Raw genomic sequence first — 72,089 nt, 5'->3', positions numbered from 1 at the left:
TTCGTACCACAGCCTTTATCAGGGACCAACACTTTCTGCACAGAACGGAAGACTCTCACACGACATAAGGTTATAAACATTTATTTGACTACATAATAAGGAGAATACAGGATAGTGCAACACTGAATCGACAAGAGGAAAAAGGTTAAATGTCGATATAAAAGCTTAAGACCAGAGTGATTTAGACCTACGGGGCTGGTTTATAATATCACTGGCGGACTAAAGCTAGCTCTAATCAGCCTGCCAACAGAACTCGGATCAGCATTTTAACCAAGAGTTGCATTATAAGGCCAACCTTACTTTGCCGTTGATATTACAGTCGCCCTGGCGTCTTACAGTACAGCTGCAGGTTCCGTGGGTCCGCGTCCCGGTGTTTGGCGGACCTCGGCTCGGTTTGTAGACTGGGTCAGCTGCGCGGTTGGACCGGCGGGTCTCGTCGGGTCCCGTCGTGGCTCTTCAGGTGGCTGGCCTCCGGAAGGTGGTTTGCGGGTTGACAAAAAGGCAAAGACAGCACAAGGGGTTTAACTATACTTATAAAAGATTAAAAAAACGTGTCGTAGAAAACTTAAAAAGTCACGCGATAAAAATAGATTAATAAACGAAAATACTTTAGTAAGGAACAAAATATAAAGTAACATCTCTTGCTAACTTTGGGTTAACAAAGGAACGAACAGCAGGAGGGGAGGTCAGAGGTGCGAAAAGGTAGAGATGCAGGAGAGGAGGTGCAGAGGGGGGTGAAGAGGAGATGCAGAAGAGAGTTAAGGGCACCTCTGTCTGTTCCTTTATCTCACAGTTGAACGAAGAGGTGGGGTCTTGGTTTAACCCATCCCTTTGGCTCTGAGCGAATCAACTGCTTTTTACGCCAGAATTTTAATTCTGAGATTAAACTATCTTTGGTTGATTTTCCATTATTAAGCTTTCTGATATCCAATTTAACCAAATCTTTAGGCAGACAGTTTTAACAGATACAGATACTACACATCATCACACTCTCCTGGATATAGTGACAGGCCTATTATTAAAACACAAAATATTTCAGGAATTAGACAGAGACTTTGCACTTCTGAAACCACATAAACATAATCACAACAAGATACAAATAATGCATATACTGTTACACACTTGCAAGAATTTCTTTGAACAGCCAGTTGTGATGAAACATCAAACTTTAACTGTTTTTCCAAACATCTACACAAAGTTATTAAATTACTGAAAGTCCATCTGTCTCCAAACAAAGCACAGCTCCTCCGGTTCGAATTGCGGTCAGATTTGGCGTTGATTTAGGTTAAAAGGGGTCCTTCATCCTGGAGTTCTGGTTTTTTAATTACCCTAGGAGGGTTTGAGGTTGTAAAACACCTTATCTCTGGTAAAACAATGTCTTATCTGTCGTTGCTTTTCTGTGACGCTGGGCAGAGAAACCAGACACAAAGAATTCCTTATACAGCACTTCCTCTGGAGGTCCTACACAAGTGTGTTGCTGCCTTACCCTAACCGTCACCTTTTGTTGCCTAACCTCAACTATTGCGGCCCACTACTGGTTGATGTTTCATAGCGTTAAAAAGAACGTCATATTTCGTAAGTTATAGCTTTTCAAAAATCATACAAACCCGTTGATGAGAATACCTTGACTAATGTCATTAACGTAAGTTACGTAATAAACATACATGTTTAAACACTAACCACCAAAACCGAAACCAAACCATAGCCCCCACATTGGAAATGAAGCCAAAGGGATACCCAAAGTGTTAAATCAATTTGGTGCCAATGGGCCCTGATCAAGCTGACATAAGTGACACTTAGTGTTGCTTTCGTCAACGAAAATGATGACGAAATATCTTCGTCAACGAACCTTTATCACGTGATGAAAACTAGACGAGACGAAACGAAAATGCTGGGCATGTGACGATGACTAAGACGAAATATATAATGCAATTTCGTTGACGAATAAAAACAAGACGAAATGTCTCTCCCTTTTCGTTGACGAAAACTAGACGAAATAACGTTGTTTCGTCTCGTTTAGTCACGTTATTATTGTTATTATTTTGAAGTTTCTCTCCCAGTCTCGCATCTCGACGACGTCACTTCCTCAATCCCCACACGCGCATTATTTGTATTCTGAAGCTGCCGCTGCTGTGGGTCAGCGTTAACGTTAGATTTAGGGTTAACGACAACTAAAGAAACATGAGAACAAAGTGTGGCACCAGCCGGGGGTCGTCTTTGGGAGGAAAAGAAGAAACACTTTCATTACATAGACGTGGAAAGCAAAACGGAATGTGTTGTGGATAAAGAAAGAGAGAAATGCAGCCAAAAAATCACAGGAAAAAACACCACGGATCTTAAGAGACACCTCAGGGCTTCCCATAATGACATTTAGGTAAGTCAAGACTGTAGGAATTTTACACAATACTTTTCAGAATTTCACACCAATCAAAAGGACCTAGCAGAGTATATATTGCGTAATTCAAATTCTACAGGAGGCTTTCTGGAGTCAGCAGAGTCGTTGGTAGTTTAGTGCGCCAGCAGGCATTTATTAGCAGAAGGACATCGGATGATACAGACGTCTGGAGAAATGTTCTATTCTCTATCTAGAGTAACTGTGAGCACACAGTACCCGTGATCAGAGGCAAGAAGTTCTGATATCTATTCTAAAAACTCCAGCATATAAACTTGTTACAAAGGCGTGGTTATGTGTCTGCTTGTGCGTGCATATGTGTATTTTAGAAGTAGCAGTTGCTCCAGCCTCCATCTTCCTCCCTGTGCGTAGGAGTAGCCTCTGTAGAGCAGGAGTCTTCTTCTTTATCTGTGAAGAAAGCACAACACGTACAGCAACTTCCCTAATCTCAACTAACTTTGCCAGGTGCATATTTGCAACATGGCTAGTTCATTGTCTTTGTGACCTTGACCGACTTACTGTTCCTGTGCTTTTGGAGAAAGCAGAAAAAGATTGAGTCAAAAGTTTGTGTGCTTTTGGAAACAGAAAAGTTTGAGCTTGGACTAATAATCACTATCACACTTTAAATGATCATACCTAATAATCACACTTATCACATTCTTATTAATCATTACTAATAAACTCGCTAACATATGATTATTAATTCTTCAATCATTGATTATCACACTCTTATTAATCATTACTAGTACACATGCTGACACATGATTATTAATTGAATTATTACTAATACACACACTAACACATTGATTTTTAATTCTTCAATTCCCCCTGTTGATCACTCACCAGAGTGATCATTCCTCCGAGACCACAAAATCCTGGATGTCTAAAGGGATGCCACGGACGTGGCCTGCCAAGTTCTATAACTCTAACAATTATCAAACCATGCACATATGAGATAAATTACCACTAAAATAATGAATATTACAATAAACACACTAAGTGTCCACACACACACTGTTTGTTCTCTACTCCTACTTAACCCCTTTACCCTATTTATCAACTCTATATACTGTGGTGTTCTTTACTATTGGTGTATGTGGGTCAATCATAGATTATATGTATTTACAGAAGTCCCTTAACCCTGATCGGTTAGATCTGTTCTGACTTGATCTAAGGACCTTTTGGGCTCCTCCCCCTGTCTACACCTTGAAAGGTGAATCCACTTGTCACTGTCCTGCACTTTTACTGCTGTGGAGGTTCGCTCCACTACCCTATGGGGTCCTGTCCACCTGGGGTGTGTCCACTTTCTTTTCAATATCTATACATACACCCAAGGTTCTCCTAACAGAGTCAGTGAGGCGGGTACTGGTCCTGACCCCCCTTGGCTTCCTGACAATGTCTTTACCCAGCCTTGGAGTTGAGTCACCTGGGACCGTGCTAGTCCTGGTGTGGCCCCTGGCTGCAGCGGTTCCTGGTGTCTTGGTCCAGGGATGGTGCGACCTGTAAATAACTCATAAGGGGTAAATTTCTTTTCTCTGTTCACACTAGCCCTCTTAGAGTATAATGCCATAGGCAAACAGTCTAATCATGATAAACCTATAGTTGCCATCATTTTAGCTATTTTCTCTGTCCTCATTTCCTCCTCATGCTTAATAGGCAGACCTGAAGCTGTCACAAAACCTGCTCTCTCTCACTCTTTCAACTGACAATGCACTGCTGCACTGGCCTATGCAGAGTCTGCATATGCCTGCCATCAGACTGTACAACGCTGCACAGCCACGCTGAGCGACGCTCAGGGAATAAACTCACACTACTCAAAGTGACCTATCACTGAAATGCACCTTTATCTCTCTTGCACATTAAAATCCACATAGCACATTGTAATATAGTGTTTATCTGCGATACTGTACTTTTATTTTATTGTTATTTTGTATTTTATATTTTATCTTATTTTTAGTACTTCTGATTGCTTTGTACCGCTGCTACGATGACCTCATTTCCCCTCAGGGATAAATAAAGTTATCCATCCATCCATCTATCTATCTATCTATCTATCTATCTATCTATCTATCTATCTATCTATCTATCTATCTATCTATCTATCTATCTATCTATCTATCTATCTATCTATCTATCTATCTATCTATCTATCTATCTATCTATCTATCTATCTATCTATCTATCTATCTATCTATCTATCGTATATGTTCACTCTCTTTCCCTCACCATGCTTACAAGCTGCTGTCACTGCCATCACTTCCTCTCGCTGAGCTGACGGTTTTTCTGTCACTTCTCCTGTACTTAGTGTCTCAAACTTTCCCTGATCTTTGATAACCACTGCCCATGCTGCGCTTAGTCCTGCATTATCTTTTCTGAAACAGCAGCCGTATACATACAAGTCAATGTCTGGTCGATCCTGTGGTTTTGCATGCAAGTCGGGTCTCACTATAATGGCTTGCGTTGTCAGTGGAATGCAGTCATGTGGGTTTTCGTCATCTGGAACTGCTAAACAGCTCGCTGCATTAACTCCTTTGTGTGTGTACATTATATTTGCATCTAAGCCGTCCTCTACTTTTCTCAGTCGAGAGCCTGATAGAGTAAAAACGGATGATGAGATTAACGCTATTACACTATGCCTGGTCAAAATTTTGAGGTGATGCCTGGATTACATTTTTCTCTAATTCTGATTGTGAGGTGATGTGATGAGTGATCTTGTACACCTGTCCTTCTTTAGAGTATGTGACTGCCGGGATTGTGGTTTGTTCCCAGTCCTGTAACTGAGATGTTGTTTTTGCCATGGGCCCTAAATCTTTAGCTTGACTTCCTGCTCCTAATGCTAAGCTAATATGGGGTGTTGCAGTGTCACCCATGTTGTACCACTCTGCCTGCTCTACAGTGAGCAGGACTTGTGCTACTACTCCTTTCTTTGATACATATGTACTATGAACTATGGTCACTTCTGTTTTTGCACTATTTGGTCTTATTTACTCATATTTATTCACTCCATATTATATTATTACAAAACAAACAAAACAAGAACAACTGCACTATATCATGTGAATATGTATATATGTCTATTTCTATTTCTTACCTTTTTAAAATTTAACTTTATTGCTTATTTTTGCTATTTTTTATCTTATTTTGTAATATTCTGTTGGTGCTGTGACAAAAGAATTTCCTCGTCTGCGGGACATTAAAGGTTTTCTGATTCTGATATATACAGTCCAAAGTCCGTGTCCAAGGGGAACCCTCTACTTCCCTAAATCTTTCCTCATACACTTCTTCAGTTTGGGTGCGGTCATAGAGAAGAGTACATTGGGGAACGTCAGGGACCGGTTCATATGGGTGCACTGAGTGAATCCACGGTGTCCATTGTTGATACAGTTTCAAAACATTGGTAATTGGCGGGTCTGGGTCCTCTTTCAATTGAGTCCAGTAAACGTTGGCCGACTGTTGCTGCTTACCAGGATCTTCCCCTAGGATCCATTGTCCAATGTTACATCTTGAAGTAATTGTCTCTGAACAGTCTATTTTTACCCTATTAGGGAAATGAACTTGCACCCCCTGTGGGCCACATAGGATATGTGTGTATATACATAGCTTTGATGAAACTGGTAACCAGCTATTTTAGTGGTGAGGGGTTCTGTGAAAGGGAGTGGCATTGGCTGTCCTCCAAATCCCACAAGGTCTATGGAATATTTGGAGAGCTGTTGACCGAACTGAGGTTGTATCAGAGTTGAATGTGTTGCGCCTGTATCGACTAAAAAGTTCACTTTTCGTTCGTTCACTTCTCCCGTAGCAAGGAGTCAGCCTCTCCCCTTGCCCTTGACCCGGGGCACCCCTAGTATTGGTCTGGATACCCGGTGCCTTGGGGCAACTGGTTACCTGGGGCCAGTTGTGGTTGTGATGGCACCTGCTGTTGTTGCTGCTGTGGCGGGGGTCCCCCTCTTGGTAGACCTCTCTGGTTTTGTGGACAGTCTCGTGCCCAATGTCCATGACCTCCACACACGAAACACCCATTGTCCCTGGCCCCCGGTGGTCCGCCCCTGCCCCTTCCATAACCTCCTCGAGGATTAAAGCCTCGTCCTCTTCCTCCTCTATAATTTGATTGTGGTGGGCCCCATGGTCCTGGCGGGTTCCATGGTCCCTGGGGAGGGGGTCCTGTATAAAATTGGCCTGCAACTGGGGCAACTGGAACTGGGGATTCCTATTGGCGCTGGCTTGGCCTGTTGTTGGTTCATCTGATCTTGTGTCTTTGCATTAGCTGCTTGTTTGTGGCTTGTGCCTTCCTCTCTGGCTTTTGCTAACTGTAATTTGGTCAGTTATATTTTAAAATTCTCTATCTCTGTTTTGCTCGCAGCCTTTCTTTCATCTGCTCTACGCATGTGATGTTGAAGTGTCCTCATCCATATGTGTAATGGATCCATGTCTGCTCTGGGGTCATCCTCCATCTTTGCCTGCACTTCCTTATCTGTTCCTTTCATAACTGCAGCTTTAAACATTGATCCCTGCAGTGGATCTGACCCTGGGTTTGTTCCTGACCTTTCCTGCCAGTCTTTCCTGCATCTAAATCTAATTGGTCTGTTGCCCCTAATCCGTATTTCTGTCCAAATAATTATTAGTTCTGTAGGAAATGCTGCTACATTTTTAACACTGTTATCACTTATCGCTCTTTACCACTTATTTAGTTTGTACTTATTTTATTTCATATGCTGCTAAACTGCACAGTGCGTATTGTTGTATATTGTATAAACCTACGCTTAACCACTATGTCCGTTGCACTCTGTCACATTAGTTATTGTTTGATTTATTTGATGTTAGCTTTATTTTATTTGATTATGTTTCTATGCTTGTTGTTACTCTGATCTTTTCCCACCTTTGTATTGAAACTGTTGCAAAATAATTTCCCTCAGGATAAATAAAATAATAAATAAAGCTTCTTGAATCTTGAATCTTAATCCTCTCACATCACCTATGATGGGATACCGTGACTCTACTAAGGAGCTTTTCATAAAATATAATATTTTAAAATTTACGGATATAGTGACGCTAAAAATACTTGAAATCTTATTCAGAGCTGTAAAAAATCTTCCTACAGTTATTCAATCTTTATTTAAATTAAGAAACAATTGCTATAATTTAAGAGGACTGCTTCGATTTAAAAAACAAGAAAAGCAAGAACCAACATTAGACAAAGATGCGCGTCCGCGTCCGTTATTGGTGTAAAAATGTGGAATGACCTTAATGATAAACTGAAAGTAATTACAACACGGCCGATATTTAAAAAGACCTTGAAATGGGAAATAATTAATGCATCTGTATAAATGTTATAATTGGAAAAGAGAAAAATGAATAAATAAATAAAAAAGGGAAATGTTGTTCATTTTGATTATTGAATACATGGAAATGAGAAAAAAGTAAAACCTTATTAAAGCAAATATGAATTTTGATTTTGCAGATTTTGATTTTTGCTTTGTGAGTATGTGTGTGTGTTTATATGTATAATATGTTTAAATGTATATAAAGTAAGTAAATGATTTCATTTATTTAGGTATGAGTAAATATACTTTTAATCAAATATATGTTTAATCATAAGTAAATAAGTCAGAACTGTGATGTTAGGGTTGGCTAATAAAAGCAAGTTGCTTCAGCCAAATCCTTTCTTTGGTTGAAATTGTCAAAATATTATGTCATTTTATTTAACATCTGATGTAGAACCAAAAATAAAATTCATTCATTCATTCATGTTGAGCTCTGTGCCCACGGTTAGACCAGCTAATTTATGTAACCATATTCCAGCTCCGTCACTAACTGGTGGTAGTTGTGCATTCATGTGTTCCTTGTCTGCTAAACTAAATGGTTTATATATATCGGTGGTCCTGTCCCTAGTCTCAGTTCCTGGTCCTCTGCTTCCGCATTCTGACCATCGTATCTCCTCTTCCTCCCCCTCTGAGCCAGAACTCATCATACTGATTTTTTAGATTTACGTGTTTGTTTTTAAATTCCTGTCTCTTTCTCCCGTGTTTGTCGCTTTCCTGGCTTCTACAGTCATAGTCAGAGTGGTCTGAGTCAGTTAAGTCAGTCTCAGGTTTGGGTTTTCCTGCTTTGTGTCGCTGTCTTGTGTGTTGCTGCTCCCTCTATTTCTCCCTCTAACTCTTCTCCTAGTATTCCTGACTTCCCATGTTCCCTTTCATACTTTTTTTCTCATACTGTCTCTCCGAAAGCCCCTCCTTTCTGTTGTGCCCTCTCATGCAATCTCTCTTCCTCACATCGCGCTCCTCTCTGACGCTGTCTCTCCTCCTCCCACTGTCTCTCCTCTTCTGTCTGAAGTCTCACCCTCTCAGAATCACCTGTTATTATACTATAGTCTTTCTTCCCTCTTTTTGTATCCTCATATTCTGCGTTTCTTCTCATTCTTACCTTCATACTTCCTTCTGCCTCAATCGTAGGTAACTGTAAAGACAAATCTGGGTATATTCTACTTGCTGAAGGGGCTGATGGTGACGGGGGTGGGTGTGGATAGGGTGGGGGTACTGTTTCTGCCTCCTTCTCTTCTGCCCTATTTCTCAGCTGTCTCTACACTCTCAGCTGCCAGTCCGGCCATATGCAAATCTGCTCTTCGCTCCTCCCTCTTCTCCTATTCCTTCTCCTCCTTCTTTCTCTTATGCCACAACCTACTCAGACCATTATTTCTGTTTCCCACTACTTCTTCACGTGCTCTGTCCTCCTCTAACTCCTCCTCTAACTGAACCATATATTACATACATATACATACATATTTTACCATATTCTCTGGCTCGCTTCACCCGTCCTGCTACTCGCTGCCAGTATTCATCCCAACCTAATCCTGGGCCTGTAAATTACCTTTAATATAGCACATCATATTCCCAAAATGTGTAGTTGCATTTTCATGAGAAATCTCTTACAATTTGTTTATTTTTACCGTTACTTCCTGTTTCTAGGCTTGTGCTTTTATTTTGAAAGAGTATAGCCGAAAAGGAGAGAGAAAAAACAACTTTACAGTTTTTAAATGTCTTGCAAACGGGTCTATCAAAAGTGCAAAAACTTAAGGAAATGTAAACTGACAAGTTTGTTTAGCACCTGGCTGATAAAGGCACAAGGTTTGTCATCATTTTGTTTCATGTGGTGCTTAATGCGTTATCAAAACGGGACGTCCTTTTGTTGCTTTGCATCGTTTTATACAAGTCTATTTTAAGCTTTTAATTTAATCAGTAACGCTGTTTTGGAACGATTCAGAGCATCTGTCTTTCTGAAGGAGACAATTATTTCATTACACTGCTTGCTAGTTTTTAATAAATACAGCATTATTTTTGTGTGCATTAACAATCTTTGGAAGTTAAAGCTGCAAACTGATATAATAACTGTTATAATATCATTTTTTTTAGTTAGATATGTTTGTTTATTGCACTCTATTCTGAGTTTGTAATTAAGATAAAATAGGTTTAAAGTATATTTCATGATTGTAAATGACAATTCATTTTCTGTAAAAGGTTAAAAACACACTATTTGGATATTCTTGAACATGATATTATATAGATGGTATTATTTATTTATTTATTACATATTATTTTTGTTTCATTCCATAGCTCTTACTCTTATTGTTCACGTTGTGTTCACGGTGTGTTCAGAGTCTTCAATGTGTCAAAAGATTTAATGGAGCAACGGTATCATCTATTTTGCCCAAAAATAAACACTTGTGAACCATCAGTTAAAGAGTCCGACCATCAATCAGCCGGGACTCTACAGGGCCTGTCATAGTTATTTCAGCTGTTAAAGTACTATTCACAGGTATTTATTTATTCTTTATTCACACACACTCGTTATCCGGTCAGTGGATCTAGTCCCCAGTGATCCTCCCCTCACTCAAGCTTCTACTCTACCGTGATAGAGCGGAGTGAGACGATATAAATCACTACTTTTAATGACCAAAAGCCGAGTGTCACAGCCCCGTTATTTATGTACCCCCAGATAAGAGAAGACCAGTGGTGAGTTTAATCGTCAGGCTTTTCTGTGATGTCTGCAACAAGCTTCTACTGACAGTGTTTCACCATCAGCGGCTACAGACTGGGTGTATCCACCACCACAGAAACCTACTCACACTTTTATCTGTTTGTGTTCTCTATTATCCTTGAAACTTCCCACACAACAATCCCACAAATAAACACAGTTTTTAAGTATTTCTTATACTTTGGTTCCCAGAACCTTTAGGTCCCAGACCTACATTTTTTTCTTTGGTTCCCAGAACCTTTAGGTCCCAGACCTATGGTGGCTTTCTAGGCTCACCTAGGGGCTATCCCCCTGTGGCGCTTTTAGTCCTTAATGCCTAATGTATATTCGAGGGTCTCTACAGCCTCCGGCCTTTCTGCGTTCCCTGAACGTCTTAATGAGCACCGTTTATGCGCCTAGGACCTGTCGGGATTTATGATCCCAACACTCCTTTACCTTTTACTTATACTGATTCCAAATCAGTTTAACAGGCCTTTTTTCAATCGTCAGTCCCCCGGCTAAATTTGGATCAAATTAACCTCTAGGAAACATACTGACATTCTCCACCAATTTAGATTTTAAGGCCGAATCACAGTCTTCACTTCTTAAGAAGAATAGGTGACTGCTTACCTTTTGTCAGTGATGGGCCCTTGTGGAGAAGTTCAGTCGGCCCCAGGAGGTTCCCAGTGACTCCGCGTGGTCACCGGTCCAACCTCTGCAGCTCTTTTTACCTGAGCCTCCTTGTCAGAATCACGTCCGGGGTCACCAAGTTTCTCTGTAGGAATTTTACACAATACTTTTCAGAATTTCACACCAATCAAAAGGACCTAGCAGAGTATATATTGCGTAATTCAAATTCTACAGGAGGCTTTCTGGAGTCAGCAGAGTCGTTGGTAGTTTAGTGCGCCAGCAGGCATTTATTAGCAGAAGGACATCGGATGATACAGACGTCTGGAGAAATGTTCTATTCTCTATCTAGAGTAACTGTGAGCACACAGTACCCGTGATCAGAGGCAAGAAGTTCTGATATCTATTCTAAAAACTCCAGCATATAAACTTGTTACAAAGGCGTGGTTATGTGTCTGCTTGTGCGTGCATATGTGTATTTTAGAAGTAGCAGTTGCTCCAGCCTCCATCTTCCTCCCTGTGCGTAGGAGTAGCCTCTGTAGAGCAGGAGTCTTCTTCTTTATCTGTGAAGAAAGCACAACACGTACAGCAACTTCCCTAATCTCAACTAACTTTGCCAGGTGCATATTTGCAACATGGCTAGTTCATTGTCTTTGTGACCTTGACCGACTTACTGTTCCTGTGCTTTTGGAGAAAGCAGAAAAAGATTGAGTCAAAAGTTTGTGTGCTTTTGGAAACAGAAAAGTTTGAGCTTGGACTAATAATCACTATCACACTTTAAATGATCATACCTAATAATCACACTTATCACATTCTTATTAATCATTACTAATAAACTCGCTAACATATGATTATTAATTCTTCAATCATTGATTATCACACTCTTATTAATCATTACTAGTACACATGCTGACACATGATTATTAATTGAATTATTCCTAATACACACACTAACACATTGATTTTTAATTCTTCAAGACATAACGTAACGATACTTTCTGTTTTAGAAAGCTCATGCATCCATGATGCTACGGTTAATGTGTCAGGTTTTAACGCTAGCTTTGGCGTTAGCCACTGGAGCTGAGAACGTGTGTGCGCGCGCCTGTGTGTGAGAGACTAGCGTGTGTGTGTGTGTGTGTTTGAGTAACTAGCGTGTGTGTGCGTGTGTGTGTGTTTAGTTCCTACCTGACTGACTCACTCTATAAGTGCACTAAACTTCCCCTTGTTGGCCAAATACTTTCACTAGTTTTGTATTTCACAGAGCAAATAACACTGAACTGAATTTGACATCAACATAAATTGGATAACTTATTCTAGACCTGTACATGCTGTAAACTTAAGATATGTGCATGGGTTTGGCTAAAAGAAAATGTTGGTTTCGTCAACACTACTAGGTACTTTTATCATATAGATTAAATATAATTGCATTACTAAAAAGAGACAATACAATTTTCTTTGACTAAAACTAGACTAACATGCTCAGACTTTTACACTGTCCTTCCGCACCGCGACCTGGGCTTTAGGGTACTTGTCCCCCCTCCCTCTCCCCCCGCACCCCAGCCCCGTTTGTACTCACACTGCCAGGGCCGGCCAATGCTTCTTGCTGTCCATACGCCATCACGCCGTAACACGTCACACGCATTGATCGCGTGTGTGGCTTTGTTTACAAATCTTTCCACAGACCTCGGAGTTTTTGTGCGTCTTGTCGACTGTTTTTGAATATTTTCATCCGACCAAATCTGCAGTAAACACTCCACCTCCGCATCACATCAACGTGAACCTTTCACCGCCATTGTTGTTGTTGTTAAATGTCCGCGCATGGTCCGTCCTTCTATTTACATGTCCGAACAGGCGCACATACCGCTACCGCCGTAGGGCTTGTGCTCGTGCTCGTACACGTGCGCACGCTCGTGCTCGTACATGTGCAAACGGCTCCGCTAAAGCCCACCTCTTTCAAGCAGGCCGTGGGCGGCCCGCTGTCGGCTGTTATGCGCCGAACGGGTGCACTCACACTGCTTAAAGGTACTAGGCTTTAGCTGAAAAAGCGGTTTTGGCCCCGGCCAGAAGGACAGTGTGAGTACGCCCTTAGTCGACTAAAACTAGACTAAAATGCTCAGACTTTTAGTCGACTAAAACTAGACTAGACTAAAAGTAAAACAGGCCGCCAAAAACAACAATAGTGACACGTTGAGTGTGAATGTGTTGCTTGTACACATCCAGATTGACATTAGAACTAAGTTCAATACTCACTCCTTTTATCTCTGTTTTTTTTTTTTTGGTCTCCATCAACTCCTGATATCTGTGTCTTTAGCTGCCAAATGCTCCACTGTGCTCACCAGCTATTGTCACTGCTGGAAACGAGGTCTTTGAGAGTGGACAGTGAATCAAAACTGTGAAATTTTGGATGGTAAAACCAAAGCTATGAGCTGAAAGACTCTAAAACACTCAACAGGGGAGAAGCTGGGTGATTATTATTTAAAGGTTTGTCACTACCAGTGACTCCTTTCACATTACATGTAGTCATAGCTCTAAAAATATTGATCTGTTCAGCTTTGACTGCAATGCAGCTAAATATTTTCTGAGCTGCCTGACTTTAAAACAACATAATAAAAAGTGAACGTCTGTTTCATGATGTAAGAAACTGAATCTGGGTGACTGCTGAGATAATAGAGTTCCTGGTTGGAGCGTTCATGTCAGGTGCAAGCGACAGGGAGGAGAGATAGTGAAGGAGGTTAAGCAGCTTGCCGTCATTTATTATTCATGTTTGATCAAAGAGAGTGATGCAGCAGATACCTCTTGGAGAACAAAGCCTTAACACGATGGAGGTAATCATGTTATGTCATGTATGTAATTACTAATTCTACAAACTTTTAAGTATTATTTCAATCAAGAGATACATGCTGTTCATTGATTTATACAGTTAGGAACACAGTAAGTACCTCGGCTTATCAGTAAACTACCATGAACAAGTTTTATTTTTTTAATTTGACACATGAGTAGTGAAAACCAGTGCCATCACTTCTGCCATGTTAAAGATTTATAGCTGCTCTATTCTCCCAAAGTAGCAGCACATGCAGCCACAGCATGGCAGCAATGGCTGACAGTGTTCCACTGGTGAGAAGATACCCGGTGTTCAGAGTTGAATATTTGTCTGTCCCTAGTAACATGGCAGCAACCAGGGCTTTTTCAGCACCTTTGAGAAACACATGCCAGGGTATCTGTTTCCTGCACATACCAATACATGGAGGCTACACAACGCAACCAGAGACCTCACAAGGATTCAGCACAAGGATTTTGGTGCAGAAACAGAGAAGAAAATGTTGTTCCAGGAGAGTGTACTCGCAGCGAGGAATTGCATGATGAGTATTGTGTGGGTGTTAGAGCTGCACTTTGCTGATAAGGCATATATAACAGGAGAATGCATTGTGTGGGATGTAGAAGCTGCATGTTAATTATCTTTATTAGGGAGAAAAATATTTATTAGTTTACTATGTTCACTGTCATACCAGTTACTCCAGGTAACACCAGTCCAGCATTGAATTAGTTTGCACATTTTTTTTTTTTTATTGTTGACACATGAACGTGTGCACATGCTGAGATATTTCAAGTGAAAACCCCACACTGCTGGTGTCAAAGATTCATTGAAATCTATGTAATATTTGTTCAGATTAAATTGGGAACAAAATTTGTCTGCAATCAAAGCGGTTGACCGACCAACAGACCCACATTTACGTCATACTCTGTACATTCAAATCAGATAAAAGCCACGACAAAGTAAAATCAGGTGAAGCTGTATCTTTGTGATGCTCAGTCAAAAAAAAAACATGATTCGATAGATACGATAGAAAGCCGGACAAGAGCACCTGGCAGGCGGACAGACAGATTCAGTATTCTACAAGCGATGAGAAAAATGAGCCTTTTGCTGCACAAACAGAAGTTCAATTCAGTTCTGGGTCATAGACTGTTGCAAGGCTGGTGGTGTCAAAGCCAAATGTTTTGAATTCTCATATACTGCACACTTTTATTTTATAATTCCCTACATGAATGTTTCCCTAATTTCACTAAAACTGAACCATGCAATTGAACGAAATTGCTAACAAAATGGTTGCATAGAAATGTAAACAGTGTTGTATAGCAGCTCCCAAGTCTGAATGCACAAGTAGTATTTTCTTCTGCATTTACCCTTCATTCTTGCTTGTCTATTGTTGTCAGCACGCCAGTATTCTTCACCATATGCGGCACCTTGGCTCCAGATCGACACTTACCAACACTCTGGAAATGATCCACGGATTAATTCCTGTGCTCGTTACATTAAAGGGGGGGGGGGGGGGGGGGGGGCAGATGGAAAGACAGACAGACAGACGGGTGAAGGGTACAAATTTTCTATTCAGAGATGACAGAAAACTTGGAGGTTTCAAGTTATGTTAACTGTCCTTATTTGACGGTTGTGTGTGTTGTGTTGCTGTTGATGCATTTTTACATTACTGCCCAATATTTATATCAAAAAAGGGGATCACTGTACTGTTTCCTGTTAAAACCTGAAACATGATGTGAACAGGGAGCTCTGTGAGGATTTGTTTATTTGCTGACTAAATCGATTGAAACCGTGTTGTTGTTCAAAACATCTGTCACGTTTATGGGGCATTTCACTGTTTCTGCCTTGCCCTCTCTTTCAAAACCTCTCGCGATGGAAAGATTTACAACTGCCCCTTAAGACTCTGCCATTGCCTGTTTGGATATTTAATCAAAGCGGATGCGTGAGTGACTTTAGACAAGCTTCTTCCAGCGCTGGATAATGAGGTAAATTCCATCTAAGGCTTTAAAGCAATGTTAATATGTAAATGAGCCAGATAAATAAATAGAAACATATGGAGAAATTGCTGCACCATGTTTTTTAAATAGATGCTTTTGAATTTAAGCAGTTAAAGTGTTGTTGTTTTTATTATTTGTAGTAGTATTGACTACTAGACCTTCCTGATTTTGATGTTCAGATTCTTCATTGTGGATTACCTTTAGCCGTTAAACAAAGTTATTTTTGTCCTATATCACAGTTGAATGTTAAACAATTACAGCTATGTTTAAATCTGTTGAATCTCACTGATAATTCTTCACTATCATAATGTTTTGTATTCTACAACAGACCATTGGGAAGCATGAGGTGGCACACTGTAACTCGGGAGGCTTTGGATGAGCTTGGAGCGCCTGCAGCCATGGAACCTCCCTGTCCAACGGTGAGCGATGTCAAAATAGTGGGTGGTGCATGACACTCATCCCCCCCGTGTGGTAACTGGATGGAGAATTATTATTCTCACTGCTTGTGAGGAATCAATGGTGCGTTACAGCATCTATTGATGATGATGATGATGTTGATGTTAAAATATGTTTTTTTAGTCTAAAAGCAGAACAGGTGCTGAAGAAAAAAGAATGGATGTTTTGAAAAAAATATATTTTAATCAGTGAGTTTAAACCACTGAGGATTGCAGTGTTAAATGCTGTTGCTGCACTCTGATTGATATGTTGTGAGCACTCGCCTCCTCCCTTCCCCAGGTCCAAGGAGTCATCTAAGATTAGCACTTGTCTTTTGATTAGTGAGGCTGGAAACAATCCAACCATTTCAATTAAGTCTGTAGTATTTAGTCCACGCTGGTTATCTATGAGGGTGATTCTCCGGGCTGATCTCCTGCATTGCATAATCTCCTTAGTGGAGTAACAGTCCTCAGAGTCAGCTACAGGACAAATCCTCTGTCCAAACAATGAAGGGAAGTGTGCACTCAGATGACAGATATACTATTCTTTTTTATTATGAAAAATATTACTGACAGACGAGCTGATTTAAAGTCCCACTTCACTCAGAAATGTGTTTCGCTTATGTTAACTCACTTGGATGTTTGACCTTCACTGTGCAGAATGATGTGAGTTTGAAGGCTGATTCACATTCAGCTGCTGAAGAGGGATAGATCTCCGTGGTCACCTCAAATCTAAATGTTAAACATGTACTTATGAACAGGACTTGTGACATCCCAACTAGTATGGGAGTTAATCCTGGTCCAATATTTCTCACACCAGTGTGAGGTGAAAACTTGAAACCTCCTGTGCTCATATAGACTGAGAATGGACTTTTCAGTACAGACATCTTGAGAAGAAGAAGTCAAACTTTTGAAATGAAAAATATGGGCATATTCATAGATTCTGGATTTTTCAATGAGGGAAACAAGTATATGTAATTTTAGTCTGTGGGGTTTTCTATACTGTAGATGTTATGCCCTTGGATGCTCCTGACCCAACCTTGTATGCTATTTGCAATGAGGAGAACCTCTGCCGCAATATATAGGATTACTAGACTGGAATAACCAGCTGCCTTTACAACTGCTATAAGATTACCAGACTGGAATATCTAATCCTTGCTACCTGACGTGCACTTTGAAATCCTGTCACCCTTAATGGATGAGCATATGGGCTTTTGCGATAGAATTACTAAGATCATGTGCACAAGGTGGGTAGCCCACAGATTGTGTTACTTTGTCATTTCTAAAGACAAACACAATGCACATCCAGAAAACTTCTACAGGTGTTGAATCAGGGCGTGTCCACAGAGTTTTTTTTCTGGCAGAGAGGTGCTCAGGAATGGTTCATCCAAGCTCCTCAAAGCGCTGCCCATGGGTTTTGCTTCTGTGGCAACTTATTCGTTGGTTTATTTGACCGTGACTGTGCACATTCATCAAGTTGCTGTAAATATGCCAGAACTGTCCATTAAGCTATTTTTCATATGTAGTACCTGAACAGATTTTACAAAGTCAAGCTAAAAAAGAATATAAGAATACAAGATTAGATTTGATACGTTTTATCAAACAGTCTGGATACTTCCTTCACTTCAGTTCAGCAACTTTATTGTGGAAGTTATTATTTATTTTTACTGAACAAATATTCTGGTGTATCAGGTGTCCATGGCTCAAAGTCGAGCTCTGTAAAGGCGTACAGGAGGTGTTGATACCTGTAGTATGCTTCATCAGGCTAGTTCACGCACAATCAGGTAGACAGAGAAATTGCTTTGTCAACACAGACTGTAAACGGGTGAGGTGACAATGTCATCTGGGCTAGGGCTGGACAAAGGGAGGAAGGGTACAGGGAGATGGATGGATGGATGGATGGATGGATGGAGAGCTGTGTGGAAGGACAGAACAAGGGATGTTAGCCCTCTGGTACGCTGTCAGGAGTCCTGAGATGAGTGACACTGTAGTAGCTGCAGCCCACCTCATCCTGTAGCTCATATCTCACCTCCCCTTTGCGTCTTTTACTGACACAAACCGTTTAGCAGGGGAATGGATCGATTATTTACCCTCCCAACCTGAGTCTTGCAGTCTATGATCACCCCTTTACTGTCATCTTTCTGTCTCTTCGCCTGTAGCTAAATCTATAATCTATAAATCTATTATGAAGTGTTTCAGTGGCAGGTCATGCCTCAGCTGACTGCACTCTCAATGACATGTCCAGGACATTTCAGGATCATATAAGAAAAAGATCTATATTTATATATATAGACTGGCAGAAAGGTGCTCATGTTCGATATATATATATATATATATATATATATATATATATATATATATATATATATATATATATATATATATATATATATATCAAGCATGTTTAGTCAGCTGAGTGATGTGTGCACATGTACCCTGCATCCTGTACTCCATGGGGCAAACGTGCATGTATATCTCAGGTACACACGTGTCAAGTTTATATTCATTGATACACATGTGCATGATGTTCCCGTGAGGACACATAATGAGATTCCTGAAGGCGATGTTGTGTGATGATGTATAGTAAAGCGTAGTCTTAAAACAGTCTTCTGTGACCTTGAAGCCATGTGCCTGTGCCTGCAACAGTGCTGCTCACGCCGCAATGTTACCGGGGACCCACAGTCAGCCAACTCCATGCTGCAGCAGGAGGAGAGTGATATGAAGGAATGATTTCTGACTTCAGGCAACTCGTTCTCTATCCGGTAACTCAATAGTCAACCTGTGTTGCCAAATTGGCTGCCCTTGTGAAAAAAAGTACAAGGTTAACCTTGATTAAAGTTTGCGCTCCTCGAGGACTAAAAAGGATCATCATCAGGATTAAAAAAAGGAAGTGCAGCCTTTCTGTAATATAAATTTAACCTTTTAATTAGGATTGTCACTTTTTTCAAAGCCACAGTCTCTCTGTATTAATCTGATAAACTTTCAGTAGATGGCAGGCGCAGAGGTGTTAGATTTGGCAGGGACAGAAATGAAAAAAAAAACAAACGTATCTGCAGGGTTTTCTTGGATTCTAATTGTTTTTACTCTCAAAACTATATACCCTTTTTCAAATCTATACTAAACACCTTTTGTGGGAAATGTGTGCCCATAATAAATTACCTCTGTTAACACTTCATGTATTTATCAATGAAATGGATTCTAGTGTATTGCCTAATTCTTGTTTTTCCAAGAGGAACTGGCATGTGTTTTATGGAATGTAGCACAGGTGCTTTCTAAAAGAAAAGATTTATTGAGATTTCAGGAAAGATTTGGAAAACGGTTTTACAGTTTCATTTCATAGAAAATTTATTTCAGATAAAAAAAAAGTTATCACGTCAGCGTGTGTCACAAAGGATGTAAACAAGAGAAAGCTGAATCCCCCTGGGCAGATGTGCACTGCTGCAGGTATTGAGAGAGATGTGATAAGGGCTATAACAGTGGACAAATACAGTATAATCCCCAAGGTGAGAGTGGATTGGATGAATCCTGCATGTAAATGCTTACACTGCATGAAAGAGTGGGTCCCAATATCCCCTCGCCACGTCAAACAGCAATTGGCTCCTGCGTGGTAAATCTCCTATCAGAGAGCATCTCTCACTTATCCCTCTGACGGAGGAGGGAGCAGTGAGAACAAAGCCAGGTGACCCCCACATTCAAAATACAGTGAGTTCCCTGCATGTGTTTGTCTCTGTTTGTGTGTGCACGCATGTGTAAATTTGTGAGTGTGTGTGGGTACCTCTGGCATCTCTTGTTTCGTATAGGGTTTTAAATTACTCAATGGAGGCTTTAATAGAGCTAGAGACACTCTTGATTGTGAGTCTGGATGAGGGAGAGATTGAAGGGAGGAAGGTGGAGCCGAGCGGAGCTGCCAGGCAGGGTAGAGAGGGCACAACAACTTCTGCAGAGCCTGGGACATGGGTGAGTGGTGCAGACATCTGCACTTAATTAAGTATATATTTGCACATATTTGTGGACACGTTGATACAGGTGACGATGTCAGCAAATTTGTTGTCTTTTAATGCTGTGTGAGCTGAGGCTTAGTTATTTCAGTGGGAAGATTTTGGTAGCAATTTAGCAACAAGAAGTTGCTTTTAGCAACAATTAATTAAGTGTAAGTATTGATCCAGCAGCACTTTTCTCTTCTCTGCATCTTCAGCTGTCCTTTCTCTTGGACTCGGTAACCCGTCTTTGCTGACTTGGCACAATCAATACATTTATTTTTTGCACAAGCCGTATCATGATGTCCTTCGAGAAGAAGATACAATCTCCTATACTGGACTGCTATGTTATCTTTGTCACTGCAAGTAGAAATAGAACCAGATAAGTGCACAGGGCCCTCGGTGTCAAGTGGACACAGAGGTTGCAACTTAAAAGTGTCTGTCTGGATTTTGTTACCTGTCTGAACCAGATAAATGGAATGATAAACAGATGCTAAGAGAAAAATAAAATGTGATGCTGATAGATACCTGGAACAGGGTTGGGATAGATTAATCAAAACAGTTAGAAACTGACGTTCAAACAAAAAGAATAAATGTGCTTTGGGATTTGATGAGTTTCTGCTTTCACACATAAGTGAAAGCTCTGATATTTTTCCAATAGAAAATGAAACTGTTTTGTAGAACATGATCAGAAATAATACAAACCATACCCTATGTAAGCGCTTTAAACTTGCAAAGCTTTTCTTTTCATTTAGCTCATGGGAGTAAATTGAAGGGAAAATTACTGTACAAGCACAGTATCAGATGGCAGTTTCTCTGCTGATGCAAACACGAGCTGACAGAAAAATCTCTCTAATCGAATTGCACTATTCAACAAAATATAATACTGCTTTTTTCACACCTGTTCTACAGATTACACAGAGGACTGAATCCAAACATAGCTAACAGCTGCCTGAATGATAACCAGAAGGAGGGAGGCCCTGCCAGGATCTTCTGCGTGGCACTGGTTGTGGTGTCCCCTCTGTCTCCTGCACTCACACCAGGCTGACAAACGGAGTCGTGGATAGCGAGAGGCAGGTGATGGAGGTGCCGCTTGTTAATTTTGAGAACATGGATGATGTCGGCATCAACCTGGGTGACCCGAATGACTCTGGGTACCCGACTTCACCCCCCTCAGAGGCTCCTGATCAGAATCTTTTAACCCACCATCTAAGTTCTCCTCACCATTCGCCACAGAGAGGACGGCGTCGGCGCCGGTCAGGTCAAGAGGGGCTGTCACCATCCTCTCCCCTGACTCTGACCACTAAAGCAACCTCCAGCAGCTGCAGTTTAATCTCTAATCTGAAGCTCTTGATCAACAGTGAGTCTCCCACTGACAGCGTCTTCAGTAAGATGGCGAAGGATTGCTATGAGAATGAAGATTTGTTTGAAAAGCACTGCATTGAAGAAAAAGACGAGAAGGTTGTCATCAATATTTCAGGCCTGATGTTCGAGACCCAACTCAGCACCCTGAATAAATTTCCAGAGACGCTGCTCGGTGACCCCATGAAGAGGATAAGGTACTTTGACCCGATGAAAAATGAATACTTCTTTGACAGAAACCGTCCGTCTTTTGATGGTGTTCTGTACTACTATCAGTCAGGGGGGAGAATCCGCAGACCAGCCAATGTTCCCTTAGATGTTTTTGCTAATGAAATTGTGTTCTATGAGTTGGGTCATGAAGCGATGGAGCAGTTCCGTGAAGACGAAGGGTTTATCAAAGAGCCAGAGGTCCTTTTGCCCACTAACGAACTCCAACGACAATTTTGGCTCCTGTTTGAATACCCAGAAAGCTCCAGTGCAGCCAGATCTGTCGCTCTGGTTTCTGTGTTTGTTATCGTCATTTCCATCGTCATCTTCTGCCTGGAGACTCTGCCAGAGTTCAGGGAAGACATTGACTTTCCCCCACATTTAACCCAACTCATTAATGGAACCCAAGGCGCTTCTGCCCCTTATCCCACCACTAAAGACGTGTTTGCATATTTAACAGACCCCTTTTTCATTGTGGAGACTATTTGCATAATTTGGTTCTGCTTTGAAGTTGGCGTCCGTTTTGTGGTGTGCCCCAGCAAAAGGGATTTCTTCAACAACATCATGAACACCATTGACATAGTCTCTATAATTCCCTACTTTGTAACCCTGGGAACCGAGCTGGCTACAACCCCTGATGAGGATCTGAACTCCAGTCAGAACATGTCCCTGGCAATCTTAAGAATCATCCGTCTAGTGAGAGTTTTCAGAATTTTTAAGCTCTCCCGTCACTCAAAAGGGCTTCAAATCTTGGGGCAGACCTTAAAAGCCAGTATGAGGGAACTTGGGCTGCTCATCTTCTTCCTTTTTATAGGAGTCATCCTATTCTCAAGTGCCATCTTCTTTGCAGAAGTGGATGAGCCCCAGACACAGTTTGTTAGCATCCCTGACGGCTTCTGGTGGGCTGTGGTGACAATGACCACTGTGGGATACGGAGACATGTGCCCCATCACAATGGGAGGCAAAATGGTCGGCACCCTCTGTGCCATTGCTGGTGTCTTGACCATTGCCCTGCCCGTCCCTGTCATCGTCTCCAACTTTAACTATTTTTACCACCGTGAGACTGAGCAGGAGGAGAAACAGGTGATGGATGCCGCTGCAGAGGCTGCCCAGAAAATGTCTGCTGCAAACAAGTATGGAAGCACACCCTCCCTAAACAAAAGTAACGGCACCTGGCAGAATGATAAAAATGGCACACACTGATAGAGAAAGTATTTATTTAAATCGAGGGCAAGAAAAACACATTGACAAATCCAACATATCCAGTAGTGAGATGCACTGAGGTGATATACATTCATCTTTCTCATTATTTTCTACTCAGAACACTGCAGAATCTGGACATACTGCATTTTGACAGTATTAATAGACCCTTTCTGGTGAGACAGCCTCTACACAAGTTGTCTGTCTCCTTGTGGATGTGTCAAAGTGCAATTAACACAACTCACCAACTACTCTGTCAGTTAATGAGAAGAACTGAAAGATATATTTATCATCTTTCATCCAGTGCAATTTAAAGAAAAATGTGATGGCTCATTTATACTGTAGACATTTCACCTTGAAAATGTACACTGTTTAAACAAAGTAAGTTCACTAAAATGTCCTTGAAGGATTGTATAAAAGTAAGTTTATCCCATAACAGTTGGGATAATTGTAGAATTTAAACCGGACATATACTCAAAGCTCATAATACATCACAGTTAGTCTACTCTTAGTCTATTCAGCAAAACCTAGATAGAACTTGGCATGATTCTCAAGGGCATGCAAATGTGTCCAGTGTCAGGCAAGAGGACATGAGCGCACACATTGTCTTATCAGCAAATCTATAGTTGTGAATGCTCAGCTAGCAACACTTCTCGATATGACACAGTGTAAAAATCTGTGTGATAAGCAGTTGGCATGTCTGATATTAGTCTTGTTCATAGGCTGCAGAATACAAATCAGCATTAAGATTCATTGTATTATACTACATGCATTACTTACATTCATCTGTTAAAATTACAGGTTATTTTTCATCAACATCATCTCCATTTTTAATTTTTTACACTTTGCATCAGATTATCCCCTACTACCACATTATTATAATGTGTAATTTACCCTTTAAAAACCATATAAATTCATTGCACTGAAAGTTTATGCACACATATCACTTGAGCACTTTTTGGAGCTTTACACCATCAGCTGTGGGCAGGGGGAAAAAACTATTTCTTAGTGTATAGAAATGTGAGATGACGTGTGTGTGTGTGATCAGAATGAGAGAATTGAGGAGGGGCAGAGACAAAAAACAACAACTTTGCACACTTGTATTTGACCTTTTATCCATTAACCTTGTTCTCTCATTTGTATTGCATGGCATAGTGTACCCAAATAAGGTTTAACTCGTATTATCAGTAACTGAAAGTTTGACATATTTATTGCACCAAAATATATTAGTCTTTCCATCATATAGTGATTATCATTATATTCCATGTGAAAGGGAAGGCCAATTCTTCAACTGGATTTTTTAAATGATGACAACAAATGAGGATGTTAGTGTCTTATCTGGAAATTATATTGATATATGCATGCCACATTTCAATCTTAATGTACTGTATGTGAGTTTATTGTGCATAAATAAAGCTTGTATAGAAATGGCCTTGGGTGTAGTTGTAACACAATGAATGCCTTTCTAATTAGCCTACACAATATGCAATAATGACGATGTGTGGGCGGAAAAGCAAATGCTGGGTTTTTCACCCATGATAGAGCAATATTTAATTAAAATGAAATGCAATAAGGTTACATCATTTAGTCATGTTGGTACTTAGCACTTTACTATGTTATAAAGCGCTTAATATTTGAGGACTGTATGTGTCAACATTGTTCAATATACAGTGTCATAATGTTTTATTTATCTTGTAAAGAGTGCCTTTCATTAAACATGTATCCTAACTGAAGTTTCCCTCTGATGATTTGTCAATTGTACTTCAAGGAAATTTGTAGGCCCCATATATAGGGCTGATTTACAGGATCATGCATATTTGGGTGTCTAGAACATGTTTACATTCTTTCAAAAAACACATTATTTTTCTCATACTGTCTGTCTGAATATACCTGTATTCACCCTCTGTCTGAAACGCTCCATTTTAGCATCTATCTCTTTAAGAACCCTCCTGAAAAATTCCAGTCTTCTCCGATTGATCGGCCTCTCTGGGACTTCCATATCTGCACTCTCTGTGTCTCTGCACCATCATTTCAGTCGGGGAATGTCTGTGACAGCACCATAATTAGACTTTCTACCTACTGTATATAAAGTATAGTTGTGACATCACAACCGTACATAATGACGGCTCGTTTAATGACAGCTTCTGAATATGAGCTGTGTGCATTGAGTGTTTTGATACTTTCACAGTATTTATGTAGCACCTCGATCTGCTTTATAATACATAAATAAAAACATTGAACTCTATTATACTGAGCCTTTTTGTCATTTTAAACTTTTATTTCTGTTCAACATCAATAGTGATGAATGGAGGTGTAAGTGTCAGTGCCTTGCTGCAGGGCTGAATACTCATTATCAACTCATGTTAGCTGTTATTAACACATTCTCACTGCTGGTTCTCTGCATATCATGATGGCATCTCTCTCGCTTGCTCTCTCTCTCTCTGCCTCTTTATTTCTCTCTACCCAAAAACTCTCCTTTAATGAGTCCCATGTCTCACATCACAAGGGGGAAAAAGAGCCGGGTTCATGTTTTTTTATGTATCTGGTGTCGTGGTGTAGATGGCAGACTGAAGGAGCAGACATTTTAGTGCTGTGTGTATTCTGTAACAAGCCTGTTATCTAATTAAGAAATTAACAAGACACAGCCTGGCTAAAGATAGATGGGGAAGATCAAGAGGGATTATCAAATCATGAAGAAATACAACAGATGTAAAGCTGATATACTGAGGAGTTTTTGTTGTTGTAGGGGATATTGTTCGAATTAGCCATTAATTTCTGTTAGCACAACTCTTCACTAGATGGAGAAATTCTAGTGCCAGGAGCTTGACAATGGCTTTGACTGGGATAGCTTCAAAAGCAAAAGCACCAAATTAAATATGCAGACCAAATTAATCATTTATAAGATTATCTATCTCGGCCTGCAAGGCTGGGAGCTTGGTGTTTCATTTGAGGCTTTACTGTCCAAGACAGTCACATCAAGGACATATTGTCATCATTAAAACAATGTCTTATTTTGATCTGTGCATTTTTGGGGGATTTTAGATTATCTGATTCCTTCCTTAGTAAGATGGAGGTGTTAAAGTCTGTTCAGAGGCCTGCTCCTGTTGTCTCTGGTTAACGGCCGGGTCAGCGGGCCGCCCTTCTGCCCCGCTGATCACTGATTGTATGTGATACCCTGAAAAACAAGTCCTGATAGCATTTTGGCATTTAACAGACAGGTGGTTCTGTCAAGGTCAAAGCTAATGTGAGGCTGCCATTTATAATTCATTGGGTGTTCCACAAGAAGATCACATCCAGTCTGACTCTGATAAACATTCAAGAAATCTGTTCAGAGACCAGCAGTGTTTCCAATCACTGTGACACAGCAGACTGTATGCAACCCTTAATGGATCTAAAAATATCACCATTGCATGACTCCATTCTTTCTTTTACTCTCCAGGCTACAGTTGATGGGTATCACACAAAAAGCTCAGACAGTGAGTGTCATATCAGTAGATTGGGTTACTGTTTTGTCAGCAAACACTTAAAAGCACATTTCAGACCTGCACAGACAGCAGCACTGTAGTACCTGCAAAGGGCAAAGCCAAAGTTGCAACTGGGCAGCTTGTGTTTATTAAATCCCTTCAAAGTCTCTTGTTTCTTCCAGTGACGGTAACTCTTCTGGATGCGGGCACACAGTGGAATCACCGCTGCCATGACCTTGCTATTACAAATTTGATCAAAGTGCGAACGCAGTGCTGCTCTGAGTGGCAAAGCAATCCTCATGGGTTTAATATTGATCAAAGTTCAGCAGTGCTCACCTACAGTGTTACTTGAGCCATCGATTCGGTGCCCTGACTTTGCTGACAAAGAACATTCAGACATGGGTTTTGCATTACTTTAAAGGCTTCTTTATTGACTACTCAGCTAATATGAATAAATAGAAAAGCAAAGAGATATTCACTAAAAAGGTAAAGGATGCAAATATTATGCTGCATTTTTTTGGCACAAGATGAGCTAAGATAGTGAGGCGCCACATCTGCTCTCTCAGCATTGGAGAGGATGAGGGATAGATGGGTGGACACACATTGCTTCTTACTGGGATTGATGGAACTCACAACAGGGAATCTGTTTCTCATATTTACTTTAACTTCCTTCACCTTCCTCCCTGATATCACCGAGGCATCCTGCACGTCCTCCCATGTATTGTTGTCTCATGATAAGATGAGTCAACTTTTATATTATCTTGATAAGTGTTAAACAGTAACTGTGTTTTGTTACTCTATAATGTCATGGATAAGGCTGATGATATTCTTTATTTTTCTTATTGTTAACAACCTATGAAAAGACCGAAAGTAGGGATTATGTTTGTTAGCACAACATACATGGGAAACAATAGATGTAGTTTCTAGGAGACAGGGTTGATCTACCTTATTCCTCTGTGCAACAAAAATGTTTGGTAAAAACATACCCTGTGCTTCCATTGAGATATTTGCATGTGCGTTTGGAAGTATCACATTAGAAAAGATGTTAAGAAATGGCAAAATTTGATAAATCTTTCTCTTTTAAGGAAAAAAGTTTTAACGCTCGCTGGAGGTGCTTTTTGTCTTATATGGGATACGGAAATGCCTTTGCCAGATAAGTTTTGATGTAGCAAACATTTAACTCACAGCTGTTTCCGTTCCCATATCGTGTCTTCGTCTCTGGACAGCATAAAACATAGACAATAGACATGAAAGAACAATTGAACCAAATTCCTGAAGACCTCTCCCTTTTTCTCTCATATGGTCAAGGCAACTTCCTTTGTTTTCAATTAGCAACCTCTCCTTATTCCTTCTCTGTTTACTGGCAGATTATGGCCATGCTTAGCCTATAGCGCCACATCCTGATGAAATTACGCTTTAGCCTGGTTTATTCGCTTTGGTGCACTGGTTGAATTTTGAATGCACATACTGTACATAAAAAAAGTCCCCAAAAAATACAATGTTTGAGAAACCTTTGCTAAAAACTACATCGTCTAGGTGATATAAGCTATTTAGCCCTTTGAAAAAAAATCCATATAGTCATGACCTGTTTTAAAAAGAGGCTGGGAAAGTATTGTGATACAGACTAACGTGTATGATGGTTTCGGTCCTTTGTTGAAAGCTGTTATTATTGCGCGCCTTATCAATACAGTTCATCTCATTATCTCATCTCATCTTCATCCGCTTATCCGGGGTCGGGTCGCAGGGGCAGCAGCTTTAGCAGGGGACCCCAAACTTCCCTTTCCCGGGCCACACTAACCAGCTCTAACTGGGGGATCCCGAGGCGTTCCCAGGCCAGTGTGGATATATAATCTCTCCACCTAGTCCTGGGTCTTCCCCGAGGCCTCCTCCCAGCTGGACGTGCCTGGAACACCTCCCTAGGGAGGCGCCCAGGTCACTGACCGACGATGCCATCAGGACCACATCATCTGCAAAAAGCAGAGACGAGATCCTTAGCCCACCGAACTGCAACCCCTCCCCACCACGACTACGCCTTGATATCCTGTCCATGAAAATCACGAACAGGATTGGTGACAAAGCGCACCCCTGGCGGAGGCCAACCCCCACCGGAAACGAATCCGACTTACTGCCGAGGATCCGGACACAGCTCTCGCTTTGGGTGTACAGAGATTGGATGGCCCACAGAAGTGACCCCCTCACCCCATACTCCCGCAGCACCTCCCACAGTATCTCCCGAGGCACCCAGTCATATGCCTTCTCCAGATCCACAAAACACATGTAGACTGGATGAGCATACTCCCAGGCCCCGTCCAGGATCCTTGCGAGAATGAAGAGCTAGTCTGTTGTTCGATGTCCAGGACGGAATCCACATTGTTCCTCTTCAATCTGAGGTTCGATTATAGGACGAACCCTCCTTTCCAGCACCTTGGAGTAGACTTTACCAGGGAGGCTGAGTAGTGTGATACCCCTGTAATTGGCACACACCCACTGGTCCCCCTTTTCAAAAGTGCCCCTTGGCACTGTCCCAGACTTCCACGCAATGTTGAAGAGGCGTGTCAACCAAGACAGCCCCTCCAAACCCAAAGCTTTCAGCATTTCTGGACGAATCTCATCAATCCCTGGGGCTTTGCCACTGTGGAGTTGTTTGACTACCTCAGTGACTTCCGCCAGGGATATTGACAATGATTCCCCATCAGCCTCCAGCTCTGCCTCTACAAAAGAGGGCGTGTTAGTCGGATTAAGGAATTCCTCAAAGTGCTCCTTCCACCGCCTGATTACCTCATCGGCTGAGGTCACCAGCGTCCCGTCTTTACTGTAAACAGCTTGGACGGTTCCCCGTTTCCCCCTCCTGAGATGCCGAATGGTTTTCCAGAAGCACCTTGGTGCCGCCCGAAAGTCCTTCTCCATGGCTTCTCCGAACTCCTCCCACACCCGCTGCTTGGCCTCTGACCCAGCAGAGGCTGCAGCCCTTCTATCCTGTCGGTATCTTCCAACTGCCTCCGGAGTCTTCTGGGATAGCCGCCCCTTGAGGCACCTAAGACCTTGAGGCCACAGCTCACCGCTGCAGCTTCAGCAATGGAAGCTTTGAACATTGCCCACTCCGGTTCAATGCCCCTAACCTCCACAGGGATGCCAGAAAAGCTCCACCGGAGGTTTGAGTTGAAGATCTCTCGGACAGGGGCCTCCTCCATACGTTCCCAGTTCACCCGCACTACTCATATGGGTTTACCTGGTATGTCCAGAATCTTCTCCCATCCTCTGATCCAACTCATCACCAGATGGTGATCAGTTGACAGCTCTTCCTCTCTCTTCCCCGAGTGTCCAAAACATACGGCCTCAGATCAGATGATACGACCACAAAATCGATCATCGACCTTTGGCCTAGGGTGCTCTGGTACCACGTACACTTATGAGCATCCTTATGTTCGAACATGGTGTTAGTTATAGATAATCCGTGACTAGTACAGAAGTCTAATAACTGACGATCACTCGGATTTAGATCAGGGAGGCTGTTCCTCCCAATCATGCCTCTCCAGGTGTCTCCATCATTGCCCACGTGGGTGTTGAAGTCTCCCAGCAGAACTATGGAGTCCCCCTACCGGAGCCCCATGCAGGACTCCATTCAGGGTCTCCAAGAAGGCAGAATACTCTGAACTGCTGTTCGGTGCATATGCACAAACAACATTCAGAGTTTTCCCCCCTACCACCGCAGGCGTAAGGAAGCGACCCTCTCGTCCCCCGGGGTGAACTCCAACACCGCGGCGCTCAGCTGGGGGTTTGTGAGTTTGTGTAAATTGGAGATAAGTGGTTTCTCAGACCTCCTCCTCTGTTTAGCGATGGTTTCTCTACTTTTGCATAGATGGCTTCTTTTACTCCTCTTTCAAACCATCTGTCCTCTCTGTCCAGGATGTGGACATTGTTTTCATAAAAGGAGTGGGCTTTCTCCTTGAGATGTAAGTGGACAGCAGAGTCCAGGCCTGAGGAGTTAGCTCTCCTGTGTTGGGCCATGCGTTTATGCCTGAAATTGCTTTGGGAATATTATATCAAAGCTTTAGGGTGTGTTGTATGCCCGAGTGATTAATAATTCTGGGTGTATACATTAATGGTGCCATTATATTCTCTATTATCCGTCTGAAAATGTTTTGTTAGCTCATTTTTGTTCTGCATGGATGCACCTATTCCCATCTATCATTTTAAGATTTGAGAGTGGAGTCTCTGGACAGAGAGAGCGAGGCAATGATTCAAAGAGATAGAGATTTATGACAGGTAACTGCACGGTGACTGCTTCACTGCAGTGCGTCAGTCCTTGAGGTCAATGGCCAGACTTTGTCTGATGAAACGTGAGGCTCACATTTGTCCTTAACACTCAGGAAAAATGAAGAAGGTGACCTGCAGTATCACCCGGGATCAGACAGTGTTGCCTTCAACACGCGAGGCTGCTCTTCACCTCTGGGTCAGCCAAAAAATCTTTATGACGACTACATTAAAGAGACAACACGAGTATGCCAAGAATTAGTCATCTAGTGCATCACAAAGATGAATCTCGAAATGACACAGACAATTATCTTAATTATTCTGACAATGGGAAAGACTACTGTGCATAAAGCAAAGGCATAACTTCCAGGATAAAAGATTGATTCAATGTAATATTTAGTAATGAACTGGCTTGTTATTGTACATTTTCTCTTAGTTTACACACTCCACAATTAAACAAATGTATACAATTTGTGTAAATGTTACTGTTTTAAAAATTACAAAAATGAAAGTGAGGAAACTGATAAACAGCTAAAGTCAAGAGGCTGTGATATAAAAATCAAACTTGTTATAAGATTTTTTTTTAGCCATTGAGCTCTTTACTTAGACAGTTTAACCGTTTGTAATTGTTTCTTATTGTTCACTTGCACACTTTAAATATAATTTGTTAGACAAGACAAATACAATAGTCAACCTTCTTTTCCCCAAGTTCTTCGATGTTGGTTTGGTGTGTCTGGGCCTTAAATAAAAGTGGCCTACAAATACCTAATAATGTGAAGGTTCTGCATTGAAAATGTAATAGTAAATAAGTATTATAACATAATGTCTTAAAGTATCACAGGTTTAAGCATTAATGCTTGTATTATTATATTATTAGTGATGTATTGATGTGTGAGCACCATTTTATGTTGTAGCCGGTCCAGGTGGAGCTGATTTTAACTGTTTTATAAACTTTTGGGAAGTTTCATCTACAATGATGCATCATATTTAAGATAAAATTTACTTTATTGTCCCCAAGGTAAAACTTTGCTAAGGCAATATTGCCACAAACAGCTGCAATCAACTTAAAAGCCACAATACAACTGTGGTACACCAAAGACGCAGAAATAAACTACATTTAAAAAAAATTAATTAAATATTGCACTGTCCCTGTGAGATAAAATATAAAAATGCATAGGCATTAAAGAAATGAGGAATGAAAATCATATAAACCATAATACATAATGCATGAGACTAAATGATACACTCATTGTATGTTATATATAAAATGTGAATCTGTGAAGGAATTGGCAATTAAAGCTTTCAAATACATTTGAATAACTTACAATAAATATAGTGGAGTAAAGTTTAAAGTAGCAAGAAAATGGAAATACTGGGGTAAAGTGTATTTAGTTACAATCCATCGCTGTTAAAGGAAACAGATGTGACATGTTTGATCATTTATGGGGACAGGATTGGATTGGTTGTTTCACAATGTTTAGCATGACACCCTGTGGATTTACCGTGGTACTACACTAAAGCAAACTGGAAGGGTTTCCCTTTTTTGTAAATGTGTTAACTTACATACATATGAAATAGGAAAGAATGGGTTAAACATTTTCAAGAGCAATTATAAAGGGGTTTGTTTAACTAAAGCTAACAAAAAATTATAAATGTGGAAAACCAGTTATGTGTATTTCAATTGAATGAAAATCTCTGAACAGAGTAACATTGGGGTCAATGCAGCACAGACTAAAATAAGCTGCTCTGTTAACTCTAAACCCAGTAATGTTGCTTTCAGTTACAGACAACATTTCCAAACTGTTTCCAGTAAAGAAGTCAGATAATACATTTCCCATCAAGTCAGATGCATTGGTCATAAGAATCGCTGAGTGATCAGGAAGCAGGAGGACAATGAGTTTATCTCTTTATGCAAAATAGTTTCACTGATAACAGCCACTTTCTGCAAATCTTTGACAGCATTACAGTTTTATCAAGCCAATCCCAGCCCATGCTTGTCTGGAGACTGGAGGGAAAAAGTAGTGGTTGCAGAATTTGGTGCAACGGTCTGAGGTGAAGTCATAATCGCTTGGTGCATTAACTGCTTGTGATAAATGATTAACACAATTACAAAGGTGAAAATACTTTATCAGGTCATCAAAATACCCTGGGGAAAACTCCAACACTGAGTAATAAGCTAGAAATGGTGGGAATTGTATTACTATTATCATTATTATTATTAAAAATTGGATGGGCATTTGCAAAAATGTTCTAACACTTTAATGACAAAACGATCTATCGATAAAAACAAATACAAACACAAACAAATGAATCAATATTATAATATTGTCACAGTATTTAACATATCGTTACCTGTTTATGTATGTATAGGTAGAGGTATCGCCGTTCAATAAACGTAGTGATGTTTTGACTATTTGTCTACCATCACTGATATAAATAGTGTGGACAAAATATCAGAAAATTTGCCAGCGTAAAACAAAACTGTTCAAGGCATGTAAAATACATCACATACTCGTGTTGCCTTAACTTTGATTTGTCCAGCTATGTTGTTCTTGTTCCATCTGATGTCTAATTGTGTGCCAACATAAGAACAATGCAAAAACCTAAGTCAAATAAAAAAGCACCAATGACAAACAATCACCAACAATAACAAATAAAATGTCTACATACAGTACAAATCAAGTGTTATACGATGTAAACTACACAAATGAGACGCAATGACATGTCTAAATGCTGATTGGACTGGGTCATTATGTACAGCATGTATATATAATACTGTATATACTGTATACAGCATGTCAGGTTAATTGACAGTGAAAGATGATATAGTCCATTTTAAATGGAACATCACTGTAAAAGTATACTCTATAGGGAGCAGTGGTAGTTTGGTTGTACAGTAGCGCCTGTAGCGTCAAGAAGAGTTAACAGTTTCTTCTCAAAGCCGTTGTCTTATAGGAAATGACCTCTGCAGCTTTTACTTCCGATAAAACGTGGCCAAACCGACAGGGGCAAAATTACAGCAGCACCGAGAGCGCCGGTGAAACCGTAAACAAGTGTTAAAACACCATACAAAAACTGACGCGAGCTCACATGCAAAACAGGAAGACTTTCTTTTCTCCCGTCCGCCGCCCACACTTCCCAGTACTGAGTCATATGACGCCAGGCGGCTGCAGGTGAGGCAGAGACGTGTCCAAACATGGGTGGAGAATGTGAGCAGGTAGACTCAGTCAGTCTGGAGATTCCCTTCATGAGAGACGACTTCAGACGAGTTCAGTAACTGCTGCAGACACTTCTCTACTACTACTACTCCACTAAAGGAGACGAGGTGAGTCCACAGATCCACCAGCTTTAATTGACTCTACAGCCTTTTCTTATTCTTGTTTTTTTCTTCTAACGTTTATACATTTCTACAGATATGATATCCAAAGACTTGCACTGTATGTATTACAATGTCATAACCTACATAATAAACATTTTAAACAAGTATATAATAAAGGTTAGTAAACGGGTGACTAATAACGTAATTTAATAAACTAGATGAACTGTTTTTTCAAGCAAGCACGAAGTAGTTCCAGCTTCCTGGTTTCATAACTCTCGTGATAATAAACTGACTACCTTTAGTTGTTCAGACAAACAAAATATAATAAATAAGTAAAACAAATAAATTGAATAAGTCAACATGGGCTACAGATAATTGTGATGTTTTCCCATTATTTTTTAATTTTATTCAATTTTATTTACAGTGCCAAAGACCAATAAGACCAAATGATTAATTGATCGAATAAGACAATAATTGGCAGGTTAATTAATAAGTAAGTAGTAGTGGAATAACTAAACAGGCTACAATAACAACAAGTTTTCAGTATTTGTACTTTACTTGAGCATTTCCATTTTGTACTACTGTTTATTTCTACGCCACTGCATCTCAGAGGGAAACATTGTACTTTGTACTCCGCTACATTTATATGACAGCTTTATTTACTTCTGAGATTGTTTATACAAATTATACATCACAATATATTATTATAGCTTAAGAAACCCAGCAATATATAAAATAAACAGAATAGGCTCCTTATTTACCAGCTGCAATAGTAAAATAATGCACACATTAATGTATCAATAATTATAATAAATAAATAAATAAATTATTATTATTCTGAATTCATCCATTCTGCATAATGAGTACTTTTGGTTCTTAAAGTATATTTATACACAAATACTTTAGTAGTTTTACTAGAGTATGATTGGATACCTGTAACAGAGTATTTCCGCACTGCTAATGTTATTTAAGAAATGAATCTGAGCACCATTCTCTTGATTTTCAACTAATCTTTTGCACTACAATTTTAGAAAAAAAGTGAAAAAGGCTCAAATTGACATCTTGAAATTATGGTTTTGTTTGACCAACACTTTAAAACCTAAATATATTCGCTTTGTTATCACAAGACAATCAATCTTGAAACTAACTATTATGTGCTGTGTTTTCGTTTTCTTGCAGTTGTTCCACCATGGAAACACTGACAGAACACTCAATAACACAAAGGCCTAGTAATGGCCAGTTGATTTCTGTGCCTCACAAGGACACAATCCGCCTGCTGGAGGTGTACGTCAAGCGCAGCCTCAGTCTAAATGATGGGACATTGGTGAATAAGGGGGTTGGGAGGAAAGAAAAGTGGGTGACAATGCCAAGAAAGCAAAGACGACATTCCAGCGATCCTTCCCTTCACTTGGCCGATGGATTAAACGACAGGGGAATTGGTATATTTTCTGCACTCGAAACTCCCGCAGATGAGCCCCAGACACATCCCCAGGAATCAGAGAAACCCACCAAAAAAACAAAGAAGAACAAGAAGCCCTCGCTGTGGAAAAGTTTTCTTGGTATTTTCTCTCGGAAGAGTAACGAGGAGAAAGAGGAAGAGCTGGACAGTCCACCAGAGATACCCGAGGCCTCGTCAGCAGAAGACACCTCTGATACTGTGAACACCTGCCTGCCCACAACTCCTGTCATTTCACAAAGGAGAAAGTCCATGAGAAGAAAATCCATAAAAAGAAGGTTCTCTAAGAGGGGGCTATCTCTGACGAGACCAAATAAACCCGGTAAAGATCTCAACCCTGCTGACATCACTCGAGTAGAAGGTAAGTTTGAGGATTCAACATAACTGGATAATAGAATAGAAGAGAATAAAGATAAATTAACCTGTGATATATGAAATGATAACGATAATATAACCAGAATGAGTGTGAATTTGTTTCTTTTCAGCCGTTGTCAGCGTGGAACCAACATACTATTACTACGAAAAGGTGTCAGAGGAACTGGAGCGAATCATCCACGAGGTGCATGAAAAAGAGGAAGTTCTACCTCTCTCTGATGGTGAGAATCTGTTTTGTTGAGCTGTGCTAAGTGCACGGCAGTATTAATTCAAACAGCATTCTATTTTGTGAACAAAATCAGTCAGTTTAATGCACACTAGACAATAAATAGCATTTCTCTGTTGAATGTAATTTCATTTTAATCGGTTGAGTAGTGAAAGTTGTGTTGACTTTGTGAAGTTGCAAAATGTGTCACCATCCTGTAATTTCTCTCGGTAATGCATCTTAGTTCTGCATTTTTGTAATAAATGAGTATCACTTCATGAGTTAAATTGATTATACTTCCGCTTTTGTTTTCTCTCAGAGGAAGTAATCAACAGGATCATTGCTTTGACGAAGGTAGAGGGTGATGCTATAGATGACAAGGTTGGTATTATTATTATTATTTTTCATATTGTGTGTCTCTCTTTAAGCCCCCCTCCTGAAAAAAAAAGTCATTGCAGCCGGGGAATGACTGTAACGTCACTGTAGCAGTACTTTCTACCTACACATAGTGAAGTTGTGACATCACAAAGTCCTGAAGGTCTAAAGGCACAGTTTCTGGATACAGGCTGTGTGCATTTCTCTGTGGTTTGAGCATTTTGATACTTACACCATATCTATTAGGCACATTGACCTGATTTATAATAAAAACATTTAATACACTATAGGACATCTAAGGAATTGATGATGGTCAGGTCAAGGTTTATACAGTTTCAACAGAGAGCAAAAGCACATCAATAAACCATAAACAGTGTTATAAAGTCGGGATAGTATGAAGTACAAACTCCAAGACACAACATCATGTTAAAAGGAAAACACACCATTATATACACTTGCTCATCATCAATATGTGATATTTACTGAGTAACTTTGAAATGTTGTGGTGCAGCAGCTTTTCACGTTCTGATCTGTCCACCTTTACCTCAGCATGAGTTCAATCATTGATTCAAAAGCAGAGAACCAGAGAGAGGGTGTGCCGAAGTGATAACAACAGTGAAAGTATAGAGAGTCGAGAGGCCTGCTGTTAAAACACAGCCATGTCATGTGACTGCTTTGTAATTTGGTCGGGCAAAACAAGCACTCTGGTGACGTCACCTTGGGCTTTAGCAAACTGTGTTTCACCATTTCTGCACATTTTAAAGCCCAGTTGCTTAATCAAGAAAATAATCTGCAGATTAATTAATAATGAAAAAACGTTGGTGGAAGTGTACATCATTGTACTTGAGTTGAAATTAACATCATTGTTTGGCTGGAATATTAAAATGTATTTTATCAGTATTTAGGCTCTTTTATGACGTGTTGGTCCTTTTTCCATGGATGTTTATTAGTAGCAATATCCCTGTTAGGTCAAACTGTATTTACTGACAGGCTTCCTCTCTTTATCTCCTCCAGCTGAAGGACAACCCCACCCTAAGCAACTTCTTCCAGGGGATGTCGTACTCTTCCTTCCAGAAGTTGGCTGATGAGTATCTGGAGACAGAAGCATCGCCGACCCACAATCAACCCACTGTCCTTCCGACAGCACCTGAGCTGGTCAAGCTGGCCTTTACACTCGACTTTACAGCCAGGATAGTCGGACTTTCCAAACAGAATATAGGTCACATTACTGGCCTGGGGAACCGCTATCTACATGACCGATTTGAATACCAACAGGTAAGAATCGCACCTGAGATAAAACACTAAACATTAGAGACAAACAGCTTTGGTGCTTTTTTGTGTGTGATATTTAAGCCATGTGAGCATAAATGTGAAAATGGTAGTTCAGCGTGTGAACAGTCACAAAAACAAATAGTCACACCAAGAGGTTAAAACTCCTGTGTTGTCTTTTACAGGCATGTTCAGATCATCCAGTGTCCGACTGTGATGACTGAGAGGCCTTGCAAAAACTAACTGCAAGTGAGCGATGTGTTGCAAGCATTTCCCCTTTTTTAAGAACACAATGAGATACCTTACACCCATTTTAAGCTTATACACAACAAATTGTTGCCATTTACGTTTGATTTTAACTGTTCTGTGATAGAAAACGTGTATATTCCTGCTGCAACAGGAGGTTTTCTGAAGAACCAGTTGAATAGCTTTGGTAGATTGTGTACTTTGTGTACTACAATGACTCTAAAAATATGACGACAGTATACTTTCTGTTCATTGATTTGTAATGATACAAAATAGCAATGCAATAACCTTTGATGTACTGTTTGTGAGCTAGACACCTGTGCAATATTTTCTTTTTGTATTTCTAGAATTTTAAAATGAGCAAACGTTTATTTAATATAGGCGGAATCGAAATGTGACATGGATGCTGGCATTCAAATAAAATATATTTAATTCAATGCTCTAATTTGTATTTATTTTTGTCAGTATGAAACCATACTGGCTGTCAGGCTTTACTCTTTGGTAATTTAACATGTCTCTTGAACTGTGCAACTCCTCGCCATAAAGAGAGCAATGCAAAATCAAGACTTGTTAAAACTGGGCGTGCTAATAGTACTCTTGGCTTCAAGTACTCTTTCTTATGGAAAATATTCAAGATCAAATTCTAAAGAACTCCTCTTTCTTCACCAGAAGCTCTTGCACAGTGTTTCCCAACCGTCGCCTTTTTCAGCCCACCAGCCTTCTATGGTGACAGTGACAACACTCACAAGCAAGCAGTGCTTTCTTTTAAAGGGTCACACGCCACAAAGGTAATGAAGTATTGCCCTACCATATAAAGCAAGCTGCTTATGTAAAGGTGGAGGAATGAACAAGACCTGGATTTTGCCACGCCTATGTCTCATCTTACTACATACCTTCTGAACTGCAGAGAAGTTTTTCAAAAGTAGTTTTAAAGTAAGTGCAATCTGGAAAGACTGAAATGAACATGCCACGTCAGTAACTTGCAGCTGTATTCAGTGAGTTGATCAGCTGCTAAACATCAGTAATAGAGTTATAGTGTGTGTGTGTGTGTGTGTGTGTTATTGTGGAGATTGTTGACAGTGTCTTATAGATTCCCAGCCGCGCGTTAATGATGAGATATGACAGGCTGTCAGTTACATGCTTAAAGTGTGTAACGATGGCTCTCAGATGTGGAACAGGTTCCTCTGCTGAATATCCTGCCAGAACTAATGGGCTCACAAGGGACTCTTGTGCATCCAGCAGGGATGCTAAATCCTTCCATATATAACAGGCTTAAATTCATGTCTCTTCTTGAATTTCCTAACATTTAAGGTGATGTCTGGAGCTAAAACTACCTACTTTGTTGACACAGGTGACTGGCACTGTCAGGTAAGACAGAAACAGGAAGCGCAGCAGTGCAGGTAGTGGAAAAATTATGGTCACATATTTCTTCCAAGGATTGCTAAACCTTGTTGACAAGTTACAGTAAGTGACTAAATACTCCGTCATACTATCACTGAGTTAAAATTAAATAAAAGATTAATTGTGACATGTGACTCACATCTCATTTTTACACCACGTAGTTTCCTGGCTATCAGATCAGCACAAATACAGTATCATAGGCCTATTTCACAGCATGCAGTTGGTTCATAGCAGGCAGAGCACAGGTGTAATTAATAACATTAATGACAGCTCTGACGCACTGAGGTTTCGCCACTATCTCAGGCACTTGCTTCTGGACTGCAGCCAGATCTTATCAGTTAAAAAAGTTTCGACCATGAGAATCATCTGTTGAAGCCTACATAAAGCCATGCTTTTTGAAAAACATTACCATCTACTTGACCTCTTCTTTTAATTTGCAAAGAACCCATTTCAGTATTTCATTTAAGTCTGTCTCTATGGCTAGAAATTATACCACAAAATCTGAATTATACTGTATATAAACAAAAATGACAATGAGCATTTTTTAACTTTACTGCTGTAAAAAAAACCACCTTAAAACACTAAAAATTTGCACAGTTTGCTAAATACATGAGATGACTCAAACTGTCAGCAGGTTGTAGTCCTGTTTGGGATTGCGGTGGTGGGGCCACTTCTTTGATAAAGTTTAATCATGGCTTGTCCCTTTGAGCCAGAGACATTATGTGGTTTCAGTTATCAGGCCAACAGCAGGACAGACTGACCACATGCAGGGTCCGGATTGCCTAATGACTAGTTGCCCAGTCGAGACTATTTTTAGCCAGCAACAAAATGACTTTCAACATCAAGCCTTAAAAAAAACAAACTTTCTTGAATCCCTAATGATACCGTCTTTGGGAATAATTACCTTTGCAGTTGTAATGATTGAGAGCTATTTTAAGCTCATTAAAAACAAAGGACAAAAACACAATGTGACGAGTGTAAACCTTTTACATTTTTATTGCTTTTTAAACACAGAGAAGTTAGATTAATCAAAGAGTCCAAAGCCCATATCTTCATCTGACTCTTCTGATTCCTCTTTCTTCTCCTCCTTTTTCTCTTCCGCTGGAGACAAGACGAGAAAGACAACAGTCAATACTACAGACAGACATCAGCACGAATATTAAGCAGCACTTGTGTCTAATATAGTCAACTTTGATTCAGGACTGTTGCATGTAACCACAGCATATTGTGTGAGGGAATCTTGGTATTTGCAATGGTATCAAAATGCAATAATATACGATAAAACCATTGCAAACGTCAAGCAATTCTATAGATAAAAAATATTTATCGTTTTAAGCTTAGAATGAGGGGTATGTACATACCAACAGCAGCTGCAGGCCCCGCTCCAGTGGCCCCAGCAGCAGCAGGAGCTGCCACAGCGACACCTGCTGGTACGGAGGCTAACTTAGAGAGGCCTGTGGGCAAAGAAAAGAAATACAATTTGTTGCTGTGTTCCATGTCCGACATCTTGAAACCTTCAATGCATGTTCACTGAAAGGCCTTTACCTGAGTTCATGACTTGGTTGATGTCTTTTCCATTCAACTCACTAATGACCTACAGAGAAATATAAAATGAAATGTCAGCCACACAGGATCTTCAGTGGAAATAATTTTAACAAAGATTTTATTTAACTGCATACTACACTGTTAATTGACATACCTTGTTTAAGCGTTCGTCATCGGCCTCTATTCCTACGCTGCCCAATATGGCCTTGATGTCCTTTGCAGAGGGGCTGGTGTTTCCACCCAGCACAGCCAGGAGGTAAGCGGCCACGTAACGCATTCTGTATTGACAAAAGAGAAAAGAAAATGACAGGTGAAGTATTTGTGTGCAACTTTGCAAGTTATGCAACTCTGATGCAAGTCTGGGAGAGTAAAATATTAGAAAGACATCCTGAATCTCAACTTAAGGGGCTTTCATGTCTCATAACATGCTTGAACTTAGTCACCCAACATGTTTTTCATCATTTAGGGGTGAACAAACAATCAGACCACACAAGAAAAATAAAATAAAAAAATAAACAGCAGTACAATACAATACATAATATAAACCATAGAATACTGGGAATATTATTATATTAATAATACCGTTATTCTGCATATAGCCGACTCTTGCATCTCACTTCAGTGCTCATAATCTATGGAGGATTTAACATGATTTACCTCTCAATAAATAAATAAATACAGGAATAACTAATACGTACAGAGAAAAATGAATATGAATCATTAACACATGGACAAAAAAAATTACAAATATGACAAATGTAAGTGAAAAAAGTTGTAGAAATAAATGTTAAGCATTTATTATTGTATTTATTTATACATTTATTCGTGCATTTATTTATTCATTCCCTGTATTATTCATACATTTCTTTATCGAGTCCCACCCCTAATCGAATGTTAAGTCCTCCATAATAATCACCGCCAGGCGGCTGAAATGAATGCTTCCCCTATTTGGCATGTTTATTTTTTACAAAAGTATACTTGTGTTACGACATCATGGCGTGCCTTCAGGAAGTAAAACACTTGCGTTCACATTTTACCGGCAAGCAAAGAGAAGCAGTAGTTAATTCTGAACAGATCTGGATATTATAGTTATACAGTGAACACCTTTGGGAGGAGCAACAGCATGACGTTAGCTTAGATGCGGTGAGCGTCTGCGGTGAAACGATAATTGGACTAAATCACACACGGACAAAAAGACCCGAGTCTACGGTCGGTGTTTGTATTTCACCGTTTTAAGCTGAACTTTCTGCTTCTCCGTCATTATCACACTGAGCCACTGCGGTACACGACAGTTAGCGCTGACAGAGACAGCATGGCGGACAGTGTTTTTCCTCCATGTGCTACAGCTGCTTCTGCTCTGACGACACATTTTTTCAAGCAAAAAAGCAACCGCCGAGTTTATGTTTAAAAAAAACACCAAGTTAGACATAATCTCCTCGACATACACGGTTTTTGTCACTCTTAATTTTGACTTACTTTAAGTCTAAACAGACACGAAACGTCGGTCACGCTGGAAAATCCGGAAGGGGGAGAGAGGAGGGACCGGAAGTTATATAGGATTAAAATGCGTGGCTTTCATTGGTCCATTTGGATGCTAGACGTCAGTATTTCGATTACCCAAAGAACGAGTGTAAATACATGATGACAGTATAATAATAATAATAATAATAAAAATACTTAGATAATTTGATATGGCATCTTTTACAGACAGAGTCACAAACTGCTTCCCATGATACAGTAAAATAAAACCTAGGCTATGTATGTTTTAGTATTTCATTTTCATTTTATTTTATAATGATATAATAATAAATTATTATTAAAATAATTGTTTTTGATTATGATTTGTTTATGATAATGTTTTAATAGCTCTACTGCAAGTGTGGAGGGGTGGAGTAAGTTTTCAGATCCTTTACTCGGAATAAGTTACTAAGTTACTATTAACATACTGTAAAAATGTTACTTAAGTGAAGGTATTTAAGTATGATGAAGAAAAAGCACTTTTAAGTACAACATTTCCTGGGGTGGAACAGTGGTTAGATCAGTAAAGAGGCTGAAGGTTCTCAAGGCTTGAGAACTGCCAAAAAATAATTAAAAAAAAAACATTTCCCTCTTGTTAAAGTTCAAATACCTAAATTTTGTACTTAAATACAGTAGCCTACTTGAATAATGTACTTAGTTATACATTCCACCACTGCATGTATAGTATATGTAATTTGTTCTGTCATTCTTTTTCTTCTCACCTTTCCTCCTCCCCTTACCTTTCTCTTTTTTCATTCTGACATGATTTACATTTTCATTGAATCAACACTCTGTATTTGTTATCAAAATAGGCAACCTGGCAGCTTGTAAACTATCTTACAATTATTTGAAATTTGTAGTACAATCTGCAAAAAGGAAAAGTATCTCAAGAGACTATGGATTTAATCTGTTACAGCTGTTACGGAGGTATCAAAATCTTTCACTGAAGTAAAGTAGCAACTCCTCAATGTAAAAATACAAATTCGTGATTAAAACCCCTGCATTCACAATTTGTGTAAATAGAAATGTAGAAGTAGTCCCAGTAAAATGTACTTTAGGTATAAAGATAACTATTTAGGCAGCAGAATGGTCATGGTTTCAGAATATTATATTCAATTCAATTCAATTTTATTTATAGTGCCAAATCACTTTACAGACTAGGTAGAGACCACACTCTATGACTTATTTATGATTTAAATAGACCCAACAATTCACCCGTAGAGTACGGTGGCAATAAAAACCGTCCCTATAACAGGCAGGAACGTCAGACAGACCCAGCTCTGTGGAGGACGGACATCTGTCTTGTATCATATTGTAATGATGGATTATTATTATTACTGTAGCAGTAGCTGTAGCATTTTAATGTGGTCAAAATGGACATTATATATCAAATGGTTAATTGGATTGTTAACATAATTTGAATGTAAAATCATAAACTCCAAAGAAATGGGTAACTATAGGTGTCAAACAAATGTAATGGAGCAAAAAGCAAGTCACATAGGAATACTCAAGTAAAGTACAATTACCTAAAAACTGTAGTACTTGAGTAAACAAGTAGAGGAGACTCAGTTAAGCTCAATTAAACCCACTGGAACCTGACATTTCCATATATTATTTTAAATAAAAATCACACATTCATCTACTTTGATACCAATTTTAAAATCAAATGGTATTTTATTGAGAACAAAAGCAGGAAAGATTAATACTGATTGAGCATTTCAGAAAGAAGCAACGCTTCAAATTGTGTGTGCACCATACTGTTGACTAGAGCAATGACTTGGTTAATTGCATACATTATTTATTTCCATTCATTCACCATTAAAAACATAGTTCCGAAAGCATCAATACATTGCCATCTTTCAAGATGGAGCTATACTTTTTTATATGGGCATTTGTAATAACACAATGTAGAAAACACAAAAAGGTCATTACAGCTACAATCGTGTGATTACTCTCTTTTAACAACCTACAATTCAAACAACTCCTCCTGTCTCTCCTGGGTGAAGAGCCAGTTGAACACAGCAACCACCAAATCTGACACAAACTCTGCAACCTTCCTCATGTTTGTCACGTACCATATTTTATAACCAGATTCTCCCAGTAACATGAAGAAAAAAATGACCAAGAGCCCAAGGAAGATGCGGTCCATATAAAAATTTGCCTTTTCTCTGATGGTCCACTGGTCCCAAGGTCGCTCGTGTCGGGATTCAAAGAATTTACCAAAGTGTAGCAGGGCTGCCCGCTCGCCATCCAGCTCTTCCACGGGAGCCTCCAGGTCTGGGCCACCCTCAGCTGCTTCTGTTTCAGCCATTTTATTGTGGATATGGTGCTGTAAATAAATGTTTTCTTTAGCTGTCTGAGAATATTAAAACTATATAGGAATTAGAAATGCTAAAATAGCTAAAATACAGAAGCGTGTCTCTTGTGAAGCTTAACAAATCTTTGCTTTGCTCCTGTATTAAGATGGACGTGAAGGGTCTTACCTCAAAGAAGATTACAAACACAATATTGAGACTCTTGGCTTTTTTTTTGGTTCCACACCTACACCATGCCTGTGCTCCTTCAGTGGTCGGCAGGTCACCAGTAACAGGAGTGTGTGGTGCGAAGGCAGTAAATGCCAGATTGGTTATGCATCACCTCCCTCACTAAGTCGAGGGCTGGGGATTAGACCACACTCAGCAGTTTTAAATCCCTCATCAAGGATGAAGGTGACAGATGGTAAAATACCTATTAATATGTATGTGAGGGAGGAAAATAACATAATATAAATAGAGATATACATAGCATATACCTGACAGGTAAATGTATACTCATGAGAAAAAAATTAACATCCAACTGCTATAGCCACACCAAACCAAATGACAAAAACATTTACTCATGCATAATATTCTTAACCAGATTAGCCCTTTATCTTCTGTGAGTGGAAGTACTGTGACATGGACTGAAACGAGTCAGAACTCAAACTGATGACAAAGCAGAACGGACGCAGCCTTAGCAGAAAATTTAACTTTAATGTTGGAATAAATCACTTCAGCATAATGCTCTCTGGGTAGTTTAACAGCCTGCTACAGCTATTGAAATATGGCTGAAAGTGGTTAAATTAGCTGAGGATGCCTGCATCCTGTGATAAAGACTAATGGCTGGTATGCTTTATTGTTGCCAGTTTTGTTCCATTTGGTTTAGTGATTCATTTGCACTGCAGGCACGACCTTTTCTCTTCTCTGTAGATTAAATGGTTTTCTGTGAAACATAAAATTGATTTTTACACAATAAATCTTTCCATTCTTACTCTTCTGCTTTTGGTCACATGACCATGCAAACATCCGATGTAAGCATTTGATAAGTAATTCTTTGGGTTAAATCTAATCTCATTTTGAGCCATATGCTAGCAGTATGGCTCTATACATCAGACTGGAAAATACAGTAAAACGCCAACGCTGCGGTATAGAAAACCACAGATGTCATAGATGTCAATGCAGTGTGACATGTGTCTGGATAATACATTTTGTTAGTATGCATTTATTTCTTGTTAAACAAACGATTGTTTTATAGGCATGTCAAAAAATTGTTTTCCAGCCTTAACTGACCTAAAGACCTCAATAAATTAGGTTTGGGGTCTTTCATTCAGGTTCAATGACCCAGCACAGTGTTTGGCATTTCTTATCCAGAAATGAATACATATTTGAATCAATCACCAGGTATCATTAACTGTTGTCTGTAAATAACCAACCTGGTAATAGCCAACTGTTTGATCCTAGGCTGAGATTTAGTTGGTGTCTGGGTCTGATGCTACCATACTGTAACACACTAGCTATCCATCAGTAACCCTCACTAGCATCACTAACCATTTGACACACTGACAGTGAAAATTCACATATCTTATGAACCTCATATCTCACTGTGAAAGTCTGTCTTAACCTGCCTTACGCTTTTCATAGTTTTTCTGCTTATCTTTATATGTGATAGTGCGTTTCTTTCCCCCAGAAGGGGCGTGGCCCAGGCAAGGCACCCCTGATTCTGGTCTGGTGTGTGCAGCAATGGTAGTCCGTCTTTTTGGTATCTCTGCATATGACTGTGTGATGCAGTGCGATGGCATTGATGAATCCTACAGTGCTGCAGAAATGAGTCCTTAAACCCAGAAATGAGTCAGCATTTTTGCACTTTCGGTTCCTTTGTCCTGAAGTCAATGGGTCTTTTCAATGTGTTTGTTGGTTAGATGGCTTAAGTAATGTCTGTGATTAACACTAAGAGATTTTAAAGTTTTGTTCTACAACATAAAATGCATCAGTGAATACCCCACTCTTGAATTTTGAAACTTGTACGCATCTTTAAAAAGGTGTTTGTCAGTGGTCGTTTTTCCAGATGCAATTTGCTAAGGCTTTTTTGAAGCATCACAGAGCCGCTGGCATGGCTGCAGACTCTTAGAATCTATTTAATTGGTTGTACATCTGAAATTCACATTCACATATTAAATGAAGCAGCAATGCATGTTTATTTCTGGTGAATTTATCAACAAGCTTTTTGAACATGAAATGTTTGTTGCATCACTTATTATGTTGACATATATATATATTATAATTCAATATGAATCAATTAAGTTAAGCATTAAGTGAAAACAAAATAGCTCAGGTTGATGGTTATTTTCCTCGTGATTGCAGGCTCATTTTCTTAAAAAATATCCCTGGCAAAGAAATATGAATGGGTGAGAAATTAACTTGTCCCTCAATTTAATGAAGTGCTTTGCTTTTGTGTTTGTTAACATTTTGATATTCCAAATATCATTTAATCCCATGAGTGTCTCACTGTAAGTCATGTACACATGAGTACTGCTGTTCTTTGTTACAGGTTTACACTCACTTTCTCCGTCAGGGCTGGTGTGCTGGTGGGGCACTGGGTGGGCTCTGCGGGTTTACATAACATGCAGCGGCGAGCAATTTGGATCAGTGTGACACGGAACCGCTTTATCCTGAATGCATAAACCATTGGGTTGAGTGCTGAGTTCACATGGGACATAAAAATGCCTACATACATTGCAAACTTTGGTATGGAACACTTTGGGCAAAAGAAGTCGATGCAGTTCATGATGTGTATTGGCAACCAACACACCGCAAAGAGGAACACCACCAAGGCCAGTGATTTGGCCAGCTTCAGCTCTTTCCGATAGTACCTGTCTCCATCACACGTGGCTTCAGCACGCCGGTTAAGCTGTCGCCGGATCACCCTAAAGATCTCCCCATACAGAGCGATCATTACGGACAGAGGTACCACCACCCAGCCGAAGAAATTGAAATACACCATGTAGTCCATCCTCATGACAGCAGTGAATTCACAGACAATGTCGCTGGAACTGCTGAAGTTTCCTTGGACATCGCTGTTATTCCATCCAATCATTGGAACTAATCCAGTGAGGAAAGAGAGGATCCAACACAGACAGACTGCAACAATGGCCCTCCTCTCTGTCACTACGGTGCTGTACCTGAGCAGGGTTTTTGGAAAACAAATGATGACAAAAATGTTTTTAATCACTTAAATGCTCAGATGCATACTATACTACTCCATCAGTCTTTTTTTTAACCAATGCCAATCCATAGATTATTATTCAGAGGCATTTTTCTTAAGTGACAGCGTTTGACATCAGGATCCAACTGCTAAACAAAAAGTAGTCTGAGCTGACTGCCAAAATCCCTTAACAAACCTTGCGTTTGCCAGTTATTTAGGTAGACAGTGGCATTTTCATTTGCTTAAAAGCTTTTGACATCCAGCTCATTGATTTGTGTTAAACCAAATGACGATATATAGTGACGTGTCAGACATCAACTCTACTTTCTCTTGATTGGATCTCTGGGGCTAAAAGCACACATTTAGCTCTCTGATGCTAAAGGCAATTAAATAGAAAATGAAGGGGTTTGCTGTTTGATGAATGATTTAAATTCAGTGACACCAATATGTTGGTTCTGAGAGTAATCCAGACACACATATATATATATATATATATATATATATATATATATATATATATATATATATATATATATATATATATATATATATATATATATATATCTTGATTTGACTTGACTTGTTCAAGTGACTTCAGAATCTATTTTAATCAAGAAAGCTGCAACAGACTCGAACAGGCAACTACAACTAGTCTGGTATTATGGTGATATCTGCTTCCTATTGCTCTTGGCTATGAATATTTGATTGTATTTGATTTGATTGTACCATAAAAGACAAAAAAAGACATCACTTTATTATTATCTTTCAAAACTGTCATCACAACATTCAGATTCAGATCGACTTTATTATTTGTTCTAGTGCTTTTGTAGTGTGCTATTGTGGACACCAGTCCACAATAAAAACGAACAGAATAGGGCTAATAACTACATAATCATAATAAAATATATCCCAAAGAGACAGAAAAAGCAATAAAGTCAATAAAACAGACAACAGCATGATCTGAACTGGACTGAAATTAACTGAACGGAGTCTGTGTAAATCCTGAGGAACCCCATATTAAACCTGTACACAACCCTACAACACTTCCTCACCTGGTAGGAATTTTGACACGCAGATATCGGTCGATGGCTATAGCCAGCAGGGAAAGGATGGAGCTCTGGGTGATGATCAGCAGCAGGCAGGACAGGAAGAGGCAAGTGTAGAACTGAGTGTTAAATCCCAGACTAATGATAATAGCCAGAGGGATGACCAAAACCCCAACAGCAATATCAGCAACAGCCAGAGACACGATGAAGCAGAAGGTGGTGTTGCGGAGAGCCCGGTTCACACACACAGCCAGCACCACCAGGACATTCCCCACCACAGAGGCCAGGGCAATAGCTGTCTCAATGGAGATGTACATCATGTCGACATGCTCCCGACGCTTGATACCAGGAGAAGAAGACATTTTCGCTATTCACAGATCTCGTTTACCTTCACTCAGATTGTCAAAAAAGAAAAAAATCCAAATGGTTGTTGAAATTCTTCGCTCCACTCTACTTCTTGTTTCATCATGTATGCTCTATAGCTGAAAAAAGAATACTTTTCTCCTTAGTTACATGATTTACACAATGAGTTACTATTGTGCTCCGGAAGGGATGTTTGACAATTGATCCTTAGCATGTTGTTCAAGCTTTGCTTAGGACTCAGTACATCACTACTCCTCTACATTCTCTCTCTCTCTCTCTCTCTCTCTGTCTCTCTCTCTCTCTCTCTCTCTCTCTCTCTCTCTCTCTCTCTCTCTCTCTCTCTCTCTCTCTCTCTCTCTCTCCCTCTCTCTCTCTCTCTCTCTCTCTCTCTCTCTCATGGTCTGTAAAAACACTCATAAAATCAAGGGGAGGGACTTTGCTTTCTGCAGCACCCTGCAGCAATAGTTTGGCTCACAGTAAGTGTTTGTGTATGGTTTTTAAGAGAAGCTGTGGTCTTTAATAACTGGCAAGATGCATTTTTGATAAATCTGTTATGCATAATAGGCTCTCAACTGATGATTGATATGTATTAGAGCTGATTGTATCTTAAATGTATCCATATCAGCATGTGAGTGAGTGGATGAAAGTACAATGACAAATAGATGCTTGAGAAATAGAGTCGATAATACACAGTTAAATATAATGTTTGCACAGACAAGTTTAATCTTCAGCTGTAAATTGTCCATCCTCGTCACAACCCTTTATTAACCAAATTTAAGGGATCCTAGTCAACCATGTGTTTGTAACTCATAGTTTATTTTAATAAATCATTAGTGGCCAATTTATTATATGACTATTAGTCTCATTTTACCTGTACTAACACACTAACATCCTGACACTTATTCTTCTTTTACACTTTATTCTTGTTGTTAGGTTAAAATGTTTTGTATAATTGCACTGTCGTTATTTGCTGCTCTGTGTGCCCTGAATTGCCCCCCGGGGACAAATAAAGTTTTTTGAATTGAATTGAAAAATCAAGTGTCCTAAAAAAAAATCCAGCATCAGTGGACCTCACGTGACAACAAGGCTCTTGGAGGTCTGGTACACAATTTGTAATTTTTAAACTTTGTGTGTTTGTACAGATTATGTTGATATTTTACTTGTTAATGAGTGAGATTGTTCCACCTTTGGACAGAGCCTGCATCCAGGTTTTATTCTTAGCTAATCTTAACAGATGTTAGCTGTAGCCTTATATTTAATAAACAGATAGAGTGAGTTTAATCCTCTCATCTAACTCTTCCAAAATGTAAATCTCGTCTACTTTGTATTTCATCACACTAATTAAGGGCTAAATGCAAACCAATTACATTAATATTTTATTGTTGTAATTAATGTTGGATCCAGCTCTTTGCATTGAAGCTGTCTGTTGTGGATGGATTATGGTTAGAATGAAGTCTGCTCCTGTTATCAGAATGATCTAAACCAGTGGCTCTCAACGATTTTTGTGTCAAAGACCCCTAAATTTTATAAGATTTCAGGGGCCTCCCTCTGAAAACATTTTGGTTGTTAGATAGTATTCAGATGGACAATAGTTGTGACAAAAACTCACTTATGAAACTCCCTCAAGCAATCCATGAACTCCTGGTTGAAAACCACGGAAACTGCACTCATGTTACACTTTAGTCGTGCAACATCAATAACAGAGAGACGTGGAGTTAATTTGAGTTGTTGAGGTGGTTGAGGTCCAATTCATAATTTATTCCATCTACATTAGTAAAATCATATTTCAATGCAGTAATTTTAGCTTTTAATTAGAATTCTGTACATGTGTTGCAAAAAGCTCTAATGCTTTTGCTCATTCATGAGCAGTTCTGATGTTTTAATATGCACATACTAGTAGTATTTCTTTTTTAATACATGTTTCAGTGTCACAGTCTTGAATTTAATTCCAATGGCACATTTCTTTCTCCAACCTTTCTATAACTTGGGCTCTACAGGCTAAATTGCAGGTATGGAATCAGATCCAAAAGTTGAATCACTTAATCTAATTGTTTGTCAGAGAATGAGAACAGTTTGGCTGCAAGCATCACTGAGTAAGTAATCAATGAGATTGTCTTCTGTTGCTTGAGGAAGCAAATCCAGTGTCAGCCTTTATGTTCAGTCAGATCACTTCACTTTTTAAAGAAAGCGATGACTCAGGATCTTGTTTCGGGACACTGCATATGATCTCATGCTCTGGTCTAAGCATTAGAGAGTTCATATACTGACACTAAATCAGTTTTATTAGGTCTCTGTCATCCCACAGGCCTTCATTACTTCGAGTGGGTGTCTACTCACATTATCACTTCTTGAGATGCAATAACTGTAAATGTAAAAAATACTGCAGTATGTACCAAACATATTGGTTCAGAACTTTAGAAAACCATTATCTATTTATTGCACTTTTACTTTAAATCCTTTGTAGTGGTTATATTAATTAAAGTAATGTGACAGAGAAATTATGGATTAAAAAAAACTGAATATTGATTTAGTGGCCAATATAGTGAGTTTCTAAGCTTAAATGAAAACAGACCTTTTTATATGGATTTTTATATGACTCTGCAAAGGTATTCAGGAGGCCGCTTTCTCAAACAAATAACTTCATTAAAGAATTTTCAACATTATATATATATATATATATATATATATATATATATATATATATATATATATATATATTATATCATATTTTATTTCGCTAATATTCCTCTACAGTAGACTGTGGTTGCAAAACACATCATTCTCTATAAATATAATGAATTTGATTATGGCCTTGCAGGGATCCGCTTGCCCACATGCCACAGAGATTACATGACAGTTAAACTATATTACCGGTTCCAATTAACAAAATTATTCTCAGCATCCTCACAGAGCATTCCATAATGCTGAATTTATTTCACTCTGACATAATGACTTCACTGAAATGCTGTATGTATTTGTGTCTCTTTTAATCAGTCAACCTCAGCAAGTTTCCAAAAGGATATGAGTGTTCGAATTAATAAGCCAAATGGAGCACAAAAAAAATCAGGGAGTGACTTTAAAGATGAAATGCTGAAACCAGATCCCTCTACAGCACTGAATGGCTCTAATGAGGCGGGTTAGGGCCATCTAAGTTGTTTGTTTATTTGTTTGTTGTGTGTCTCTCGATTTATAAAAAACAACCACTTACTCGAGAAAATAATCAGCAGATTAATAATGAAAATAAACATTAGTAACAGTGCTACATAAAAAAGTAAAAATGTTGCTCACATATTAATGCATTAGTAATAATAATATAATGATATAACATACAATAGTATAACAATCACGAGTGAACAATCACATTTTTAAGTAGCCTAATATCTAAAGTTAATTTTAGTGAACTTCACTTAAATACTTTTACTTAAGTAACATTCTCAATGCAGGATATATACATGTAAAGGAGTTTTGAGGTGGTATTAGAAGCCTTTTTATTTATTTATTTTGTTTGCAGTGAAATTAGTGGACAAATGAACCACTTTGTTCCATATTGTTATTTTTATTATTATTATTCCACACCTCCGTAGCCCCCCCCCTCTCCATTCCTGCACACACGTTCACCAGAGTGACATCCGGCACGAGGGTCACCTGTAACGGATACTGCTTCATGGAGACTGTAGAAAGTGAAATAGCCTAAGTAACATGAGGGAAACCATTTTAACAGTCTAACCATTTTGCCAGGTTTTGGAGAATCTCAGAGAGATAAAGGCTAATTACTGAAGAAGATTTGGAGACACTGTTTCAATTTGAGCTTTTTGTGGTCTGTGTTTTCGTCACATCAATGCACACTGGCGAGTCAGTCTTGATTTAACGTTATCAAGCAGTTTTAAAGGATGAACTTCTGAAGAAAAAATCTCTCTTATGTTTCACACTGTTTGATTTCGATCTGGTCCAAAAAGAGAGACAGGGGTATATATGTACCATGAAATGCCTCTGTGTCGGAAATGTATCCTTACAAGTACACACACGGACAGCATCAACAAGATGCTAGCTGTAGGCCCACTTTTTTCCCACTGTGAAAAACACAAGTCCAAGCATAAAACAACTCCAGACAGCTGTTGGGGCATACAGTTTAGATTGTACTGGGTCTGTGTTTGTGAAAGTAACAGTTGTCATTCATCTCTTTTTCCAATATGGCGGCGGTGTGACGGCAGCCTGTCGCGTGTATGTTTATTTAGTATTTTAGTGGACTACGCATAAGTGTTATAGCTATAACCATTGCGTACTGTTGAATACTGAAACCTAAACAAGACTGTTGGTGCCATTGAGTTCTGTTGTGGAAATAGATTCTTCAATAAAGATCAACAAACAGGATCAGCTTTTTCTCCGTGGTTAATTTTGCCAAAGCATTTTCCTCTGCAGACAAAAATACATTCATCCCTACATCCTCACAAAGTTAGAGCCCAGTAAAAAATGACGACGTGCCAAATCTCGCACAGTCTTTTAGGGAGAGGGACAGGACGCGAATAGCCTTGGTTGGGTGACGTCTTTAGACCGAACAAAAAAGATGCCTTAGACATTACAATTCTGAACATTCTGAACCTCTCTCATCACAAGGTCTCTAACACAGGGTACAGATGCACAAATATGCCAATATATCATCATGAGTTAGTTATTTGCATTAACCATTAAGAAGGTGAGACAGAGGAGACACTGAACTGTGTCTGACCTGACAAAACTATGATTATGAATTACAAATATCCAAAATTCCCACAACAGTTCTTAACTAAGACTCAGTCCAAGTACCCAGAGGTGTTCATTGTGGTGTCTGGAGATTTCAACCATGTCTGTCTCTCTAAGACATTTCCTACTTTTAAACTGTTTATTGACTGTACAACTAGAGGTGATAAAATGCTGGATCTCCTGTATGCAAATGTGAAAAATGCCTACAAATGTTTTGCACTGCCCCCTCTGCCTGTCACCATCAGAACATCAAGAGGTTGGTATCCTGAGACTGAAGAAGCCCTGAGGTGCTGTTTTGAGACAACAGATTGGAATGTGTTCTGTGAGGAGTATGGGGAAGATTCAATTCAATTCAATTCAATTCAATTTTATTTATAGTGCCAAATCATAACAAAAGTTATCTCAGGACACTTTACAAACTAGGTAAAGACCACACTCACTGTGACTGACTTATTTATGATTTACATAGACCCAACAATTCACCCGATGAGTACGGTGGCAACGAAAACCTTCCCTATTACAGGCAGGAACGTCAGACAGACCCAGTTCTATGGAGGACGGCCATCTGTCTGCACCGGTTGGGGAGGAAGAAAAGGAGAGAGAAAGAGAGAAAAGACGGACAGATGGACAGAGAGAGACAAAGACAGACACAAAGACAGAGACAGACACACTTTCAGTAACTATAATAATATCTATAGTAATGTGAACATGATCTATATGTTATGGCAGTTAATACAGCAGAATAGTAGAAACAAGCACAGCTAAGGTTATAGATTAGAATAGCAGCAGGAAGCGTCATGCAGGACCACAGCAGCAGGCACCACCACGATCAGCAGAGACCTGCGAGATGACAAAGCACAAACAACTCCGGGTAAGAAGTTGAATTAGTAATATGCATTGATGAGACATGAATGATACAGACGGAGAGGAGAGAAGCTCAGAGTATCTGGAAAAGTATTATCCCCCGGCAGACTAGGCCTATAGCAGCATCATTAAGCAGAACAAAATCAGCTTAAAAATCACAACATTGCTAAGGGCTCGTAAGCCCTAGCTGTAAGCTTTATCAAAAAGGAAAGTTTTAAGTTTACTCTTAAATATCGGAACAATGTCTGCATTCCGAATAACACTTGGGAGTTGGTACCACAGGAGAGGAGCTTGATAGCTGAAGGCTCTGCCTCCCATTCTACTTTGGGAGACATTGACGGACTAACAGAATGCAGCCAGGGAAAGCAGTGGGGCCAGATGACATCAGCCCGAGGCTACTGAAGACTTGTTCTTCAAAGATGTGTGATACCTTAACACACCTGTTCAACCTGAGCTTGCGCTTACAGAAGGTCCCAAGGCTGTGGAAAACATCTTGCCTGGTACCCGTTCCAAAAAACACCCATCCAAGTCACCACAATGACTACAGACCAGTAGCTCTCACCTTACATATTATGAAGACAAATGAGGGAAACTGAGTTTTACGTTTCACAAAGGGAGGTAACTCAAACCAGAGAAAGAGGGGTAACTCTAGCCTGTTTCACAGAGAGAGGTAACTTAAGCTCTTGGTCAGGTACCATGGTAACATACTCTATGAACCTAACCTGGTCTGGACCAGGTTTTCCCAACAAACCTTGAGTTTCTCTCTGTCTCCGCCCTCTTTCAGCCACAGACAGTATTTTATTTCCTCATTCATTCCATCTGCAGGTGTTTTAGCATAGTATAGTTCTGCTAAAGTTCCGTCTGTTTTTTGAGAAAATCATTGCAAACATCAGTCAGTAGGCCTACATTAGAAGTTATATTAGGTGCGATTATTTTCACTACCATGGCATGTCCTTTTGATAATGATCCCTTGGATGAAGGTGCAGCATTACTGCGCAGAGAATAAAATATTTGTCGGGAGATGTTTATCAAGCCGCGTATAGATGCTCTTGCATTTCCAGACAATTATCTTTTTGAGCGGTACCATTTCACGTCACAGTCCATCATTTACGTACACAACCTCATCCGTCCTTACATTTCCATCATTACCAACCGAAGTCATGCTCTCACATCCCGGCAGATATTCTGTGTTGCACTGTGGGGTTTTTTTGCAAATGGAAGTTTTTTATACAACGTCGGAGATGCAGAGCACTTGAGTAAGGCAACTGTATGCAGAGTGGTCAGAAAAGTGTGCCTCGCCCTGAAACGGCTACTACCCACCTTTATCATTTTCCCTGGACCTAAACCTGTCAGAGCCATCAGGGAGGAGTGCCACAGGATAGCAGGTGAATGATGTAGAGATCTATTAAATTAATATTAAATAATATTCTGTTGATAAAGTCCATTGACATTGTGCTGCAACCTAAGACCGGGTTTATTCATTTTTAATTTATTTCAGGATTTCCCAGTGTGATTGGCTGCATAGATGGCACACACATCCCCATCACGGCTCCATTACATAATGAAGCAGATTATGTGAATAGGAAGTCCAGTCACAGCATAAATGTGCAGGTACATGTGGATTGACTACTGTTTCAAAAATGTTAAAGACTGCATCATAGTTCAACATATGTCAATCTCTTCACTGTCAAGATCGTGTGTGATGCTGCATACATAATTTCCACTGTGGAGGCCAAGTTGCCTGGGTCTGTTCATGACGCAAAGATGTATCGGGAGTCTAACCTGAGCAAAAGACCGCAACATGGTAAGCAGTCTAAAGATTTGCACAATACTGTATAATTCACTTGTCTCCCTCCTTTTCATATTCTCTAATGTATCCACTACACATTACAGGAGAGTTTGAAGGCCATCCGCTTGGTGACAGGGGTTACCAATGCCAACCTAGGCTGCTGACCCCTTACCCTGACCCTGAACCAGGCCCCCAACAGAACTTCAACCGGGCTCACTGCAGGATGAGAGCCCATGTTGAGATGACCATAGGCCTGCTGAAAGCCTGTTTCCAGCGCCTACGTCACCTCAGGGTGACCCCTGAGAGGGCCTGTGATATTATTGTGGCATGTGTTGTTCTTCATAATATTACCATTAGAGGAGAGCAACACCCTGCCCTACAAATGTAAGACCCTGATGATGACCCCATCCACCTGTCAGCTATGCTGGACAGCAGAGCATTAAGAGACAACATATGCCATCATCACTTTAGTGATTGAGTCACCATCATCATCACCATCACCACCACCACAGCAGTCAAATAAAGACATAATACACATTTAATTTGGTCTTCTTTTCCTACAAATACAAGAGCTAGTTAAGTCAATGTTCCAATGGTTAACATAATTAACATCATTCGTCTGTGACCATGCACCTACCTGTATTTAAGCTGTTGTGACCCTGTAATTTCCTGTAAAGGATTATTAAAGGATCTATCTAGTGATGTTCCATTGTGTGTAGCTGTACAATAATTATATCACCACATATGAGCAGAGGCATATCAATATATAATGTTATGTCTCTCAGAATGGGCATACGTTTATTGATTAAAACAAGATCACCATATTATGAGCCACTTTTCTTTATTTCTTTGTCAAGATTTAAAATTTTAAAGTGTTCAAATTGATTGTGATTGATAAACAGTTTAAATTGTCAGCATAAGGTTTCCGGACAACTACCAGAGTGCGGATTGTACTTGAACTTGTGATTGCTTCTTTGTGTAGTGTTGTTAGCGATAACATTGCAACAAAAGTGATCTCAGGACACTTTACAGAGTAGGTATAGACCACACTCTATGACTCTATGACACTTAGCTGACTACGATCTTCGGGTCAGTGCCTCACAAAGTGTTGTGGGCAACTTTTGACTTCTTCCAAATCCCAAAGGATATCGCAAGACTGGTCAGAACCTATTTCCAGGATCTCCAGTCTGTTACAACTACCTGGCAGCACCTGGAAGTAGGGATAATGGCAGGCTGCACAATTTCTCCACTTGCTTTTACCATGGCCATGGAGCTCATTATTTGAGCAGCTCAATGGGTGGTAGGAGGAGAACGTCTGAAGAGTGGGCTGCGGCTTCCTCCAATCAGGGCGTATATGGATGACATGACGACTGTTACAACAACAAAGGCATGCACAAGACGACTGCTGGACCAACTCCAGACAAACATCAGATGGGCATGAATGGAGATTAAACCCCGTAAGTCCCGCAGTATATCCTTGATCAAAGGCCAACTGTCCAATGAGAGGTTCCACATCAATGATGAGCCGATACAAACTATACAGAAGAAGTCCATCAAAAGCCTTGCCGCTGGTATAACGCAAATCTTAAAGATACCAACCAAGTGGACCAACTCAAGCAGGACACCATCTGTGGCCTCAAGCAAATCAACAACACTGCTCTCCCAGGCAAGTTGAAGCTGTGGTGTTTTCAGTTTGGGCTGCTGCCTCGTCTCATGTGGCCTATATCTATGTACGAGATCCCCCTTTCTCATGTGAATCGGTTGGAACAATTGGTGAACGCACAAGTGAGGAAATGTCTGAGACTACCCAAATGCCTCAGTACCATTTGAGATTAACCATATGGTAATGGTGCCCTCTCACTGCCAATTTCAAGCCTGGTGGAGGAGTACAAATGTGCTAAAACAAGGCTTGAGATGACGCTCACAGAATCCCGGGATCCTTTTGTCAGAGGTGCTGCTCTCACCCTGGCAACAGGTAGGAAATGGAGGCCTGTTACAGCAGTTGCACAGGCGAAGGCGGCTCTAAGACACCGAGACATAGTGGGAAAAGTCCAAAAAGGAAGACAGGGCCTAGGACTAGGAACAACAACACCCACATGACAGAAGGCAACACCATCTGAACGTCGGCAGCTGGTGGTGGAGGAGGTGCACCACCAGGAAGAAGCAGCCAGACGTGCAAATGCAGTCTCTCAAGCCAAGCAAGGCCGCTGGAAGAAATGGGAAGGTGTGGAGAGAAGGAAAAATCACCCGGAGCGAAATGTGGAGCATGGAGGCCAACAGGGTTAGTTTCATCATTAGAGCAACATATGACACCCTCCCCTTTCCAACTAATTTATATCTCTGGTTCCGGCAGGACCCTGCCTGTCCCCAGTCCCAACACCATGCCCGGAAAGCCCAGGCTACCTTACCTCTAAAACTGCTTTTGTTTGGGAGAGAGAGAAGCAATCGATCAAATCTCTGCAGCCCGAGATTGGGAAATGAGCTTTGACCTAGGCCAGAGGCTCACCTTCCCACCGGATATTGCAGTGACCAACCTGGGGCCAGACCTGGTCCTCTGGTCCATGATGAAGAATTCAGTAGTTAAATTCTACTCATTTAGCGGCTGGCTGGCTGTAGCTAGCTTGCTACGGGGCTCAGTTTTCACATCAACTGTGGCACATAGAGAGAGACTATGAAAGAGAGGGGTCTATGGTATTTAAATTAGATTTTACTGTATTAGTCATTATTTTATTTGTATATATTGTAATATGGATGTAGATCTTTTAAAAGACATGTTTATGTTGAAATTTAGGTATATACCTATACAAGTAATGTGTCCTATTGTATTGGTTTGCCTTCTTATGGACATAATACGCCATAGATAAGCAGAATGAATACAAAAACATAATTTTTGCCCAGTTTTGACAGCCTTAACACACACAGACTCTCGGCTGGTAAACACCTGTTAAAGTACTTCGCTAGTTCCTGCTACAGTAGCTGTCTCCAGGACGACATTTCGCCATGATGTTTGCTGTTTCCAAAATGAAAACAGCAAAAGTCATCCCTTTATTCAAATCAGGAGATAAGCACTGTTTTACAAACTACCGTCCAGTCTCCCTTTTGCCTCAGTTTTCAAAAATATTGGAAAAATTATTTAATTTTAGACTACAAAATTTCATTGAAAAAAATAACTTGCTTTCCAACAGTCAATATGGCTTTAGACAGGGTCGCTCAACATCGCTTGCCCTGATTGAACTAGTGGAAGAAATAACAAATTGCATTGAAAAAAAGAAATTTATAATTGGAATCTTCATCGATTTGCAAAAAGCTTTCGATACAATTGACCACAGTATTTTGCTGAATAAACTGGGAAAATATGGCATTAGAGGGACACCACAAAACTGGCTACAGAGCTATTTGCAAGACAGACAGCAATTTGTACAGGTTGATCAACAAAAATCTACTTATAGAACTGTATTGTGCGGGGTGCCTCAAGGTTCCATTTTAGGACCAACTCTGTTTTTAATGTACATCAATGATATTTGTAGCATATCCACAATTATGAAATTTATACTTTTTGCTGACGATACAAATATTGTTTGCTCCGGTGAGAATTTCAAGACACTTTTGACTAACATCACTCAAGAACTTCATAAGTTAAACAATTGGTTTAATATAAATAAATTATCATTGAATTTAAAAAAGACAAAACTTATGCTTTTTGGATATCGGAAAAAAGATATGCCAGTACAAGTAACTATTAACGGCACTATTATTGATAGAGTGCAACAGAATGTTTTCTTGGGTGTTGTAATTGATGAAAAGCTCTCTTGGAAACCTCACATAAGTCACCTGCGTTCAAAAGTGGCAAAATGTGTTGGTGTGATGAAGCGATGTAGCCTGTTACTCAATCAAAATGCTTTATTTATTCTTTATCACTCCTTCATAATGTCATATTTAAATTATTGTTTGGAAGTGTGGGGAAATTGCTACAAGACAAACTTGCTACCGCTCGTCACTCTTCAAAAACGAGCCATTCGAATTATTCACAAAGTCAAATACAATGACCACACCCATCCACTTTTCCTTAAGTCATTTCACTTAAAATTAGCTGACTTGGTGAATTATAAAACTGCGCAAATTATGTACAGGGCATCTAAAAATATGCTGCCGGGTAACATTCAAAACCTATTTAGAGATAGAGATGCTCATCACACATATAATTTGAGAGGATGTAATCAGTTGTACCAACCAAATGTAAGGACAGCCCTTAAATCTATGTGTGTCTCGGTGAGGGGAGTCATTGTGTGGAACAAACTGGCAGAGGAAGCGAAAAGTTGTGGAAATCTCATTCAGTTTAAAATAATATTCAAAAGAAATATGATGTGTGAGTACCAGAAGGATTTGCCGGACTGACGCCGGTTTTTTGGGGGGGTTTTTTGCGCACTCCTCAAGCTGGGGCTCCACAGCCACGCAGGCACGCACACACACACACACACACACACGGGTGCGCATTCACGCACACACACGCGGCGGGCGCACACACGGACACACCCATTGTCCGTCTAGGCGTCTGTCTATCGCTCTGCCTACCTGTCTGTATAGATGCCTGCCTGTCTCTCAGTCTGAGGATCTGTCTGTTTGTCTAAACACCTGTCTGTCTGAATGCCTGTCTATCTGTCTAATTGCCTGTCTGGCATTTGCTCTGTTGCCTATATGTTCTGGAGGGAAGAGGGGGTGTAGAAGCAGGAAAAGTTTGGGCCTGTCTGTCTGTTTGTCTGTCTATATGTCTGTTTTGTTTGTCATGTATATCTGTTTGTGTCACTACAATATATTGTATTGTTATAATATGTTATTTTGGGTTGGGTGGTGCTGGGTGAGGGGTTGGAAATTTATAAGCGTTGCTTCCTTCCATCCCCTTTTCAGACTGTATGTGTAAATTGTTAATTCTTCTTTTTTCTCTTCTCAATGTGTTGTTTTTTTTTTTTTGTTTGTTTGTTTGTTTTTTTTTGTTTTTTTTTTGTTTTTTTCTCATCTTTGGATTACAAGTCTGAAAAAATGAATAATGATGACACACGCGCATAAGGTATATTACCCACGTAATGCCAGCGATGCTGTCGCTACATGTAAATATGGTATGTAAGTTGTAAAGCCATCCTTATAATCTATTGCAACAGCAAACATAGTCATTTATTGTCCGACTAGGCACAACACGAAAAGTGAAATGCTACCATACAATGCCAAACAAGTATAATCACATAAGCCTGCAAAACATCCAGATGCATAGCTTGCATGTATCTTAGTGTCATCGCCTCTTAAAAAAAACAGTGGCAAAGGACTTCCTCAAAAGTTTCACAAGCGCAAGATGAATGATAAATGAAACAGTGCATTCAGACTCACTTTCACATACTACACCCTTAACTTGCGAACGTTAGCCAGATAGGAAGCACAATGGATGTGGGAGAAGTGATCTACACGTTGTTGGAGGTGCTCATTGCTGTGAGCTGCTGTGTTGGTAACGTCTCGGTTATTTTGGCGCTGTGGATCAGTAAAAGCATTAAACAGCCCACATTCTGCCTTATTGTCTGTCTGGCTGCGGCTGACTTTATGGTTGGCTGCTTGGCCATACCGCTGGCTGTGGTGGTGGATGGACGAGTGGAGACTTCATTCCACGGCTGTCTCTTCATCAGCTGTGTGGTCATCCTGTTGATCCTAGTCTCAGTTTTATTTCTTGCAGCTATTGCAGTGGACCGCTTCCTCCGAGTCTATATTCCTCTCAGGTAATACTCTTTCTGGACTATTGTGCAGAGAAAAGTAAAACAGTGATGCTAAACAGGCTTTTAAATTATAAGCTTGAGATTTTTGTATATTTTATCTTTACCTCTTATTTTACCCTTTTGCATGCAGAGCTTAAAACTGCATTATGCATGATTTCAGGGGTAAAGCAGTTTTGAAATCATATAATACTTAATTCAATACAATGTGCACATTTTCTTCTGCCCAACTTTTCAGGCTCTGAAATCATTTCTTACTCTGACCTCTTTGCATTGCACTATAAAAAGTCACTACAATGACTTCTTGATAGTTTTATATAGAGTATATATATATATATATATATATATATATATATATATATATTTTAAATACGTAATTGGTTATATCATTATATTATAATTTGTGCTTTTTTGTTTTTAGGTACAAAAAATCTGTTACAAAGAGACATTCTTGGCTTGTGGTAGCAGCATGTTGGCTTGTTGCAATACCACTGAGTTTTGCTCCCATGCTTGGATGGTACAACCATGAAACATTGTCTAAATCAGTCAACTCTACTATTGTCTGCCAGTTTATAGCTGTGATCCCCATGTCATACCTGGTTTACTTCAACTTTTTTCTCTGCACCCTCACACCTCTGTTGGTGATGACCGCACTGTATGGCTACATTTTCTGCACCATTCGAGGAAACCTTCGAGAGAAACCAGGCAACAGTCCCAGAAAACAGTCTCAAAACTATCTAAAGAAAGAAAAACAGCTAGCAGGATCTCTGTCTCTGGTCTTGGCTCTGTTTGCCCTGTCCTGGCTCCCTCTCCACATCATGAACTGCATCGTTTACTTTGGTGGGCCGAATGATGTACCAGAAACCACTTCTATGTGGGGATTCTGCTTTCCCACGCTAACTCAGCTGTAAACCCAGTTGTGTATGCGTTCAAAATACAAAAGATCAAGACAGCGTACCTGAAGCTCTGGAGACAGTATATTGCATGTGGAGAAGAAAATCAAGGATCTCAGACAAGCCAGACAACAGACAACCATCTGAGCAGTAAGTAACATGAACAGTGTGGCCAAAAATGAGCAAAGGAATGTTTTCTTGATTTTTTTTGTTGTTGTACAAAGATATTTTGCTGATTTAAAGTAACATCGACAACATCGTATCTCAGCTGACCTCCAATGCTCTGGGCTCGATGCGCTGTGGCCACTGAGGGAAGCCAAACACTAATCATCCACTCACAATGCCATGATACAGAGCAGACTTTAAAATCAGGAAAATATCCCTTTTAGGAGCATGTTTGGTTGAATGTGGAGCGTTATCAAACATTGTAAAAATATTAAAATTGTGTGAGGGTCAGTTACAGTATGTGAATGGATTTTAAAATCCCAAACCTACCCTTTTAATTGACAAAGATGATATTCTGTGTAGTGGTACAGGAACAACATCTAACCAATTCCACTGAAAGATCTGTTATCTGTTACGTTCAGGAATCTCTGTATGTTTGTGTGTCCTATATGTTTGGGTTAGCATGTGTGACTGTTTCGAAAACTGCTTTTGTATAGAGAAAGGGGGACTTCCGCTTGTCTTAAAAACTTTAGTTTAGTTTCACATCACTGTTGTTTTTTTGTTATTATTCAAGTTTCAGTTATTCATGTCCATTTCAACAGAAAGCACACTCTGTGTTGAAAATTACCGTCACTATTTTTGAGAAGTACTTTTACAACACTAGAAAAAAAACAGGTCTGTCTCTAACTAATACATCCATTAATTTGTGTTCATGATTGTCATTGGCACCATTACTTCAGGAACATTAATTTTACACTTGATGCATGTGTTAAACCCATGTAATTCTATATTATTTAACACCTGTTTTTTTAAAGCACTTGCAATGTTTTAAATTTATTCAGACCTTATCAGAAAGGTGTGGATTGAAATAAGTAGTCAAAAAGTAGTTTGATGTGTTGTTGTTTTGGATTGGATAACATAAAAATATATTCATAACATTTTCTACCCCCATGCAAGAGATATAAAGAAAATACACATTTCAAAGTGCAATCTGACACAACACCACAAAGTTCAGCCTAAAAAAGACCATATTTAAGACAACTAGTCTTAACAACAATAGATGATAATAAGTTTCACAAAGGTAGAATTTATTGCAGAGCTGTTGTATTGGATGGCATTACTGTATAGGAAGTCATGATACCCTTTTGAAATAGTCCCTTTTTTGTTTTACAGCCTGAAATGAAAATACATAAATTATTTTTTTTTTCTAGCGTGAGATACACATTTTGACCTACAATATTCAGTGACTTTAAAAAAAAAAAAGAAAAAGAAAATTAATAAAAAATGAAAAACTATAATATCAGTGTTGGAAAAGTGATGAGTCACATATTTAATACTTTGTGGTGGCACCTTTTGCTTTGATTATAGCCATCAGTCTGTTTTGATCTGTCTCTACCAGCTTTGTGCACCTAGACTGGGAAAAATATCCCTGTTCTTCCTGCAGACCTGTTCGAGTTCAGTCAAATTTTGAGGTGAGCAGCGATGTACTGCACTCTTCACGTCCATCCACAGATGTTCTGTAGGATTTAGGTCAGGGCTCTGACTGGGCCACTGTAGGACATTGACCTTCCTGTCCTTTAGCCACTGTGTAGTTTTTATGGTGGTGTGTTTTAGGTCGTTGTCATGCTGGAAGGTGAACCACCTGCCCACTTTCAAGTAACAGAGGGCCCCAGGTTTTCCTCAAGAATGTGGGTGTACTTGGCAGCATCCATTTTCCCTTCAATCCTGACCAGTTGCCCAGTCCCTGCTCAAGAGAAAAGGTCCCAAAATATAATGCTGCCACCAACATGCTTTACTGTAGGTATGGTGTGTTTTGGGTGGTGTACTGCGCACTTGGAATTCAGCCCAAAAAGTTTAATTTTAATCTCATCTGACCAGATAACCTCTTCCACATGGCATCAGAATCTTCAATATGTTGTTTGGCATACTGTAAACAATACTCAGTGTGACATTTTTCAGAGGAGGCTTCTTTCTTGCCACCCTGCCATACATGTAGCTGTGAAATTGTTGTCACATGCACAGATCAACCAAGCTCTGCCATTAAGACTTATAGCTCCTTCAAGGTCGCCATGGGCCTCTTGGTAGCTTCCTGATTGAGTTTGGAGGGGCAGCCCGATCTAGGCAAGGTCTGGGTGGTGCCATATGCCTTTCACTTCTGGACAATACTCTGAACGGTACTAGGATGTAAATCACGCTGGAATTGATTTCTTTTTTCATGTATTACCTTTTCAGGATGTAAAACAAAAAACGTGACTGATTCAAAAGGATATCATGACTTTCTATAGGTTGTATGTTGTATTGATGTTCATATTTTTATTTCATTGGGTTTTAAATATCACTTTCACTATCACACACCAAACAGTTGTACTACCGCCGTTACTAAACATAAACAACATACTGTAGAGATGTTATTACATGTATCAGATCCCAATAACTGTTTTATTTTTGTATTTTTGACAAGAAATTTCAAGAGTGAGTCATTATTGAAATCCACACATGTCTGCTAAATTGAAGGAAAAAAACCCAATTTAAAACCTGTTAATGTGACTTCTATTAAGAAAATGTACAGTGCAGTACACCCAGAAGCAGTATAATGAAAAATCTTAAGACTAAGACTTAAGTTCTCATTTGCAGTGCCTTGTTTCTGTGTATTCATTAGTTTTCTTATCAGATGTTTACAGATTAGTAGTTAGTTTTGTGATAGTTTCGCAATACTTTTCATTTCCTCACTCTAAGAATCTACAGTATACAGCTCGGTTTTCTTCTGTTAATATGGTATGTAATGACTGAAGTCAAATTAAACTTGTGTTTAATGTTAATGGATACAGTGTTTTAATGATAATTTACTTTCTACCTGCTGTAAACACTTTATGTACATTTATGAGCCACCATTATCAGCCAGTGCATGTACTGTATAAAGCATTACACTGATCCACTTTCAAGCAACTCTCCATGTAGCTACATGCAGTTACATTTTTAGATTTTAGTTGTCTCACTTCCTGTTCTCACATGTGTAAGACTTTGACACGTCTGACAGGACTAGCTACTAGAAATTAAACTGAAACTGAAATTAAACAGCAATACATTTTCAGAGCATTCTTTGAAAGAAATTACCCCCATGATGTTTAGACATTTCTGTCTTTAACAAGACCATACAGTTTAACAACTAACTTTTTACTCATTGGGTTTATAGAGTGATTCCTTTGTATCCTTTACTTGAAGAATAGTGAATGCAATGCACCATTTATTCAGTAACAATCACACTGAACAACATCATAATTAATAATTCCAAACTGCCTTGTCAAAGCAGCAGAATTGTCAGTTACAAATAAATGTTAATATAATACTCATTGCAATGCCGCTCCCACACTTAGGTGTAGGTGTAGGTTTTGTTGTGTAGTGTTGTGAAAATAAATCTGTTAAATAAAGATCAACAAACATGATCAGCCTTTTGTCTGTGCTTTATTTGCATATTTCCATTCTGTTACTCTCTGTTTATATTCACTGTTCACTACACCGTTCACTGTTTATTTTTATTTATACTTAATATTCTGCTGCTAATACTCACTTCAAACAGCTGTCAACTCTGTCAACTTAGATGCTATATTATATTTTATTTTATTTAATTTTCTATTTTATTTTATATTTTATTTGTTGTAGATATGCCTATATCTTGCCTCCTTTTATATTTTATATTTACCTTTTATATTGTATATTTTTTGGTGGTTTCTGGAGCCTTGCAACGGAATTTCGTTTGTATACATGAAAATGTGTGTGAATGACAATAAAGTTTGTCTAAGTCTAAGTCTAAGTAAGTGACAAATTATTTTTCTCTGCAGACAAAAATAAGTTCAACTCCTGCCGTCTCATGAACAAAGCTAAGAGTCAGAAGGAGTAAACCTGAGTTTAGTAGCCATCTTTCTTTTGAGTAGGAATCCAACTTGGAGATAAGATCACAAGGGCAAAGACTCAGCTTGGTAACATCTTCAGACAAAGCATTCTCTCAGACTCCTCACCACAAGATTTCACAGGAATAGGATGTACAGGTCAAAATTGTCTGTGTTCTCTGGGATTATCTCCTGTCATGTGGCAGACCATATACAGTTTGTCTTAGTATAAGGTTTTACACAGGAGTTGCAGGATTCTCGTGTGACCTTATAAAGATTATGATTATAAATTACAAACAAAAAATCCCACAACAGTTCCCAGCTTTGAACATTTTATGTTCACTAGAAAAGGTTATTTATAATTATCTATTGTCTATTTGATTAACAGGCATGCATTAAAACCGGAACAACAATTCTGGGTAAAAGTAATGATAGGTAAAGTCACATACAAACAACAATAATAACAATAATGGGTGAGGGGATAAAAACGAAGAATGGATAAGATCGTTCAAAAAAACAACCTTGTTTTCTCTTTTTGATACAGACCACCTTTTCTTAAAGCATGCACACACACATGACCTGGTGCTTGAAACCTTTATCTTACAGGGAAAATCATGCACAAAATAAGATTAAAAAAGGTGAGGTGAGGATATAACATACATGTATCTGGCCACATTTCTAAACTCAGAGCCCTACAACCTACCGTCGTCGCTCAGCTACTTTCAAAAATCTACAGCCCCCTTGACGAAGCCGTTTGTCACTCTTCACCAGGTTGAGACAAAGGATATCTAAACAATCCTCCCTCTTGGTAGCAGACTGGTCAAGCTGTAGAAGTAAACACTGCATGAAAACTGGGATTTGCAGCAGTTTGCGATACTGTAAATTGCCGTGAAAAGTTTCAGTCAGCTCCAGATAACTGCTAGGAATTGCCGTAAACTTGCAGTCTAAGGTGAGAAAGTTACTTTTATTATGTGGTTTGAAACTGGACTCTACAGCCACACCGTCATACTTAGTGATGACATGTAATAACATTTTGTGTATTTTACCAGCTCTGCATGGTAACTTTGATAGAATGATTAACAATTGCTAACGTCCATTAAGTCCCATTTATTGTTTACTATCAATGATAAGAAAACATAAGAACATAACAGTTAACAGGGCCAGAGTTTAAAACGGTTTGCATGTTTGAAAGTATAGAATTATCTATATAAACAGCAAAAAGTCCTACCTGAGAAATATAAAATATATTTCCATCTTTACACAGATGAGGATATAATAATTATATAATATTATAACCTCTTTGATTAAACTTTACACTAAACAGTCTTCTAGACTCAGCTCTGTCATTTGGATGGTTATATGTGTGTGTGTGTGTGTGTGTGTGTGTGTGTGTGTGTGTGTGTGTGTGTGTGTGTGTGTGTGTGTGTGTGTGTGTGTGTGTGTGTGTGTGTGTGTGTGTGTGTGTAACAACACAATATCCCCTTTTAGTATTATCGTTAACTATAGACACAAAATCCAAGCAGTGGTTGGTGGAGAAGACAAACTGTCTCCTCGGAGTATGGCTGTTGTCAGAGATACAGAACAAACTAAATTCCCCTGTTGACATGTTGGCCTCAACGACGGACCCGGTTTGACTGCCAGATCACCGGGGATTAAACTCGGCCGCAGCTTGGCTCGAGGCAACCAATGTTATGGCACCTGCTGAGTCTCACTTTTCAAACGTTTCGCCTTGTTGCAAACTAACTAAACATTTCTTAGCTGTTTAATTGAATGTTACCAATCTACTGACTACATCCATAACGCAAGCCGTTAGTAGCCATACTATCTTGGATACAGCGGCGGCTGCCGCCTGCATTCATTGTAATGCTACTTTCTAACACTGTAATTGGCTCACTAACTGCCAAAGTAACATAGCACCTGGCTTCACAAAAAGCTGACACTGTGTAGAGTGTAACTTAGTGGACAAGTTTGTGGTCTGTGACTGTTTTCTATTTTGTTGTTGTTCAGAACCTCCCATCTCAGAATTGATTCTGAGATGGGAAACTGCTTTTTCTGAACAGCTGATAAGAGTTACTTAAAACAACTCTGAGTAGGTTGAGCATGAACATAATAAAACATTATCAATGGAGCACTTATACTACAATTCACCATGGCAACAGGTAAATGTATTTATTTAATTATTTTTATTTATAATCTTTATTTAAACTCAGGAATATTTTCAGGAGCAACCTCATTTGCAAACACAAACATTTAAAAACACAAAACATTCAAATAAAAGACCTCCATTTTAATCCTGTGTATGTAGAGATATTATCTACTGTATATAAAGACAAATTTATCTCTAAAGCAAAGAGCCTTAGTCAGAGAAGGGAAAGTGTCAATAGGTTAGCACAATAAAATTGTATTCTTTGTTCTCCATTAATTCATAAATTAAAAAATATAGTTGAAGATTGAGAAAAAATATCCTGAAAAATAATCCTGCTTTCTGAAATAGGGCCTGGGAGCTACAGCCACGAGACAGCAGCACGCTCACACCATCTTCATTTCAGTAGGCCAGACCAGGTAAGTTTCATGTGCAGGGTATAAACTTGTCACAACAGACACCATGCAAACATTGACATATTAACATCACAAGCCACTTCATTAGATGCTCTTGTAGAAACTGATCCAAAACAAAAGACATAAAGTCTGTCTTTGGAGGCCAGAAAAAAAGTAATGGTGTGTGTAAGTAAATGTCTCTGACCTGATGATATTTTCATTTGCTGTGACAGACTGAGGTTGTGAGGCTGGGACTTCCTATTTGGTGGAAGACACTGGAGTCTTTATATGTAAGTAACTTTAATCCAAACACACACACACACACACACACACACACACACACAAACACACACACACACACACACACACACACACAACTGTGTTCAGTTTTGCAGTAAAGACAACCCACCCAGAAGGCTGCATATTGGGTCACCCTTAGCGAGACCCGCTCTGACATCATATGAATTGTCGCGCAGAGCAGCGTTGAAAATGGCGGGGAGATTTAGACAGAGCCTGGCACAAACAGGTGAATGTATATGTTTACCTTCAAATGTGAATGCAAACCAGTACTGGCTGTCTGGGTGGTTGGGGACACTGAAGAAAGCATTAGTCAAATCAACAACAGAAAACCACTTACTTTCAGGTGGAACCTGTGAGAGGATTGTGTGGGGATTTGGTACTGTAGGGGCGTGTGCCTGGATTGGATCAGGTGCACCTTTAACCCTTCGTGATACTCAGAGGTGGGGTCTTCTGTATGGCTCCACTCGGTTGCATCGATGCATTTTTTCAGCAAAGGTTTCAGGATTCGTGGCTTCCCTCTTTTGATAAAGGAAACATATGGGAACTGCGGCACTTGGAACGAAACACAAGACAGGCACACAGAGATTACACATCGTGCATCATCCCAATACAGGTAAAGCAGATTTAGGTTATCGCATAAGCTGTTCTGTCCAAATCATGTTAAATAGTTTGTCTTTCCCTAAGGAGGACTGTGCCACACAATGCAAGTCTGTTTGGCGCATGACATCAGCGTGTGCATGTGTGTGCGTGTGTGTGTGTGTGTGTGTGTGTGCGTGTGTGTGTGTGTGTGTGTGTGTGTGTGTGTGTGTGTGTGTGTGTGTGTGTGTGTGTGTGTGTGTGTGTGTGTGTGTGTGTGTGTGTGTGTGTGTGTGAGTGAGTGTGTTTGTTATTGCTGTGAGATCTGAGTATGCTGAGGCCCTCTGGCCCAGAGTTTCTGTTTATGCCTAAAACGCACATCAGGAGAAAAGAGTGTTTAAAACTGCCCTTCAACTCATCTACAGTGGAACAATTTAACTAAAATTGTTTTGTGGAGGGTGTGTAGGTGTGCTGGTCACATCACTCACGACTGAAATGGGGGTCTAACGGCGATCCAGATGAGCCCATCACTCTCCCAAGTCCTCCGTCATTCCCCCCCACCTCCCTGTGGTGGTTCTGTGTCCCGGGGCGACGGCTCCCCAGCACAGGCTACGATATGATGGCGGTGTGCAAGTCCTGTCTCCCCACGCTCTCAAAACTGCGGGAGAACGTCTCTGGCCTGAAGGCTGACCTCATGGAGAGGGACAAAATCCTAGATCCCTCCACTGTCGCCACGACCCAGGCCCATCTCAGGGCTTCTGGCACTGGTGACCGGACCATGACGGCCGCTGACAACACCACCGGCTCCATCACCACCGGACCTCCGGCACCAGCACTCACCGACTCCCGCTGGCACCATCAGGGAGCCAAGCCAAAGTCAATGGCACCTTCCACTTCCTGCCTTCGCCCCCCGGAGTGGCAGTGCTCCACCGCTCCGTTTCTGGTCAGCTCAACTCCACTCAAACCGAGTGAACCCGGGTCAGTGGTGAATAGGGGCGCTGGGGCTCGCCCGTCTCTCCCTTCTTCGCCTCCGGATCTACAACTGTATAACAGATATGACGTCCTAAGCATGCAGGATTTCCCTCTGCTGGGTCCAGCTCGTTCCCGGGATCCGTCCATCCAGCCTCTCGGCGACCCAGGAGCTGGGTTCCGCTCGCCCAAGCCGCCTCCGCCAACTGCACCTGGGGCTTAAAGGATAATGCCTGTGGAAAAGTATTCCATTTATGGACAA

At 39.8% G+C, this 72,089-nt stretch overlaps 4 protein-coding genes and 1 pseudogene across 5 annotated transcripts; 3 read left to right on the top strand and 2 right to left on the bottom strand.

Annotated features, from left to right (window-relative positions):
* Positions 1-21,329: 21,329 nt before the first annotated feature.
* Positions 21,330-23,021, top strand: LOC310965355 (potassium voltage-gated channel subfamily A member 10; the record flags this gene model as incomplete). The annotated part of the gene is made up of 1 exon (XM_083938905.1): positions 21,330-23,021. The coding sequence occupies one exon, from the start codon at positions 21,330-21,332 to the stop codon at positions 23,019-23,021; it is 1,692 nt and encodes a 563-aa protein (XP_083795031.1).
* Positions 23,022-33,945: 10,924 nt separating this feature from the next.
* Positions 33,946-38,296, top strand: LOC310965272 (uncharacterized protein). The gene is made up of 6 exons (XM_083938774.1): positions 33,946-34,061; positions 35,235-35,872; positions 35,997-36,107; positions 36,411-36,472; positions 37,481-37,741; positions 37,921-38,296. Exons 2-6 carry the CDS (start codon positions 35,245-35,247, stop codon positions 37,957-37,959), a joined length of 1,101 nt encoding a protein of 366 aa, XP_083794900.1. The 5' UTR covers positions 33,946-34,061; positions 35,235-35,244; the 3' UTR covers positions 37,960-38,296.
* Positions 38,297-40,362: 2,066 nt separating this feature from the next.
* Positions 40,363-42,477, bottom strand: rplp2 (ribosomal protein, large P2). The gene is made up of 5 exons (XM_083939662.1): positions 42,404-42,477; positions 41,082-41,205; positions 40,928-40,976; positions 40,744-40,836; positions 40,363-40,483 (listed from the first exon to the last, which is right to left on the bottom strand). Exons 2-5 carry the CDS (start codon positions 41,202-41,204, stop codon positions 40,407-40,409), a joined length of 342 nt encoding a protein of 113 aa, XP_083795788.1. The 5' UTR covers position 41,205; positions 42,404-42,477; the 3' UTR covers positions 40,363-40,406.
* A 3,872-nt stretch (positions 42,478-46,349) lies between these two features.
* Positions 46,350-49,536, bottom strand: LOC310965217 (adenosine receptor A1-like). Its single transcript, XM_083938706.1, has 2 exons — positions 48,997-49,536; positions 46,350-47,921 (listed from the first exon to the last, which is right to left on the bottom strand). The coding sequence occupies exons 1-2, from the start codon at positions 49,350-49,352 to the stop codon at positions 47,285-47,287; spliced, it is 993 nt and encodes a 330-aa protein (XP_083794832.1). The 5' UTR covers positions 49,353-49,536; the 3' UTR covers positions 46,350-47,284.
* Positions 49,537-62,147: 12,611 nt separating this feature from the next.
* Positions 62,148-63,941, top strand: LOC310965000 (adenosine receptor A1-like; annotated as a pseudogene). The gene is made up of 3 exons: positions 62,148-62,505; positions 62,921-63,584; positions 63,921-63,941. The product of its transcript is annotated as an adenosine receptor A1-like (transcript).
* Positions 63,942-72,089: the final 8,148 nt, after the last annotated feature.

The sequence above is a fragment of the Echiichthys vipera genome (genome assembly GCF_963691815.1).
Source record: "Echiichthys vipera genome assembly, chromosome: X".
Lineage (NCBI taxonomy): Eukaryota > Metazoa > Chordata > Actinopteri > Perciformes > Trachinidae > Echiichthys > Echiichthys vipera.
Note: the sequence above shows the minus strand (reverse complement) of the source record. Positions and strands in the feature narration are given on the sequence as shown.

Bases quoted from the DNA above. Each gene is read 5' to 3' on its own strand.
- LOC310965272 (XM_083938774.1), top strand. From the start codon at position 35,245: ATGGAAACACTGACAGAACACTCAATAACACAAAGGCCTAGTAATGGC. The intron at 35,873-35,996 runs GTAAGTTTGAGG...GTTTCTTTTCAG, and splicing joins TGACATCACTCGAGTAGAAG to CCGTTGTCAGCGTGGAACCA. The intron at 37,742-37,920 runs GTAAGAATCGCA...TGTCTTTTACAG, and splicing joins ACCGATTTGAATACCAACAG to GCATGTTCAGATCATCCAGT.
- rplp2 (XM_083939662.1), bottom strand. From the start codon at position 41,204: ATGCGTTACGTGGCCGCTTACCTCCTGGCTGTGCTGGGTGGAAACACC. The intron at 40,977-41,081 runs GTATGTCAATTA...ATTTCTCTGTAG, and splicing joins ATGACGAACGCTTAAACAAG to GTCATTAGTGAGTTGAATGG. The intron at 40,484-40,743 runs GTATGTACATAC...TCTTGTCTCCAG, and splicing joins GGGGCCTGCAGCTGCTGTTG to CGGAAGAGAAAAAGGAGGAG.
- LOC310965217 (XM_083938706.1), bottom strand. From the start codon at position 49,352: ATGTCTTCTTCTCCTGGTATCAAGCGTCGGGAGCATGTCGACATGATG. The intron at 47,922-48,996 runs GTGAGGAAGTGT...AACCCTGCTCAG, and splicing joins CGTGTCAAAATTCCTACCAG to GTACAGCACCGTAGTGACAG.